This window comes from Cibotium barometz, chromosome 3, assembly GCF_041138505.1.
Source record: "Cibotium barometz isolate CiBa-2024 chromosome 3, ASM4113850v1, whole genome shotgun sequence".
NCBI lineage: Eukaryota > Viridiplantae > Streptophyta > Polypodiopsida > Cyatheales > Cibotiaceae > Cibotium > Cibotium barometz.
In genome coordinates, this window is record NC_141048.1 from 19,714,931 (window position 1) to 19,787,019 (window position 72,089).

A 72,089-nucleotide genomic window follows, 5' to 3' on the forward strand; every position below is an offset into this window, starting at 1 on the left:
GTTCCGGAGCCTTTGCCGCTAGAACCAATCCAACCAAGCCCCACATTGCTAGATGCAGTGAGGAAGGACTCAGTGGGAGCTGAAAGTTGGCCTTCCATGGGTCACCATAGCCAATGCAACATCTTTTCTAAGATGATCATGACTTCGACTTTATATCATCCCCTTAAGAGGCACTGATTCTTTGGGAAGGATTAATGCATATACCTTAGACATTAGCAGGTCCTAGCTCACCTCACAGTGAGTACGAGCCCAATGAGTGCAAATATCGCCTGCGTATGACATAGCACGCCTCACAGCCGTCTTGTCCTCGGAGGTCCGAGTTCCGATAAGTTCTCTTATGTGAGGAAATTCATAACTTTGGAGAGACTTATTAAATTGGATGAATGGGAATTTGAGAGAGACCACATAATTGAACCTGAATCGGAGGAGGAAGAGAGCCCACACAGTTGAATCCAAATCGGAGGAGGAAGAGAGCCCACACAGTTGAATCCAAATCGAAGGAGGAAGAGGATGAACCATGCCCCGTTGAGTACTCTTCTTCTTTAGCCAAAACTAAAGGATAGCCCAAAGCGCCTGTGAACAAGCTGGGACACTATTTTGAAAGTGACGAAAGGAATGTCGTGTTACCTGTTATTACACTCTTTGTAATCTTGGATGGTGGTGCTAGTGTTAGCATAATCACCAAGGATTTTTGGGAGGCCGGGGTAGCCTGCCACTTGTAGGTACAAGCCTCGTAGTGAATGTAACCCATGGGAATGTAACCAATTTAGTAAGCCTCCTACAAGATGTGAAAATAAAGACCTTTGGATTAAGTTTCCACCACACATATATGGTAATGGATTTTCAAAGATGAGGGTCATACAAAATGAACCTCGTCTTTGAATTTTCCATCACACATTTGTACTAATGGATTTATGGTGATGCATTTTTAGAGATGAGGGTCATACATGATGATCCTAGAAGGCCTTACATGAGAGAAGCAAGGCTGGTTCGTGATTAGGAAACCAATCACACCTATATATGCAAAGGTAATCAATCCTTGAAAGTAAATCTGAAAACAGGGAAGACTCGTCCCATGGGCCGAGGCATTCTTGCCAATGAGTCAGACACACTATTCGAACTACTTCAGTAAACAAAATTGTAAATGTTGCAACAAGTTGTTGGATATTGAAGGTGAGAACAATGATTACGAACCTCTCGTAGAGCCTGACGATTTTAGGATTGGGTCCACATCTTGGCAACTATAGACACTCATCCACAAAAGCTTGGAACAAGGTTTGGATGACTAGATAGATCGTAAATCACCTCCCTGTTCATGCATAGTGCAACATCCCTCTTGGGAGCCAATAGCAATTTTGAGCCTAGTGTAGCTAGTGATTTATCTAGACTCCTTCGCAGAAGGACCAAATTCTATGTTACCCACATTCACTTGGCCAAGGAGGAGACAATCGTAAAGAAAATCTAAGAAGTATCTTCTCCCTATGGAGATGTATCTTCACTAGCCTCACCATCTTGAGGCTATGGATTCACATGAAAAGCTAACTTAAACAAGGTCTTTATTCAAACCAAGAGTTTGGTCTATAAAAGAGTCGAGGATCCCACATGCTTTGTGCAAGCCAAGCTCTACCAAGCTGCTAGATACAGGCTCAATAAGGTTAAGGACGAGGATGAGAAGGAAGCGAAACTCAAAGAGCTCGCCAAGCCTCAAGAGGAAGATATGAGGCAAGTGCTCAAGTACTTCAAGTCCAACAACATCGGGGACAAAGTGGTACATGGCGAGAAGGCTCAAAGGAGCTTGAATGGAGAACCACATGCCTCATATGAAGGTCCCACAGAGGTCAAGGCAATAAACCTTGTTGGCCTAGGTGAAGAACCTAAGCCATTGTTTGTTTTCCAAGGATCTTACCCTTGCCTTAAACAAATTTCAAGATGTGTTTGCTTGGAAATATATTGACATGAAGGGAATTCCTTTACAACTTGTGAAACACACCATCCCTGTGCATGAAGGTGCAAAACCATCTAAGCTTAGAGCGTATCAGATGAATTCCAAGTATGATCAAATGGTCCAAGAAGAGATAGACAAGCTCATTGATGTGGGATTTGTGTATGACATTGAGCACACTGGGTGGCTTTCACTAATAGTGATTGTTCCCAAAAAGAATGGAAAGCTTAGAGTGTGTGTGAAGCTCAAAAACGTTAATGCCACCCATAGTTCATAAGCACTACCCCTTGCTTTACACATACCATATGCTAGAGAGACTCGGTGGAGAGTAGAAGCCTTACAACTTCTTGGATGGATTCTCTAGCTACAACCAAGTGATAATTGACCTAGTCATGGCAAATACAAGATGGTGCTTGCTACGGAATGGGGAGCCTACGTGTGTTGCATCATGTCATTCGACCTAACAATGCCCCCACTAGCTTCCAATGTTTGATGCGTACAACCTTGAAGGATATCCTTTGGAAGATCTTGGAGATATTCATCGATGATCTATGCATGCACTCCAAGTGGAAGGAGCATCTTGCTCATCTTTGGCTAGTCTTCAAAAGGTGCACTCTACTGTATCTCATTAAACCCACTCGAATGTCAATTTTGGTAAACACATCGTCATCATTGGACACATCGTCTCTCTAAGAAGGGAATATCCACATATGAAAACAAGATCTGCGTGATCTTAGAGTTGCCACACCACATGTCAACTACAAAGGGGTTCAAAGATTCATGGGGCATGTAGGGTCTTACAAAAGATTTATCTTCCTATATGTCATATATGCCAGATCTTTGCATAAGTTTCTCATTGTCTTCGAATGGCATATGAAATAGGCGTAAGAGAAACTAAAGAAGGCATAAGCGAGCACACCCATCTCGAGAAGGCATAAGCGAGCACACCCATAAACTAAAGAAGGCATAAGCGAGCACACCCATCTTGAGATCTCGCAATCGGGATCTAATCTTTCATGTGCCTTTACTATTGGATCCGGGCTAGCATTGCCAAGAGAGCACAACATGGACTTCCTTATGACTTAATTAAGTGTATAGTCGTTAACTTAATGATGTTGAGCGCAACTGCACCACCCTACACAACCATTGAAAAAGGGGTTTTTCATGGTATATGCCATGAAGAAGTACATGCATTACCTGCTGGCTAACCAAATTTGCGTTCTTTGTTGATTGTCAAGCATTGTTGTATTTGGTGAACACGCCTTGTACCATAGGGCGCATCACCACATGGTTGCTTATTCTTTTAGAATTATATTCCACCACCATCACTATGTAAAAGGGGTATATTCATGCCTATGTTGGACCACCGTTCTAGAATTCCAAATGGGAGAACCCCCTCTAAGGGTGAAAGATGATCTTCTTGACGCTCCACTGCTCCACTGCTCCACATTGACTACGTACTAGAATGAAGTGAAGATATGACCCACTTCTTGGCCAATGGATTTCTCATTGACTACATCATCAAAAAGGATCAAGCCAAACACCTCATTAGGAAGGTGGTCCTCTATCAATTGATAGCGGGAACACTTTATAATAAGAAGCGTCAAGATGACATCATGAGGAAGTGCATCCTTGAAGATGATGATGTTGCGGTTCTTAGTGGAGGACACTGTGCTGGGAGACATGACTACCTATAAGGTTCTCTAGGCCAGACTTTGATGGCCTACACTCTTTATAGATGCGGCGGAATTTTTTAAAGCGCTATGATAAATACCAAAGGTTTGCCATCATCGAGAAGGATCGAATGCCTTTGACCCCAATAATTTTAGAACAACCCTTTGAAAAATGGGGTTTAGATTTTGTTGGTCCCATTAGCCGTGCTGCTAAGGGAACCCATGAACATTTTATCATCTTCACCCATATATTATTTCACAAAATGGGCTGAGGCTAGGGCTGAGGCCAAAACAATACAAAAAGCTGACACAAGAGCTACCACCAAGTTTCTTTATGAGAATGTGATTAGCTGTTTTGGTAGCCCACTAGAAATAGTGAGCGATGGAGGTATACATTTTATTAATAAAGTGGTGGAGTTTTTACTCAAGGAATTCCTTGTGGTGTATAGAAAGATGACACCTTACTACTGTTTGAAAGTATGGATCGAGCTCTCCTTACTACATATCCTAATTGCACGCTAATCTACTCGTAAGGATTCTTAATTTTTAGGGATTAAGGCTAATTTAGAGCATTCTTAAGGAGACAAGGGCAATAAAGAGGCCTACTTGGAGCCTATAGTATGCTCTTTCTAGCCTATAATTTTAGGATCTAAAGTAGTCATTTTCTCTCTCTTGTAGCTCTTGTAGCAAGCACTTTCCACATCACCAAGCTCGTAACTAAGGGGGGGCCCAAAATAGTGTTTTTTTTCATTTTGCAAGTTTTTTGGCTTTGAAACTTATCCCAAACCCTTATATATATATATATATATATGTATATATATATATATATATATGTATATATATATATATATATATATATATCAAAAATTCAATTTTCAACCTCTAATTTTCCCCAAAACCTCCTCTATCTCCTTAATTATGACATCTTTTTCTCCCTCATTTATTGCCTCAACTTCCCCCACCAAATCACCCTCATTAAATGCCTCCAAATTATCCTCACTTTCCACATCATCATTCTCGCAACTAGGTGGGGGCTAAAAATAGTGATTTTTTTTTTCATCTTTTTTGAATTATCATGCTTTAAAACTTAACCCAAACCCAAACCCATATACATATATAAAATTCATTTTTTAAACTCAATTTTCACCTAAAACCGTCTCTACCCTACCTTTTTCTCTCCAAATCAGCCTCCCCCCCCTCTCTCTCTCTCTCTCTCTCTACTATGAGCTAATGGCCTACATACACACAGTCCCTCTCTCCCTCCCTCCCTCTCTCTCCCTCTCTCTCTCTCTCTCTCTCTCTCTCTCTCTATTGTGAGCTTATGGCTTGCATACTCACTTTCCCTCTCCTCTCTACTATGCTTGCATGCCATTGTCACTCTCTCTCTACTGAGCTTTCATAGCTTAACATCAGCATAGAGCTCTCTCTACTATCAACTCTCTCTCTCTCTCTCTCTCTCTCTCTCTCTCTCTCTCTCTCTCTCTCTCTCTCTCGTGAGCTTATGGCCTGCATACTCACTTTCCCTCTCTCCCTCTCTACTATGCTTTCATGCCATTGTCACTCTCTCTCTATTGTGCTTTCATGGCTTAACATCAACATAGAGTTGTCACCTAAGTAGAATCATGTGCGAAATCACTAATGCAAATGTGCCATCGCAATGACGTAAGGTGGATTTGCATGTTTGAGTGTTGGTAGAGTATGCATCTTTGGGCAAGGGTCATCTCACACAGAACTAGAGAAGATTGCACTGAGAAGGTGGTCACACAAATGTGGATCTATGGGTTGATGGAAATCTATACCCAAGCGGTGGGCCCTCATTTATTCAGTATGTGGGAGATGGTAACAATGGGATGCTCAGGTGTATTGTAAGAGATTATCAACAAGTGATGTTGGCAGAGTGCAGAGTATTCTACTTGTCCTCGCAATTGCATGCTCTTCAAGGCACATTAGGTGGTTTACACCAAGCCCTACTTCAGTCTCACGCGAGGTTAAGGAGCTCGAGGATGCAAATCAAGAGGGTGCATCATGCATTGAAAAGCTAAGGCAAACCATCGACCACATGAAGAGCACCCTTGTTGGAGCAAGGGAGCGTAAGAGGCCACTAAACCACATTGAAACACTTGCTATGGGAGGGGGTGCTCGTAAAGCGAAGAGTTCACGCAACGCCGTATGGCTCTTAACCATTCCACTGGTAATGTCGATGCACTGTCAGTGCACTTCCAAGTTAGAAATGTCAATGCTTTCTTTTTGTTTTGTAGGGTATTCCTCCAAGATGTTACAGGTGTTGATAAGTCTAGGGAGGATTATAATGAGCTTTTGTGCTCAATCACAATGAGGATGCATGTGCTTAAAATGATCAAGGATCCATGTGGCAAGAAGATACGTTTGGCGGTGGTGGCCAATGATATCATGTTCGAGGTACCCCAAACTATTAGCAATGCTAAGGTTGTTAATGCGTGCGATGAGGTAAGCATTAGTACTATAAGGCACTTCATTAGGCTAGGAGACACCCTTCGCAAAACAGAGATATCACGCCAACCTTTTTTCGCCGCCTAAGAGGGTATCATTAGCTAAGCGAGTGAGCAATGAAGACGTCAAATGCAGGATTGGTGAGTACTATCACATCCATGACACCCTCTCCATTGCAGCATGGGGGAAAAAGAAGACCGCACATGATATGGTTTCGTTCCCTTACAACAAATTCAACAACATATTTGTGGACTTGTAGATGCTACAAAAGGCTATGATATTATTTTATGGATTGCTTGGCAGGATGTGAGTGGGATTTGTAACATTGTATTGTTTTTGTTTGTGTGCACGTTTTCGCAAGAGCGTAACATTGTGTTTGTTTTATGGATTTCATAGGTCAAATAGTCTCATTCGTTTTGAAGTTGGATGAGTGTCAGATAGTGAAGGGAAGGAGGATAGAGAGAGTGAGTATTACACTCATGAACTGCGCTATAGTAGAAGTCTTTAAAACTGGTGACATAGAGAGTGATGGAGCTGGTGATGGGGAGATTGATGGAGCTAGTGATGAAGCTGGTGATGAGAGCAGAACAAACAGTAACTTTTCATTCAGTGTTCAATCAAAGAAATAAATTTGGTGGTTGGGAGCCTTTGAGGTTCCCAAGGAGATGAACGAGGTGCTAGCAGGGGTCTTTAAGAGATTGCCTTGGGTGGTTAGGATTGTGATCAAGGCACAAATAGAGGGGGAGTACTTGGATGTTGAGGGTCTAGGAAGTTTTGCCATTGATTGACATCTGGGTGGGGACCTGAGGACAATCAAGTGTATGCTTGGTTGCACTCAAGGTGCAAATACTACTCATCCATGTCTTTGGTGCATGTGCGGAGTGAAAGAAAAAGGCAAGGAGAAATGCAATGGGAGGGACATTGGTGTGAAGAGAAATGTGACAAGATGGACAGTTGCGAGGTGAATGGGATGGTGGTGTACTTTCATCACCTATGCTGGCACCTCCAATGAAGGATATTCCAAATAATAGTTGGAACCCCATTCTTCCTTTTCCTCTCAAGAATGTTCACTTTTGTACTTTTCATGCTTCCATGCGTATCTTTGACCCTCTTAAAGTGTCACATAGAGTATGATTTCACTATGCCTAGTGAAGCTTAACAAAATGAGGTGATTACAAAAGTAGAGAACATTCTCAATGAGATTGGTTGTCATGGTGGTAACTTGGAGATTCGAGTGAACGAAAAGACCTTAGGAGGTTCTCATATGGTTGCGTAGAAGGTTTTAATGAGTGATGCAAAGGCCATAAGGTTTCTCCAGCGGCCTGTAAACATAGGCAAGAAGGTTCTAGCAAATGCACACAAGGAAGGTGTGGAAATCATAGCTCCAAAGAGATGGGAGCTGTGGAAAGACCTTTGTGATTGCACTACCTCGGACAGCTTGGATGCAAATATTGTTGTCTTGCGTGAGTAGGTGTGGGCAGATTTCAATAAGGTTGTGTGGTTGATGAATCTAAGCAGCAACACAAACAATTTCAAGCGGAGTTCAAAGCTTCATTAAAGCGGTGGTCAACACATGGGGTGAATCGAATATTATGCATTACATGGTATTCCATAGATTTCTAAGCTGTTCATTAAAGATATCTTTTATTAATGCATTTTACAGAAATGTTGTTTTGTTCTCTAACTACATCACATATTGTACACTCACATGGCGCATGGTTCATGAACACATATGGCTCCCTTGACATGTGGAGTACCCAAGGAATGGAGAAGAGTCATTACCATGCAAAAGGAGTGTACTTCAAGAACACACGACATGGAGGCGGTAAAACTTTCACAAACTATCTCAAGGAAATGTTTGCTTGGTTCTTTCGATACACCTTTGGCAGAAACATTTCAAGGGAGAGGGCTCAAAGGTCCAAATTGACCCAGCTTGCCAAGCGGATAGGAAAGGGGAAGAAAACATCACGGTGGAGAGCGGGGATAGGACCTGTACGCCATGTTGCATGGACGATAACATGAAGGAGAGTTGGAAAAGTTTGGGTCCCTATTGACGTCTAGGGTTTTGGTCCAGGGTAATTAGGTTACATGGTTGGCTACTCCAATGCTTATAAATTGCCTCCTGGGACTCCCCTCTCATTTTCCATTCCATTGCTTCTCTGAGCGCTCCTTGTCATGGCAACCATGAGCACTGAGGAGCTTGCACAATATTTAGAGCTACCCATTCTAATTGAAGAGAAGGCTGCCTCCCTCTTCCAAGAAGCACACTTGGAGAGAGAGAGATTGCATTCCCACATCCAAGATTTGCAAAACCTTGGCAGCCGCTTTGGCCATACTACTTGGGTAAGTAATGTGTAAGAGCCTTAGAGTATCATTTGTTTCATGGTGTAAATTTTTGATGATTGAAAAACTTGTTTTGCAGGTTTGTAGTGTAAACCGAAGTGCATTCTGCCATGTCATAGGTGGTAGAGCGCCCAATGACCCTACAGTGCCACAAGAAGACCAAGCCTTGGCCTTGCATTATGCTGCAAATATTGCACAACACTGGGAAGTTATGGTGCATAACATTGTCCAAGTATTGGAGTCCCTTGCTATTTCAAGCACAATTAAGTCTAGTGTAGCTTTAAGCTTGCTCCGAATGATCTATTTTTCTAGTTAGGATCTTGTCAGGGATGGAATTTTGATGGTAAATTTTGGCTTGTAAAACTTCTACCCTCTATGTAATATGATACCAATAAATGATAATTTTATTTTTTTCCATGAGTCAAGTGCCAGTTTGTCACAATTTTTGTTTTTAGTTTTTCCAACAGTCATTTAATGTCAAAATTGTGGATTATCAAGCGAGGGAGATTGTCAAGTATTGTAGAATTGAGTTTTTTTTCAAAAAAAAAAGAGAGCCTAAAGGGTGCGAAAATGCCTTGTGCAAGGTGCCCGGACTAGGTATTTTTGCACACTAGTGGCCCGTGTGAGACGCCTCCTAAAATTAGGGTTTCTTGTAATGATGACGGATTTTTGAGCTCTATATAAGGAACTCGATGGGGTCCAGTGGCACTGGGTTGCAAATAGACCTAATCTTCCTTTTGAAAATGCATCCCAAGCCAAGCATCATGCTTATCCCTCACATTGTGCAAGAGCATAGACTCTATTGTGCCTCTTGGCCTTCTCCTCGACGAAGATGCACTACCTTCCATGGTTGCTTATGCTGGAGAGGGAGAGAGAGGCGTGATAAGATGCAGGTCTAAGCATAATAGAGAGAGAGAGAGAGAGAGAGAGAGAGAGAGAGAGAGAGAGAGGGAGAGAGAGGCTCTCCCTCTCCCTCTCCCTCTCTCTCCCTCCCCCCCCCCTCTCTCTCTCTCTCTAATAGGCCAGTTCTCTTTAGCCTGAGAGAAGCGTTAATACATTCTTTCTTTCTTTCTCTCTCTCTCTCTCTCTCTCTCTCTCTCTCTCTCTCTCTCTTGTTGCTTAAGATGTAGGTCTAAGCACAATAGAGAGAGAGAGAGAGAGAGAGAGAGAGAGGAGGGAGGGAGAGAGATTATTGTAGGTGTGAATAATCTGCAGGACTACCCACAGTAGAGAGAGAGAGAGAGAGAGAAAGGGAGAGAGGCGTGAATAAGATGTAGGTCTAAGCACAATAGAGAGAGAGAGAGAGAGAGAGAGAGAGAGAGAGAGAGAGAGAGAGAACTATGGAGATTTGAGTTGCTAGTTTTGGGGAGAATGTAGGGTGATGTTGGAGGGGAGAATGGAGTGTAGAGAGAGAAGATGGAGGTGAAAAAAGCTCTTTTTTGATATAGTATGGTTTGGTTTGGGTTTTTAGGGGGGGATCACTTTTTTGAATTTTTTGAAAAAACTCATTTTTAAGGGTTTTTTGACCCACGAGATTGATGGGGGCTGAAAATGATGAAGCCTCCCTACTTTTAGTTAACTACCCCCCCGCCCCCCCAATTTATGAAGGCCAGCCACACTACTTTTTGAACCCCTACATTTGTATTAATGAGATAGACAAGCCTAGTTCCCCCTACTTTTGGAGGAGACCAAATGTGTACAGTGCTCTCTTCTCATTGGTCCATTGCTAAAATGAGGTCATTAGCAAAGGGCCCGAAAGATGTCCAAAGTCTTTCTAATAGAGTACAATTTGGCTTTTCTCTTGCATGTAGGATAACTCTTTGCTCTTATCACGTTCTCTCTAGCTCTCACGTCACCTCAAATCTCAACATCCCCCTTGATGGTGACTTGACCTATCTTTGAGGCCTGGAGGTTATCTTTAAGAGTGAGGTCTCCCCCTTGATAGAGACGACCTATCTTTGAGATCTAGAGGTCTCTTCTAAGGGTAGGGTTACAAAATGATTCTACATTCCCATGTATGCTATGAGCAACTTTGGCACTTCCCTCCCTTAATGCTACTTTGGCTCTAGGTGGGATGAATTCGCACCTTGGGTACATCATTGGTCTTAGGGCTAGTTACAAGTACTTTTTGTAGGAAGTGGAACTTTTTACAACAATTTTTGTTTAAGAGATTAGTAGTGATAGGATTTTTGAGTGCGTGCTCATTTGGCCGCTTACAACATATTTGAGAATTTTTTTTGATGATGGGTTGGCCAATGTTCTTGGCTTGCATTGATTTTGTGAAGTCCATGAATTTTTTTTTAATTTTTGTTCAATAAGTTTGGTGTTGATCTTGCCGATGATTGCCATGATGAACATGTGCAAAAAGCTTTGTTTAATGGCGGCCCCATGTGAACAACCTCTTAAGGGAAACTCTTTACACCAAGAAAAAAAAGGGAGATAGCATTATTAAAAAAAAAAATCTCTTTGTGGATTGAGAAACCTTCTCTCTTTGAGGCGGCCAATTTTTGGCGATGGAGATGGAGACCTCTTCTTCTCTCGACTCTACTATTGCGATGGAGACCTCCTCTTCTGGTTATCGAAGGAAGGTGATGAAGGCTGTAACTGCCATTCCTCGAGTTGTCTGCCTCTTTTGCTGTTGCGCTTTCTTCCTTTGCTCTGATGGTCGCCTGCTGAGGGCTCGCTTGCTTGCTTTAATGATGAGGAAAGGCTGGTGTTTGACGTTGGACCTGTCTGCCTCTGCTATGCATCTGTTATGCTATGCTTCAGATAAACCGCCTTGCGGCTCCAAACCTGTGGACGCTCCTCTCTCTCTTTGTAGAAGAGACTACCACGACTGTGTCATGTTTCTCTATTGAAGACACCGAGCTGCGCTTCTTTTCGTTGGAGTTGCCCTTCCTATGCCGGCTGCAGTTATCTGTCGTTTATGTTACTTGTCAGTGATGGAGGACCCTGATGCTCAGAATAGCACCGATTGTTTCTCTCTGCTACTACTCAATTGGGTGATGTCCTCACACATAGAAGAGTCGCTTGCTTCCCTGCTGCTGTGCCTACCTAATGGCCGTTGACAGATGTGCTACTTGGAGCTGATACAATAGCTCTTCTCTTTCTTACTTTTTGCTACAAAAAACCTAATCCTAAATGAACAAGAACAAAAAAGATAAGTGTAAACCCTAATAAAGACCACTAATATAATGAGCTGAAAACTAAACTAGGAGAGCAAAACCAAGCTTTGATACCATGTTGAAAGTATGGATTGAGCTCTCCTAACGGCATGACATGTCCTAATTGTACACTAATTTACTTTAATGATATTGTTAATCTAAGGTAGATAGAAATGAAGGAGACTCATTTTGTGAGTGTGTGCTAATTAAGATTAGACTTTTTTTTCTCGAGAAAAAGATCCGTAAAGAAAAAACAACCACAGAGGGCTAGATACAGTCATGAAGGGCTAAATACAGACTCACCACATTTAATGGTGGGAATCATAAGGGGAAAAAGACGCTTCTCCTCTGGTTGGCTGCTCTAAGAGGAGAAAGGCTATCTCATACAAGGGCAGGGCAGGGGGGGGGAGACAACCACACAGGTGGTCTGCTATGCTTGCCAAATGGGGTCACCGCCTCTATCTCTAAGGAAAGGGCTAAGCCTCCAAAGCCTCAAGAAAGCTTCTTGCCGCTTGCGCATGCGGTTAGAACCTCCCTATAACTTTCCCCATTGACTGCGGAGGAGAGTGTGAATGATATCATGCCATATGCTTCTGATGGTCTCTGCCCGATGGAGTGTGGGTACCCTCGATGGCCTCGTTGCATCTAGCATGCCAAATGTGCAAGGCTACTATGCTACTGGCAAATCTCCCAACTCTGGCATGAGCCTGGTCACCAATCGCGTGTAGGTGGGGTTGTGACTGGCATTGTTGTAATACGATGGTGAGAAATGTGAAGGCCTAGCCCTCCCCCATCCTCCTCGTAAGATATGACCACTCTAGCCTTTGTGGCCCAAGCGATCGTGCCCCATGTAATGATCCGGGTCGATGTCTTGTCTCTAGAGAAGATGCGAAGAATCCACTATGAAATCTACTGAGCCTTTGGGATTTTGAGCCTTTGGGAAATCCCAAAGGCAATGTCTCTGAGACTCCTGGGGGTGGCTGCACCATGGGCAAGCTATTGGCCGACCTCCAACTGCTAGCCAAGTACTGACCGCCAAACTCCTATGTGTCATCAACCAGAGAAAGAGGGTGATCTTTCTAGTCCGAAACTTGTCCCAGAGTCTCTTCCAGAAATTGAAAAGGATCTCAGGCATCTGATCCTGCGACCTAGCCGTGTTGTATATGCAAAGGAGGGGACATCCAGAGTCTCCTCTCGATCAGTTGGAAATGTTGTGAGAGGTCCTGAGACTACCAATGTGCTGCTGCTGCCGGTGTGCCATCTATCTCAAGCATCTGATCCTGCGACCTAGCCGTGTTGTATATGCAAAGAAGGGGATATCCAGAGTCTCCTCCCGATCAGCTGGATCATGCTAAGTCCACTCTCTCGGGTCCCACTGAAGGCGCGTGAGAGGTCGGCACTCCCAGATCCATAGCCGCCACCATAATCTCTCCCTGACCACCTTGGCCGTCCGGTGGTGCTGGATCTATGTGCCGCACGAAAACCAATCACCCTCACCCTCTACAAGTTGCAGCCACTGAAATCCTCCAAAGGAAACTTAGATCTCTCAAGTCTGCCATGGGATCCAATAGAAAAAGTGAGCAGATCACTGCTCTCATCTACTCCATGCCACTAGGATATCGTGTCTGTAATCACGCCTAGCCGCACCGGGGGGGGGGGGGGGGGGGGTCAGGTCTGGGGGAGTCAGCCACTCCTGAGAGATAGATGAGTCGATGTCGATGCTGAGCCTATCTCTACCATGGATCCTTGTCAGGCCTCTCTCTTGCACCTCCGGGGGTAACTACATGTGGCGATCCAATCTCCACGAGACCTGGCTGGTCCCATGCTTAAGGTGCCCCAAGAAACATGCGATCGAGCCCCTAGCATGTGGCCATTGGGTAATCAGATAACGGGGTTCCAAACCAAAGGCTGCCGTAGCCGCTCCCGCTCCTGCTGGGCTTGCATCTATATGGTACTTTGCAGCCCATAATTAAGATTAGATTTAAGTTCAGTCAGGTTACAAGATGGAAACCTGTACTCATAAAAGACTTGAGATATTGTGCTTGTTTCCATTGCTTGAAATGTCCCCCTTTTATATGAGAGCACAATTTGGTTTTTCTCTTGCATGTGGGATAACTCTTTACTCTTATCACATTCTCTCTAGCTCTCATGTCACCTCAAATCTCAACACTAGTCACAAGCGAACGGCCAGGCCGAAAGCACAAACAAGACTGTGCATTATTCTCAGCAAGATGGTAGAAGCATCGAGGGGCGATTGAGAGCATAAGATGCACTCAGCTCTATGGGCCTACCTCACAACATACAAGGTGGCGATTAACAACACACCTTTCCTAGCATGCATTCGAGCTTGATGTAATCATGCTTGGAACACTTGGTTCCATGCCTATGAATTAGCAGATTGACGGTTGAAAAACTAAGGCGCAAGTAGTGGTTTGACTACCAACTCAAGCATAAGTGTATGGAGGTAGGAGACGAGGTGCTAATGTACATTACAAAACACACAAAACGAAGACAAAAGTACAAAGGCCAAGGTCCCTAGCAAGTGAGAGAGATTGCTCCTTAGGCGCAGTAAAGATAGAGACCTTGGATGGAAGGTTACTTCAGTGATAGCAATTTGAAACACTACTATAATGGACCTCTCACCCCAGGCCATGCTCTTCCCAATAATGGAGGGTAAGCCTTGAGGCGCCCGTTTGATAAAAAAAGACCCAAAGAGGCCGTAGTGTACACAGATCTTTGTACATGCACCCGTTCTCCATGATGCGATTGAAATAGAAACACCTATGGAACCTACTCACCTTAAGCTAGAGTTCCCCCAAAAATACTACCTATCTGCATGGCTAGCCTTGGTTGACACCGATTGAGGCTAGCCACAATGTTTTATCTTGGGAGACATGGACCTTGTTAGGTGGCCACCCATCGCTTACACCTTCTGCTCTGCGATTACAGCAGTAAATAACTCTCAAGGTTGTTTTGAGGTGGAATTTCTTATTGGATCTAAATTTTGCATCATGCAAGTTTTATGTGACCCCCACAAGTACATTGAAAGAGAGCATCATCCTCTGGAGGGGATGGATCATGACCATGAATTGCATTGTGAGAAAATGGCTAAGGACTCTAATGCTCGAACTTCCTTTCAGAATGATTACCATACCCTTGGTGAACGAGGTTGCCCCAAACCTATCAACATCCCAAGCCTCGTCCTCCAATTGTATGTCCGATTACATGCTATCACCACAACAGGTAACCCTTAACACTGCACCTCATTCTTGCCTCGCCGCATCGGACTCCCCCTCAAACTATTATGGAGATTCAATACCTCGCCTGGCATAGATCAAGGCCACCTAACCTCAACCTCAACAACCCTTTATGGAGGCGACCAAGAAGACATGGGTGTACTAAAGAGTATCTTGGCTAGCTAGGGAAAGTGTGATGTGCCCACGTTAGGAATTTGTAGCCACCATTTGGCTCGAAACCCAACCATAAGTGGAGAACCACTAAGTGGCAGTCCCATGCAACATGCAACAGTGGTATTCCTAAACCCCAAGTCTTGTTGGATCCCCGTCAAGCTTGTAGATGGCCATTGCAATCTCTCTTTTTTTATAAAGATTTTGGGGTATATTTGTATGCTTTTTAGACTACGGTTGGTGTACTTTTGGGTCCAATTTGGATGGCCTAGTGTGGGCCTTGGGGTATTTAGGGTTAGGGTTAGGGTTAGGAGGGTGGAAGCCCTAGCCCTATCTTTTTGTATAGAACACATCAATACTTGGTATTGGTTATTGGCTTGCCTTGTCTTCCCTTTTCCAATTATGCTCTCCTCTCTCTCCCTCTTGTGCTTTATGCCTCCCTAAACTCAACCTTAGCAATGCTATTAGTGATGTGCCTCCTAATTAATGAGAGGATTAGTACTTATGTTAGTGGTTTTGGATTCATTATTATGCTTAGCCTTACTTTCATGAGGTGATTAGTGCAGGTGTAGATCTTATTAGAGATCAGTACATGGTGTTAGGCCATCAGTATGGTGTTGTTAGGCCGTTGTTGGAGTGCTTGGTCCTCTCTTGCTCTCTTGAAGCAGCTGGCTGCAAAGAATAGCCACTCTCTCCTCTCTCTTGTCCTCTCTTGCTCTCTTTGCTGCAAAGAATAGCCAAGTCAAGATGCATATTGGTTATGTAGAACGCACAGCCGTCGTGGCGACGGTGGCCGTCTCACAGAAGAGCAGTGATGTTGTCCACTGCAGAGCCGCAGGAGTCACAATAGCGGGTGGCTGTGTGGCCATAGGAGAGGAGCAGAAGTCATCACACTACGCAGAGAGAAGAGAAGCAGAGGTGGCCGTCGTTGAGCGGAGAGAACAGGAAGAAGATCACGGCCACCTTCAAGCACAGTCGAGCGCAGTCGAGAGCTTGATGGTTGTCGTTGACGCGGAGAAGAGGCCGTCTCATCGAGCAGAAGAAGAAAAGATAATTCAAAAAGAAAAAAAGAAAAAGAAATATTAGAACCTCCCAATTAATTCACTTTTTAATTCGAAGAAGTAAAAAAAGAAAAAGAAATATTAGAACCTCCCCATTTTTTCACTTTTCAATTAACTAACCCTCCTCTTTTTGGGAAATTCCCCCTTTTTTTTCAAAATTTTAACCTCTGTTTTTATTAGGACTTTGGAGGACATTTGTATGCTTTTTAGACTATGTTTGGTGGACTTTTTGGGCCCAATGTGGATGTCCAAGTGTGGGCCTTTGGGCATTTAGGATTAGGGTTAGGGTTAGGAGGGTGGACGCCTTAGCCCTATCTTCTTGTATACATTGGGTACCTTGGATATGGAATAGGGAACATCAACACTTGGTTTTGGCTATTGGCTTGCCTTGTCTTTCCCTTTTCCATTACGCTCTCCCTCTTGTGCTTTATGCCTCCCTAATAGCAATATCATTAGTGATGTGTCTCTCTTAATTAATGAGGGAATTAGTACTTATGATAGCGGGTTTGGGTTTATTATTATGCTTAGCCTTGTTTTCATGAGGTGATTAGTGTGGGTGTAGACCTTATTAGAGATCATTATGGTGTTGTTAGGATCTTGTTGGAGTGCTTTTAATCTCTTTTAGGGAGGACAAAGAAAACTATCTACAAAGCTATTAGAAGCCCATGGCTTCTACGAAGGGAATCTGTCTATCTTTGGGTCCTAAAAACCTCGTTGTTCGCACAAATCTAGAAGCCAAAAAGATCCAGGCGACAGCCTCAGTACCTAGAAGTATACACTTCATTTGATCCCGAATACATTCCTAAATGTACAAGGATTCCATGAAGGAAACCCTTGCTGAGATCAAAGAAAACCATGCCATGAGCCCCGCAAATGCACCCTCAAATGTTAGTTCCAAGTGGGTGTGGATACCCAGAGCCATGCCTCTAGCGGGCAACTGCGAAGCTTAAGCAGGAATGGAAAGTAGTGGCTTCCATGTGGACTATTGTGTTAACCACCTTCAAAAAAATCAAAAGATCCCGTGGACTCTGAGCAACAGGGCTCAAGAAGATCACCACGACTCCACAAAACCTATGTGCACCACCTCTCTCTCTCTCTCTCTCTCACACACACACACACACACGCGCGCGCGCGCACACACACACACACACACACACACATTATATTCAAATAGAAACCCCTCTTTCCCTCTATCTTATGGGTGAGCATGCCTTCATTATGGTAGCCTCTTACACCTATTTTTCTCCACAAGAAGGATTGTGGGTGGTTGATTGGATTTCATGATGGTGTCACATTTTCTCTTATATCTTGTTGAGCTAGAAGCATGAGGGTCCGGGTATCCAAGGTGTCTTGAGGGTTAGACCCGCCCTTGGTGAGATTCGGAATCATATAGAAATGAGGGCTTGAGTTAACCATGGGGCCTTGAGGGTTAGAAATTCCCTTGGAGAGTCTTAGCATCATTTATATGGTTTGAAGGATATGGGTTTGATGGAAGCAACTCATGGGATGGAGTTTGTGGATTAGCATGGTGGTTATATGTGGGACAATTGGCATATATTTTTAGGTGTAAGTTTGCCATGGTTGAGGCTGGTTCAACCCCACTACCTTTTTTGGATTTCATTAAGGACGATGAAATGTTTAAAATCCGGAGTATCCATAAATAGCCATGGCAATCCCTCCTTTTTTATTAGGATTTTGGAGTACATTTGTATGCTTTTTAGACTATGGTTGGTACTCACAAGGGCTACTAGCTTTCATCTGCGCGTTTGGCATGGTGGGACTTTGTGAAGTTGCCACTGGAGAAGCCATCATCTTGCCCAATCACATGGGTATCCCAATTGCAGTCTATGGAGCTATCGAATCCATGCACCCAAACGGTGATCTCCACACAAAGCGCTGTCTTCATCAAGTGCGCTTTGCATCTCCCTCCACCAAGGCACAAACCTTGCCTACATTTGTGCCAATCGGCAATGCTACACACCTGGAAAGTGACTGGCCACAATTTGGCATTCCAACATTTCATTCCCCACTCGTGACAGCTCATAATACTTCACTTCTGTTCGCCGACATCACCATGCTTCAAGCAAGTGAACCGAATAGCCACCAACACTTCAAAAAGAGGCTCACAATGCATCCGGATCCATGTCTAGCAAGCCACCCATCGTTCGCGGCTTACCACTGTCCCTACCAAAATGGATGTCCTCAATTCTTTCATTCTCATGGACACCCCAACCTAAGTCACACCTGTCTTATTGGCTAGCTTCTTATTACACACCAACTGCCAATGTTCTATCTCAAGCCATGTATAAGAGTCGAAGAAAGCAAAATAAAAATTGTTGAAGAAAGCAGAGTGTTGGAGTTTTCACTAGAAGAAGCTTCTACACAGGCCAACCTTTTGGCCCATTGCCCATGCACATCACCTCCAATATCCATTGGCTCTACATGTAATAAGCACACATAGACACTGAACCTATGTTGAGCTTTGTATTTGAGAACCGTCCAAGTACATCTCTAGATAGGAAAACCATGGCAAGGACAAGCTTGGCCCATGGTACAACCCATCACTTGGAGCTTCCTACAATCAACAGGGACTTGTCTTCAAGCACCCCACCCATTTGTCTCTAGCCCAAGTGCTTGCCAACACTGAATCCATTAAGCCATAGAGGTGGTCTAGCTCCCTTATAGTTGTGGGCACAACCATGCGCAAATCCACTACCATGCCCCTAACAAAGTAATGATCTTGACTCCCCAACAAAAGGGATGAAGTAAATGTTAAAGAAAGAAACAAAGAGAGTCAAAGAAAGCAATTGTGTTGAAGAAATTTTTATTTGGAGAAGTGTACCCACATGAGCACACCTTTTGCCCATCATCCATGCATGTCCCTTGCATATCTCACAGCTCATATTACGCACAAACACATGCACCTGCAACTAACCTTGTCATCGCCAACCCTTTAGGTACATCATTAGAATGGAGAGACTATGGTGGACCTAAGTCGAGCCCCATGGTATGATCCATCGTTTGGAGAACCCTCGACCTTAAAATTACCTCCAAAGGGCTTCCATGCCTATATTCTCTTCTTTGACTGTAATTCAATACCAACACCACCTCCCCTTGGCTGATGTATTTGTCAAGCAAAAAGCTCCATTTGGGTTAAAAACTTGCATCTACCTCATGTTGAAAGGTTTGCACCATTGGGGAGGTTTAACATGAAGCACCTCTATATTGCCTATCACTTCCTATGATGTCTGAACAAATCATCAAGGCTACCCAAAGCTTCCCATCACTTTATCTTCCATTTGATTGTGAATCAATCTCAAACTAGCCACCTCCATTTAGCATATCTTGGACCATCTACACCATCCACTTCTCAGGAAGCTTCCACCATCAACTTGGGTGACGTGATAATGCGACCACCATTAAGAAGGGGTGTGTGTTAACCAACTTTGTTGGTTAACATAGCTACTTGACCTACCATACAACGCTCTGTCATCTTACTTGCGAAAACAAACACTTAACTTTTGATAAGACGAGAACATACAAAGTGACCTTAGTATGCACTTGATGTCAAATAAGAAAAGTTCATGAACTTAGTGTACATAGTTACTTAAGACTAGTAATAGAGATCGAAACAATTTTCACTTAGTGTAAAAACTAATCACTTGTATATAAATCATTTTTGATAGTAAGTAATACACAATCATTACCTTGCAATTTGTGAGCTCTCTTTCTTCCCTCTTTTTACTTGCTTGCTATTGAATCTTTTGCTTGCTTGATGAATGCATACTTGAAAGGTTTGTATATAAATCATTTTTGACAATAAGTAATACACGATCATTACCTTGCAATTTGTGAGCTCTCTTTCTTCCCTCTTTTTACTTGCTTGCTATTGAATCTTTTGCTTGCTTGATGAATGCATACTTGAAAGGTTTGATTGTAGTTTTCTTCTTGCATTAGCTTCTCTTTGTCCCCCACCTTTTGTGAGAGAGAACTTTTTGCCTCCATCGAGGCATAGAAAGCTCTCCCTTCACCCCTTTGACAAGGAGCATTTCAATGTGACAATGGAGTGATGGTGCAACAAATAAGCTAGTGCACCCACACGACGGGAAGTTATAGATTGTAGCTCTAAGGCAAGATCCACCAACACATGCTTAGGTAAAGCCAAGGTGCATCTCTTATAAAGATTAGTTGTGGACTGGAATCAGTCATGAATAAATTTGAAGGGATCAGAGATGAGCTCTTAAGGGGAAAGTATGTTAAATCCTTAGCATGGGCATACGTCGATGCCCATGAGTCGACGGAGTGCACACATAAGTACTTTTCTATATTGAGAAAGCTAGACAATTATCTCCTATGTGTATGGATAAAACTAGCACCACAGTCGTATATAAGAATAAGAATACCATGACAATTGAATAACCCCACACATTAAAACCACCACCTTGTGTGTGCCCTTCCTAATCCTTGGGATACACTTGCAAAAGGGTGCCTCTAAATTCAATTTTGTTGAGTAGCTTGTTACCTTTCACAAAATCTTACTGCTGCACGATGCGTCAAGAGTCTGAAAAAAAGAATATGAGCTTTGTACAAGAATGCATGTGAAGGATGATCAAAGCTGAGATCATTACTTGACCAAAAAAGGATATAGTAGGGAGCCATTAAGCTCACCATTAGGAAAAAACCCATTAATACAGCCACACCATATTCATGGCATAGCATCTCTTGCCAGGCCAATGAAAGCCATCTTTAAAAGACCTAGAAATTATGCACAAGGAAACTCAAAACTTGGCTTGGAGTGCTTCACCAATACAGTAATTTAAAGAAACCCCTGATTTCTGAACCTCAAAACACTTTGCCGATGCACCATCTTGCCAAGTTCCATTGCTTCAGTTTCAACCCTGCACCATCTTTGCCGATGCACCCAAGCCCAATCCTGGCAATAAACATCACAACAATACTCACCTTGTAAGAGAATCATGGACCATAGTTTTGGCTGTTGACTTTAGAATATCTCACGTATCTCCAACAGTGTAAAGATTGGGTATAACTATCTGAGCCTGGTAAGAAAATATTAAATCCTTTCAAAATCTAAGAATTGAACAAAAACAACTGTTTCGTAACCCATCACTAGAACAGCCAAACAACTGATTGAATAGAGATTTGGTTGGGAATGTCCCCTTGCATTTGTCAAAGATGTTTATATCCTTTATTATAATTCAAATTTGTGATATACCTGCAAATTAGCTGCTCTTGGATTCTTGCATTATATCAGGGCATGCCATGTCACTATGATGTACGACCTATAATTCTATTCTTACACTTGGACAAACTTGGCTCAGATACGTTGGTCATTTCAGCCTATGAGCTTTTGGCCATTTCAGCAGGCACTGAAGCAGCCCTAGTGGTTATCTTTCATATCTAGTCTTATGCCTTCCACTGCAGCCTTCATGAATTCCTAGGATGATCCTTCCTTTCTCAACATGCAAATTGTGTGATGATGAGGGCAAGTTCTTTCATGCTTCAAAGAGTAAGCACGAATCTCACAATCTTATCGGGATTCAGAACTCCAGCACTTTTGCTTGAGAGCTTGAAAAGATGCGATTCTAAGAAAAAAAGTCAAGAAAGTGCTTGATTCAGATGAGGAAGCGGTTGTTGAGTACCGCTATGTGAGGGAAAGAAAAGCAATGACGGTTTGGCTGCCCATGATCATATAACGAGAAACACCACCCTTAATACGTTCATTGCATGCTATTCAATTAAAAAAGATGCATCTGCAGGATCTGTTTCCCCCCCCCCGGACCCTCCCCCCCCATCACTGACTGGCATGTTCACCCTGGAAGCAAGCGACGATAGAGGTGCCCGTTCGGACATCAGTAAAGCTCTTGCCTTCCTTAATGAGGAGACACAGAGCAAAAAAGAGCAGAGTGACATCAGCTTGTCTTTGTTGGGCATGAATGTGCTTAACGTCATCAATAAACTTGAAGGGTAACTACAAAGAGGGTAACTTGGGACCCGATTCTTCTAAAACCCAAACGACAAGCAAATGTCCTTGGACAATGCTTATAAAAATAGGTGAGGTTGCAACGAAACTTGTAGAAAAGATCCTACTCCCTACTTTCTACATGATCCGGAGGAGATCTTAGATGTGTGGTCAAGACGTATTCAACAAACAGAATACAATTTTTGTGAACAGATGGATAGGTCAAAGGAAAATTCAAGGAGGGAGAAGTTAAGCAATTTAAACAAGACATTTCCTGTACTGTTTCTAAGGATGTAAACTTTCCTACGGGGAGAGGGTGTTACAAGTCCTTTATGTGAATTCTCGGGGGTAAAAGCCACTGGTTGAGGTAGCCAGTGCCAAGAGAAGTGCCTAGGAGAGGTCCAAAAGGTGTTTCAATAATTGGTCACATGGGAATTCAGCCTGGACATGTCTGTGTAAAATTACCAAAAACAAATTGGGATTAGATATGTACATTCTAGATTGGGTCAAGGCTGGGGGGTGAAAGAAGAAGAAAGCGCTCTATTCTCTGTGAATTGTGTCTACAAGCAGTCAATTAATGGCTGAGATTTTGGCTTATGGGTGCTCACACCTGATGCAAGGGCTGAGAAGGAAGATAAATTGATTAACAACATGAACAACACTTTCACTTCAGTCACTCAGGACCTCTTATAAACTTCTCTATAGTGTTTTCCAAGATATGGCAATATGCAAGAGGGATTGTGCCAGGCCATGGGAAACACACTGTTATTAAAGGAAAGCACACCATAGCCAGGAAGGTGCAATGCCTTTACAAGTGCTTGGCATGGACCAAAGGCAGACAAAAAGATGCGAGGCTTTAGGGCCTCTAGTACACAAAAGCAGGCAAAAACACTCAGATCAGAGACTTGAGCTCATAGGTGGTAGGTAGTTCAGCCCACAAGGATTGATTAGCTTAATTACCTTCTTTTTTCTTCAGTGACAGACATAAAGCACTAGCAGTCTCTATACACGATTGTGTGATGCATTTGCACACTTCCACATTGCTGAACATTAATTCCCTTAATTCCCTTAATTCTTAAATTTATGGTATCGCAATTTCTTACCTTTGCTGCTTCAAACTGACGGGTAAGCCCTACGATATACTTAGAAACCGAGACTTGTAAATCTTCAGTTGAGGATTCCACCCCCCCTGATGTAGCAGCATTTAACCAAACGCTCCTGTCCCATAACACAAATGTGTAACTCACCAGAAATGTATAAAAATCGAAGATAAAAAAACTTGCACCTAAGCAAGAACTGGTATAAAAACATGGCATACCAAGGATTCAAAGTAAGTTGTTCTGTTGGAATGAGCAGCATGAACCTCCTAAACTGACTATACTTGATGGATTCATCTTTATCTGCTGCTAAGAATTTCATCATAGCAGTTACATTGGATTCTGTTGCAGGGAGACCAGCTGTGCTTAGCAAATCCTTCACATGTGTTTTCTGAAGTGTACCAGATTTACTTACACCGAGAGAATTGAACAGTCTAATCATCATGGGTTCTTTCTCCTGTATCAGTGAAGAAAATTCCGACCATCCAAAAGATTTCGTTGGCCAACGCGTATGCTTGCTTTGCATAAAATTCTTTGCATAACAGATTGGCAGTTTCATCTTGTGCATAGCCACGCTTAAATCATGCACAGTTACTTTCCCATCTGCATCCCTATCAAGCTCTTCAAACACTCGTCTGCCTGAAACATATCATGTTTGAACTTTAGCCCACCCAATAAACCTGGTAAAATTTTGAGAGAGATATACAATGAATTGCATGGGCTTCCAGGTATTATCAGCAGAAAAGCCAAATATACAAGCTCCAAGTGTGTTTAAACACTTTGTGGTACATGGTACAGCCAGAATTGAGAAATGTAAAAACATGATCTTCAAACGCCTACTTTTAGCCATGATTAGGAACCTTATCCTTCTCATCATTTTTATTCTTTGTCTAGACTTGAAGGTGGGGCTACAGAGATTCATCTAGCGCATGACATAAGTGCTCGCTCAACAGCATCAGCTACCTTTCCTCTGGCCATGGCTCACAACAAGGCCAGTCAATCTCTTCCTCCTCATGTGTGCATGTATCTAGTGTGAGAAGAGACGTGTTGGCATACCCTCCCGTTAGCTTGGGACAAGGGTGGAGCCAGAAGGGGCCTCTAATGATAACGAAAGATTTATCAGCAGGCCAAAGGTGATAGCTGCATGAATTCCTGGCACATGTAGAGAAGCCCAAAATAATCTTCGTACAAAAGAGTACATTCAAGAACCAGTACTAACAGAGGCCAATCTTCATCTTCCCTTATGTACCAACAAGGCTCACCTTCACCCATGGCAGAATCTGATCGAAATTAAATATGTAAACAGATAAAGGCACACAACATTGACAAACACTAGCCATGCCATGCCATAGTTTCCTCATGCACTCTACCTAAAATAAGGATTTACCAAACCTTGCCTAGTAAAGGTTTTTGCAAATAATTGAATGAATAAGTATCATAAAAAATCACATGGACAAAGTGCTTAACTTCATCTCAGTTTCAACTCCTAATCGTCAAGCACAAAGAACACCAGCTGACAAGATCTATTCTGACAGCACCTAGCATCCATCAAAATGTGAAAAAACAAATGCAAGCCATTAGTGGCTTCTGTTTCTTGCATATGTCACACAACAATGGGCGATGTGTAGCATGAATGCCTTGCCAAAGCAGATTTTCTAAGTGTTTAGGAAGTTGGCAAAATGTTTCACGCCGGAGTCATTTAGTATGCCATAAGAATTAAAAAAAACATGTTTGGCTATGTAAACCGGGTTGTCATGCAGCTATGCTTCTAAGACCACCACTGGTTTCTTCGACAGGAGGACTATGTGTGAGCTGCTTTGAGCAGGTCTCTAAAAAAGTCTCTTAAGGTCATCAACGATCATTGATGTCTGAAGACAAATTCTCAGGATCATCCATGGTCTCCAGTAGTCGAACCACAACCTCTTAAGGTCATCAACGATCATTGATGTCTGAAGACAAATTCTCAGGATCATCCATGGTCTCCAGTAGTCGAACCACAACTTGAAGGCAACAATAGATGTACCTTCACGAGAGTCAAGAGTTGCAGAATACTCTGAGGCAATGGCTGCAGTTTTAACTTTTTTATATGGTCAGAGAGTTTACTACTATCACATGCATAAAGTCTCAGATGCATGTGTCTTGTCTACTAGGGCACCTTACAAAAAGGTTTAATAGACACATGCAATTGTGGGCCCTAACTGGATAAAGGAACAATACCGATCAAGAAGGGATGCACTAGGGTAGTTCCAAGTGCACACCTAGGATGGAAGATTTCAATGCTTGAAGGGAAAGGTCAATATTGAGATGGAGCTTGCACAAAGGCAATTTATAGCCTTAATATGAAAGACAGTTTAGTCTCAGGGGTGGCATCAAAGAAAGAAGACCTTCTATTCCAGTGGAGCGAAGGTGTTGCACTGAGAGTAAAATCTCCAATGGGAGGATGGCACTTGCACCTAACTGAACCCTAGTTTCTTATACACTTATCCCTATCCAAACATCAACCGCTCAACCTCAACTACATCTAACTCAATGCCAACTTAATGTTGGTGAACTTCAAAACTCAGCATACCTCAGATTTTCCCAGCCTCAACTACTCAAGGACAATTCACTGCTCAACCTGAGCGTTTCTCCTGCACTCAACTTGACTGCGCTCACCTCAACCTCAACAATCTCCTTGCACTCACATTTTCACATAGCTCAACCTCCGCCTCACTCAAAAGTAAACCCCAAATAGAGTAGCCTCTAATTCTCTCTCGTGATATCTAACTTTTCTCTAATTATGATAATGCACTCTTGTGCATTCATAATTTGTTCCGGCTGCTAGCAACATTTATAAAAATCCAAATGATTCTTGTAATTTACTCAAAGCAGAAACGTAACGTAATGAAAGAAATGCACCTTCAAATTCAGTGTACAGAAAGAAATCTTGCACGGAATTGAGCATTTCCTTATCAGGAAAAGCCTGCTGCTGCTGGGGTGCGACCTGTGGAATCAGCTCCTTGAATGCTGCCAAAGACATTCTATGCAGTATTGCAAGTGGCGATTTCTGTGGCTTAATGCACTGCTGGGTTTCACGGGCTCCTAAATCCACCTCAGGATGGAAAGAGTTTGAGCACATCATCCCTGGCTCGCCCCTCAATCGTGCAAATGCTAACCTGTGAAGCCTCTGCCCACCACCATCCATTAGTCTATGCGCTAGATTGGCAATGTCCTTATGATGAGCTTGCAGAAAAATGCCCACTGACAAGGCATGCCCATCTGAGCGTTCAGCCTCTTCCGGCGCTAAAGAGTTACAGCACCTACACTGCAATGCCTTGTTAACGGGGTCGAGAAGCACGTGAGCTTTCAAATGTGATTGCTGTAACATGAAAAGGAGAATGTGCCTCTCCAGAGGTGGCAACACTTCGAGCTTGCCTCGAGTGGAGAACCCTTTGGGAGAACTCTTAGGTAGGTTGAGTTCAGCTGTCTTCGCAAGGGAGAAACAGCCTTGTTTGGGTAAGGCACCGGAGACAGTCCTCCAGGTTCTCTGTATCCAAGGAACCCTATTATCAGGGCAGGAGTTATCAAGCTTACCATAATCAAGATTGCGTTTGCAGGCCACATCTCTTGTTTCCTTGTTAAAAGAAGCATTGAATTCATCTTCCATGGTATGGGTTCTAAAGTGGAATGCCTTGATCTGTAAAAATCCTGGAAGAAAGGATTCTTTTCTTTTGTTATTGTTGTTGCTGCTGTGCTGTTGAGCCATCTTGCAACGCTCCGATGACTTTCTGTTGAGGCCTTAATCTTCCTCAACAATCCTACTCAACCTTTTGTCCTTTAAAGCCTTGATCTAGCTCAGTTTTTGTTCTTGAGGCCTTAATGTTGCTCAATCTTTTGTCCTTGAAGACCTTAATCCTCCTCAGGCGGGCCTGAATATATCTCAGTCTTCTGTTCTTAAGGCGTAAATCTTTCTCAATCTTTTGTACTTAAGGCTGTAATCTTTGTCAGTCTTCTGTTCTCAAGGCCCTTATCTTTCTCGATAGGTTGCTCATGAGTACCTTCACTTAATTAGAGGAAGGGAGAGGTGAGTCTAGAAACAGGATTACCTTACACAGTGATGTAATGTAGGGGAAGTGCGCGGCCTCGGGATTACCTTACGGGGAGAAAGCGTGCTTCAGAACACCCTCCAAACCCTAGATTTTGCAGTGAAAAATCTGCTTTCTACCAAAACAGCAAGAACCCTTCTGTTCTGCAAGTGAAGAAGCGCCATCGCCATCCTGTTTTATAGAAGAGAATAAGATAGCGAGTGCAGAATTTCTCACCCAAAAACAGAAAATATAAAAATGTAGCACCACCCATACATTCCAACCTCTTTTCCGCTTTACCCTTATGACCTTGACACACGTGACGCTTATGTGGGAGCCTTATCGGTTTTAATTTGTTGAAAATTTATTATAGGGATTCTTGTCTTGTAGCCTTTTTTTTTTGGGTGACCCCTCCCAACACATACACATACAATAGCCACATTTGATATTTTGAGGCTTTAGGATCTTTACAAACATCTCCCCTAGCCTCGAATGATGGTCTACCCCCATGGGAGACACTCGAATAAGATCTGTTGGTGGATGACCGGAGGGCGACACACAGAGATGAGATTTCCCCTCTTCACAAACATGCAAAATGTCTTTACAGAACATGGAATAATCTATAAGGACTATTACAACTCATTATAACTCTCAAATGACCCATCATACGATCCTCGCGTCTACTATCATGGATGTATCATTGTACTCGTTATCAATGACCCACCTTCGTCATCAAGATCATGGTTTTAGCTCAATGACAAAAACTTGACAGAGTGGTCACCAAACATTTTGGTGTAAGGGGTCTTCTCTCATGTGGAAAAATGGCAGTGAGGACAAAGTAGAGGAAAACAACGTGTTCTTTCATCATTCATGTCAACTTTTAAAGGACAAGTATGGCATCCCCACCCACCACCAAATTGGTATATGACAAGGAACCCTTCAACACACCAGGTCAAAAGATTGATATGTGCAATGCTTCTCCATTGTTTAGAACACCAAAATGCAATGTCATAACTACCAATTAAACCATGTTTAAATTTTGAAGCACAAAAGAAAATCCTACATATTTTGGTGGTTAATATACATGCCCAACATATGTTTGTTATTATTATTGCTTTTTAATCATGTTGTTAAGGTCTAAGTGTAAACAACCACAATGATGTGGGATAACCAAATGGTGATCAAACAAAAGGATGGCATGCACATAAATTATCAAAAGTTGCATCCATGTAAGCTTAGTGTCTTGCTTTGAAACTATAAAAGCATTACCAACCATGCAAGATTCCTCTAGTACAATAACCCATTTGGTGGTTTGGAAATAAAGCAACACCAACCATGTGATATTCCTCTAATATGACTAAAATGGAGTTGCCACAATGTTAAGAAATTGAGCAATCGTGGCAACCCTTACTCTCCAACATTGATTTATAATTTCTAATGTTATATGTGAATACAACATTGATTTATAGTTTCTAATGTTATATGTACTAGGAGTTCCAACATGCCTTAGCATAGCTTGTAGACCTTAAGTGAACTGATCATCAAGGATCCCCATTAAGATATAATCATGGGGCTAGGCCAGAGATCCTAGTTTTTTCAAGAAAGAGACATAATCCATATGGGCAAAAGGGAAGTTAATCGGGGCAGGAAGGGTTGAAGTAATACTATCCAAAGGTTTAGCCAAATGCAAGGTGGAGTTATATATTTTGCTCTCTCTCTCTCTCTCTCTCTCTCTCGCTCTCGCTCTTATTTTCCTTAAACATTTTAGCTAGCATACCATGATAGCCACACCTTCCTATCAAAGAAGAGGAAAACCATTGCCCTCTCCTACCTTGATTAGAGAGGCACTCCATCGTGAGAAGGAGCTCACTCACTAGATAACTCTCGCATGAACATGACCCATTTTTCTATTTGTTGTATGCACAAGATCCAGTTTTCAATTTATTGCATACACATTATTCATAATTTATTGGGTCTCATAGGCTATATTAGCCTATATACATAATAGTTCTGTGTGTGCATGTGCGTGCGTGCGTGTGTGTGCGTGCGTGTGTGGGTGGGTGTGTGTAGAAGCCTCCTTCTATGCTTCAGTATTAGCAAACATGCCAAAAAGGCTTAACTTCATGGCTACTTTGGCAACACAATGACAAAGGCTTTGCATCACTCGTGAAAATGCTCGTACAACATACTTGATAATGGAGCAAATAACATTGCTCAAGGGAAGAGTGCAGGGACTCGAGGATTGCCTCACAACCAAAGGCTTAACTTCATGGGCTACTTTGGCAACACAATGACAAAGGCTTCGTATCATCATACAACATACTTGAAAATGGAGTAAATAACATTGCTCAAGGGAAGAGTGCAGGGACTCGAGGATTGCCTCACAACCATGGATAACAATCCAAGTCCAAAAATTCTAACACAAGAAGAAATCATCACTAAAGGAAAGGAAGAGACGAAAGACGACCATATGCATGCACAATGCATGTGGATGGAAAATCACGAGACAACTCATTTCTATAGTAGAAACCCAACGTATTGTCAACATCCTGACTTAGCATACCAAAAATTCAAAGAGAGCCATTAGCTTGACTTACACCTTTAGGAACTTAGGTAAATGCTAGGAATGCATATACGATTGTAGTAAACACTAACCAATGAGCAGCAATAAGGATCCTTTAAGTACCCTTGCCATTGTCTGTCTTACCACCACCATCACCAAGGCTTGTGCTTAGGAATCAAGTGCAAGTGGAAGTACAGGAGGTTGGGAACTTGGACTCTAACTATCATGAGTACATGGATGAGAAGGGAGAGACTTTTCTCTACTATATGTTGTAGAATACATGTACTAGTGATTTAATACTTGCACATGTACCGGTGGAGAAATGAAGTAGGAGAGATTTTACTCTACTATATGTTGTATAATGATATACATGTACTAGTGTGATTGAATACTTGTGCATGTACCACTACTGTGTAGGCCGAGAAATGAATAAAACGACCAAGAGAGGCCCATTACAATGCTACCATTGTCAAGGTTTGCATAGAGTGGCTGAACGCCCTCAAAAATTGTCTTTGTCACTCTATAAAATCGCATATCTTTGAAAGTAACCACCATGTGGCCGTTGAAGTGCTTACCCATGCCATAAAGATCTATCTCTTGGCGGAAGATGGGACCTTTATTGAGGTCAAAGGCTAAACACTCTTTGCTTGTCCATTGGTTCTTGGCATCTCCTTAAGGATGAGGATGATGGGCTAGAAGAATTGGCATGTGGCCACTATTGGTTCTTGGGAATCCCCTTAAGGATGAGGATGGTGAGATAGAAGAACAGGCATGTAGCCACTATAGCAGGATCAGGGGACCTTGGTGCATAGGCAATTAAAGTTTTTCATTAGGAGCTACATCTCAATGGTATGGGTCCATCAATGTCTGGGAAGTTATAGATGGGCCCTTTTCCTTCTATGTACACTATGACTGCATTCTTTTGATTGGCATAAACCTAGGGTCGATGTAGACTTTGACCATGTACCCTTGCCACATTTGGTGGTCATTGAGGAGATAAGGCATGCACAACAAGGGTTGGTAGTCCATGGATCTACAATTGCCAATTGCCTCTAGCTGATCTTCCACTGGGCAAATAGGTGACCCATTTTTTGTTTCACCAGACGGATTTTGGCTGTGTTGAAGGGTGTATCAAGGCTTTTATGGAAGTTTCTTGGAATGTGAGATCTCACACATTGGGTTGATATGTGAGTTGATGTTCATGGATAAGAAAGGACACCCATAGGTCATTTCCATCATCTTCAATGGCTTCTTCCCGCGAGTAGTTATTAACAATGGTGTGGTCTCGCCCCTCATGAAATGATTTGATGATGGGGGGCTCATGGTGGATACAGTTAATGAGGTAGTTGTGGAGGTGTCTTGTGGGTAATCCATATGGATGGTGTGAATGGTGGCATCTCCGGTGGTGAGGCTTGCTTGATGAAAGTGTAGACTATTTGATATAGTTGGAGGATATTCCCTACATGTGTGGTTGTTAGGCATGTGAAAAAGCTGGCAGTAGGTGGACTTCACTACTCGACAAACAAGGGTCTTCATGCCTAGCGTGGTCGAGTGAAGAAGCTCCTCATTAATGGGGTGGTTGAGGTCTGGTGGTGCCATGAGTTCGAGAAAGCGATCTTCCTTGGTAAAGAGTGTAGAAACCACATGGTGAGGTTGGACTGTAGTGATGGAGAAAGAGAGAGAGAAAGATGCACTCACAAGGGAGTACCACCAAAGCCATGGAAAGCTTGAAGTGCTTGAAGCTTGAAGTGCTTGAAGTGCTTGAAGCTCCAAGAAAGTATGATTTGATTAGTAAAATGATTAGCTCCCCCTCGTTACAATTAGTTCCCTTATATACTTGCCCACCTTTTCACACTTTATTAATGTTGGGCCCCCACACTTGCCCGGCCATATCGATGCCCATGGGCTTCCCTTATGTCCAAACCATGCCCAAGGCTCTAGCCCATGCCCAAGGGCCAATCCCCCTTCATTACAAACCATCCCCACCCAAAGGTTTCGTCCTCGAAACCATGTATGGGGCAAAGTATTGGCTCTTGTTGAAAATCTTCTTATCTTCCCTCATGAGTGTGGAAGTACATTCATTGCAATCGCAAGAGATATCTCACACAAGAGAACTCCACATAGAGTTGGCCACTTATTGTATGTATATATGGACTGCTCTCTATGATGTCCATAAGCCCACGGAGTCTTGTTGAGCTTTGATTGATTAGTGGTGAAGTACACTAATGGCCATGGCTGTCCATACAGTAAATTTATAGCAATGGCATCCCTCGTGCCATCATCCCAATCCATGCATATGGCTGTCCAAAAAAACCATACAGATGTACCCACTTTATCCACTATGATTCATTGCTTGTAGGAGCTCCGGATGGTCTTTTATGAAGCCCTTGGACTCCCAAGAAGCTTCTTCATTAGGCAAACCTCTCCACTTCACAAGGTACTCAACAATAGACCTATTATGAAGGTGTCTTTCCCTCATCCCAATCACCTTCTCTGCCATATATTGAATTATTCCCTCTTCATCGATAGGTGGAAGGTCATCAACCACTTCCAATTGAGGTCCCACGTACTTCTTTAAGTGTGGCACATGAAACAAATTGTGGATCCTTGTGGTAGAGGGTAACAACAATTAGTAGGCAATCTCACCTATTCTTCTCAACACCTTGTAAGGTCCATAAAAGTGATGATAAAGCTTTGTATTGGTGTCTCCCTTCAATGAAGCATACCTTGACTGAGGGATTCTCAAGAATACATAATCCCCTTCTTTGAACACCACATGCTTACTTGACTCATCAGCATATTGCTTCATTTGGTTTTGTGACTTAGCCATGTTATCATTGCACCTTTGCAATATTGCACACATCTTCTGAATCTCCTCTTTGGCTTGAGGATTCACCTTCTCCTTATTCAATGTAATAGAAGGTATATGCACCTTATACCCATACCTTGCTTCAGATGGAGACATTGTTAAATTTGCAGCAATGTGATGAGCTATGGTAGATCAAATGCTAGAATCAACATCATTAGAAAAGAGATTAGACGATAATTAACTGATAGCTTAATGTGATTAGTGAGCAATTAATTGATAGCTTAATGTAGACATGGATAATCAAAAATCAATAATTAACGATATTTAAGATGTGATTAGTGAGCAATTAACTGATAGCTTAATGTAGGCATGGATAATTAAAAACCAACAAATTTTCATTAGGCCAATGCCTCAATTTATAGAGTTTACATCCAAACATCTAATCCCACTAATCTTTCCCTGATTCACTCCACCTCTTTTGCTTGATTCTCTCCACCTCTTTCCATAATATCTCAAATCTCCTCATGCTACCCTTTATTCTCTCCTAGTAGATACTTCTCACCTTTTCACAGCTTCTATCACATTTACAGATTCTCTTTTACAGCCTCTTGCTAAGGGCTTGTTCCCACACACACACCCTATTCACTTGTATATTTCAACACTTCCCCTCAAGTGAATACTCCTAGCACACGTGGACCCTATACCAAGTTTCCCTCTTACTTGGTAGTCCGTGACCAGTGCCTCAAGTCCCTAAACTCATAGTCCTTGACACACACTCTCTCTCTATGTGTCCAAGGCTACTACAAGTGCTTGTGACCTTGACTAAAGTGCTCACACATACATCTACCACATGGTCTACATCATCAGTGGCTCAGAGGTGGTTTTACTCTGTTGGGACAGGTTACATTGGGTTGTGGGGTTTCTCTCTCTCTCTCTCTCTCTCTCTCTCTCTCTCTCTTAGAAAAGAGGATCTGACTCCACTTCCTTAAGAGCCTCCATGAAGTTTGTTGATGTCGTTCCTTCTCCACCACTGGGTTTGCTGTAGCAGCCACAGTTATGGCAAGTGAAGGTCCTTCCTCCTACTCTACCTCTTCCTCGTCCTCGTCCTCGAGAGAATCCTCCTTGAGTGAAGAATGTTTTTTTTTCTCCAGCTGTTGAGTCCAACCATTTCTTCTCTTTGACTTTGGTCTCTAGCTCTAGTAGAGCTTCTTCTATGTCATGCAGCTTCAATTCAGGTACATTCTTTAATGTTGCTACAATGTTTTCATATTCACCTTTGTTCACACTCTTCAAAAGTACTGCTAGTGCCTCATCATCTTCTACCTTTTTGCCAATGGGTGACAGTTGTTGCTTAATGCTTTTATATTTGTTCAAGTGTGTGATTAAAGGTTCACTTTCCTTCATATCGAGTTTGTAGAACTGCATTAACAGATTTATCTTTAAATTTTTTTCTTGAGTGCCAAATAATTTATTGAGTTCATCCCATGCATCTTTTGCCCATTGTATCCCTGTGATGTGATGAATGATTTCATCATTTAAACTGAGTGCGATAAATCCTAATGCTTTCTCATTTAAACTGATGAATGATTTCATCATTTAAACTGAGTGCGATAATTCCTAATGCTTTCTCATTCCGGATCTTCCACTCATTTTTTCCTCTCACCTCTGGGCATTCATCTCTTCCCTCGACTAGCCCCCACAGATTTTTCCTCATGAGCAGATACATGGTTTTTGTCTGCCATGTGTAAAACTGCTCTTCATTAAATTTGGCTATCTCCTCTTATGCCGTACTCATGATGATGTGAAGGGGATCTTACCTCTTGATCCAATTTCAAGATTCAAGGACAATGTCTACCCTTTTACAACTTAATCTGATATTTAGGTGATGATTACAACAGATTTATCAGCATAAATTCACCAAAAATTACATCAAACCAAGGGTAACAAATCTGTACGGAATGGTTGGAGTATCAAACCATCTCCGAATTGCAATCTGAAGTTATAGGGATCTGTATCAGATACCCAATGGATAATTTGAATTCTCAATTATACCAAAATACAATGATTAGTGCTGATTAATCACTGATTAGCAAATTAATCCTCTATTTTGTGTGCAAAAAATAGAGTATGCGGGGAGTCCAAATCTGGGACCTTAGAGCTCAAATGAGCTCAAATCCTTTCAAGGCCATCAATAGTAATTAGTCTAGTAGAGGATTAAGCCAAGAAACACAAGATTTAACCAAACATTGAATGCTTAATCTCTTTTTTACCAAAGTCACCTGTAGATTTGATGAAGAGCTTGGATCTCACTGTAGACTTGACCAAATCAAAAACTGTCTTCACTAGCTTGTAGAGCACCCTTGAAAACCCCTAGGGCCAAGAGGAATTAGAGCCATTCCATATGGTGTAAACAAGATTTGTAATTCTCCTCAGAAAAAAAGCGTTGGCAAATTTGCAAAAATCGACTGTAGCGCTCGGCAGTTTGATGATTTGTTTAAATGGGCTAAAGCACAAGGCTTGTGGCTATGTGTGGCTAAAGTGGTTTGGGCCAATTTTATGTATGAAGGGAGAGAGAGCTCCTCCACTAGCTGGGGGTGTAGAGAGCTCTTTGAAAAAGAGGTAAAAACTTAATTATCTACTAATCCTAATTAGCTAAAGATTAGCAAGATAATGGGCTCATAAGATTGATGGATTCTAGGCTAGGCTCTGATACCATGTTAAATTTGCAGCAATGTGATGAGCTATGGTGGATCAAATGCTAGAATCAATATTATTAAAAAAGAGATTAGATAATAATTAAGATATGATTAGTGAGCAATTAATTGATAGCTTAATGTAAGCATGGATAATAAAAAACCAGCAAATTCTCATTAGGCCAATGCCTCAATTTATAGAGTTTACATCCAAGCATCTAATCCCACTAATCTCTCCCTGATTCACTCCACCTCTTCCCACTAATCTCTCCCTGATTCACTCCACCTCTTTTGCTTGATTCTCTCCACCTCTTCCCAGAATATCTCCACACCTCCTAAATCACCTCATGCTACCCTTTATTAGTAGATACTTCTCACCTTTTTACTTCTCTCACATTTACAGATTCTCTTTTACAGCCTCTTGCTAAGAGCTTGTTCCTGCACACACCCTATTCACTTGTATATTTCAACACATACCAATACTCATGTGATAGGTGTCGTTGTGACAAAATTTAGCTAGGTGAAACCATCTATCCCACGATGGTTGGGTGTCATAACAATAGTGTCTCAAATAGATTTCAAGCCACTTGTTCACCCTCTCGGTTTGGCCATCTGTTTGTGGGTGATAGGTCATACTTGGGGTGAGTGTAGTCCCATGGAATCAAAGAAACTCTTCCAAAAATGGCTCATAAACTTGACATCCCTATTGCTTACCACTTGCTTAGGTATTCCATACAACCTTAAAACATGCTTCATACATTGTTGAGCCACCATAGAAGCTGTATATTGCACCTTTGTGGGTATGAAATGAGCCACTTTTGTCAATCTATCCTCTACCACATAGATGCTATTCCATCCATTACTTAGTAGTGGGTAGCCCGGTAATGACATCCATGGTTATGTGTGTCCACTTCCCTTCCAGAATAGGCAATGGTTGCAACAATCCTCCTAGAAATTGGTTGGGATCCTTGTTTTGTTGGCAAGGAAAACACTTTTGCACATAGTCATGCACATCCTTCCAAAGCCCTTTCCAAAAGAAACTCTTCCGTACCTTATCATAGGTCTTGAACACTCCCAAATGATCCACCATGGGTGAAGAGTGCATCTCTTGTAGGATTTTCAGCTTGAAGGATGAGTAAGGGACCAAATAGACCTTTCCCTTGTACCAAAGCAACCCATTGCATATCTCAAAATGTGGATATTCATCACATAACCCTTGCTGTAATTTGTGAAACATTGGACCAACCATGTCATCCACCAAATACTCCTCTTGTATCTCATGAACCCAATCATGATGCATCTCCAAAATGGCATGTATAGGGCAAGCCCACATCTGAGAAAGTGCATCCGCCACCACATTGTCCTGTCCCGCCGTGTAAGAGATCTCGAAATCATAGTTTTACAAGGTAGCAAGCCATCTCTTTTGCTTTGGAGAAAGGTTTTGTTGGGTGAGGAAGTATTGGAGTACCCGGTGATTGGTCCTTACTTTGAAATTCCCACCATACAAATAGTGATGCCACTTCTTCACATGGCATGCAAAATGGCCAACATTTCTTGATCATAGACATGAAGCTCCCTCTCCTTCTCAGTGAGCTTTCTACTCTCATAAGTAATCACCTCATTCTCTTGACATAACGCAGCACCAATTCCTCTCCCACTTGCATCAACCTGTATAATGAAAGGCTTAGAAAAATCAGGGCAAACCAATATTGGGGATGAAATTAGTGCTTCCTTAAGCTCTTGGAAGCTCTTATTGGCCATGACATCCCAAAAAATGCTTCCTTCTTAAGCCTATCCGTAAGCGGGGCTACCATGTGAGCATAGTGGTGTATGAACCTCCTACTATAAAAGGATGATAGTCCCAAAAATCCCCTTAGTTGGGTAGTGTTGCTGGGTGTAGGCCACTCCTTGACACATTGTACTTTCTTGGAATCCATCTTAATGCCATCATTGCTCACAATGTGACCCAAGTATTCCACCTCTTGTGACAGAAATGTGCACTTTCTTTGTTTGGCGAACAACTTGTGCTCTCTCAACACCTTCAACACTTGCTCCACATGCATCAAGTGATCTTCCCTTAACTTGCTATACACAAGTATGCCATCAAAGAAGACCAAAGCTAATTTGTAGAGGAATGGCTTCAAAACTTTGTTCATAAGAGCTTGAAATGTGGCCAGAGCATTTGATAAACCAAAGGGCATGACCATGAATTGAAATATATCCCGTTCAGTTCTCTAGAAGGCCGTCTTAAATTCATCTCCTTATTTCATCCTTATTTGATGGTACCTGAACTTAAGATCTATCTTGGATAAATATTTTGCTCCTTTCAACTCATCAAGTAAATCATCAATCCTTGGAATGGGATATCGATTCTTTATAGTGATCTTATTAAGATTCCTATAATCGATGCACATTCTATAAGATCCATCCTTCTTCTTCGCCAACAAAACGGGTGAGGCGAAGGGTGATTGGCTTGGTTATATGAATCCCATTTCTAAAATTTCCTCCACTTGTTTTGCCACCTCCTCCCACTCAACCTTTGAAAGCCTATAGGGAGGCTTATTGACTGGTTTTACATCCTTCTCAAGCTCTATGGCATAGTCAACTTCTCTAGTAGGTGGCAAGCATTTTAGTGTCTCAAACACATCTTTGTACTCTTACAACAAGGCATCCATCCCTTCATCATGTATTTGCAGCCCATTGTCCTCTTCTTGATGAGTGAGTTGTAGCATGTAAACAAGGCATAAGCTCTTCAACTCTCTTCATTTGCTTCATAGACACCAAGGTCAATGCATGGTTGTAAATTCCATCCAAACATAGCTCTTTGCCTTCATGCATAAACCACATTTTCATATGCTTTGAATCTATTGAAAACCTATCCAAAGTGTGCAACCAATCGCATCCAAGCACCACATCAATGGGCCCCATGTCAAGCACAATCAAACCGACATCATAGGCATAATTGGAAGACAAAAAATCCTTGTTGCAACCCAACTCTTGCTCAACTCATGCTGTCTATTTGTAACCTCCACTTTTAGAGGCTTCATCATCTCCCGTGGGCATAGTCTTAAAGAATTTATTGATTTAGAGTTCACAAAACTATGTGTTCTCCCTGAATCAACAAGTATGTGGATTGATCTACCCCCAATCTTTCCTCAAAGTGTTGGAATCTTTGTATCCCGCTTTAGCTTCTTGTAAAATGGCACATAGCATGGTTGTCCTTTCATTTGTTTCACCTTCTTCCCAATCCTCTCCATCCGGATCAAATGGAAACTCTTGAGAAGGGTCACGAGTAGTAGGCTCTTCCATCACATCATTAGTACAATCCTAAAATTCAGCCTCATCCATGTATTCCAATGGTGCCTTTTCATCTTTAACCACCTCATAGATCATGTTAACCCGTACCTCCTTTGCCTTGCATATCTTTTTATGCTCGGGACTCCATTAGTCATTGCATGGAAAGAAAACCCCTTTCTTCCTCTTCTCATCCATCTCCGCTTGTGTCAATTGCTTAATCACCTTGCCTTGAAGGGAAGAGGATTTAGCATCACTTTTGGGTGGAGGTTTGGCTATAGAACCACTCCATTTCACATTCTGTGCTGTCCATACACACTAGAATATCGTGGTATGGGAGTAGAGGTTGGAGTGAAGCTTGTACGAGGTACATAAGGTGTAGTAGTGGTAGAAGTTGGCTATTTGACTGCATTTCATTTTATCAATTACAATGAGCATGTACTCATGATTTCCTGTAATCACAATTGTAGCTCCAATACACCAAATCACACCAAAACGACATCCAAGTAGCATCCAACATCATGTGAATCAACAGGCAAAAGATTTGCAAGAAATAGCTCCACACTTCCCTTACCTGACATATGCATCATGTGATAGCATCAAGGCTTGCTTAAGATACTTAAAGGCTTAACAAAACTCATAGGATCATGTAGGCACATGCATGTGCTTGCTTTAGCCAAGCTTTGACACTAACATATGAAGCCACTATTTACTGTTTTCATGGACAGCACTTCAGCCCTTTTCCTTCACTCCATAACCATCATTATTGAGCAAGACAATCATCCAAATGACAAGTAGAAGCCAAGGGCAACATAGCCATGGATCTTACCTTATATCCAAACTAGTTAGCCAACCTGTTTGTAAACCTGTTTTTCGCTTGCCCAGGGCTTTGCCACAGGAGCTGCCACGCTTTTCAGGTTGATCGCAAGGAGTTTTGCCACAGGAGCTGCCACGCTTTTTAGGTTGATCGCAAGGAGAGTCTATTCTCTCCTTTTGGCCAGGCCACCTCTCTTACTCCAATGCAGTCTGCGGAGCCATCAGCAGAAAGCTTGGTTTGGAAGCTGGTGGTTCTTGTTTTTGCAGACTCACGATGCCAATTGCGTGAGGTTCAACGCCGTGCCATGCGTACTGTAGCTGCCTTTGCTGGCTTCCGTCCACTTCGCCTGATGCTTGAAACCATTGTAGCTGCCTTCGCCTATGAGATCTACAAGACCACCATCAAGCTGCCTTTACTGGCTGGCCTCCGTCCACTTTGCCTGATGCCTAAAACCACTGTAGCTGCCCTCGCCTACGGGATCTACAAGACTGATCTGCTCTGTTATGCAGATATGTGTACCATTTCTCCACAAAATCTTGATTACAATTGTAAAGTAATGCAATAATAGACTCAAGTCATGGGGCTTTTTGCATCTAAGCCATCCTACACCACCAAGCTAGAGCAAGGATCTAAGGATTTCTTGAAGCTATGCCTAAGATTTAGGGTTTACCAAGCTTGAGATGAAATTAGGGTTTCAACCAAAAGCCTCGGCAAAAGAAAGGGATCAAAGCTAGCTCTGATACCACTGTAGTGATGGATAAAGAGAGAGAGAAAAAGATGCACTCATAATGGAGTATCACATGCACTCAAGGAAGTGCCATGGAAAGCTTGAAGCTCCAACAAAGTATGATTTGATTAGTAAAATGATTAGCTCTCCCTAATTAAAATTAGTTCACTTATATACTCGCCCACCTTTTCACACTTTATTAATGTTGGGCCATCCACACTTGCCCGGCCATATCCATGCCCATGGGCTTCCGTCATGTCCAAACCATGCCCAAGGCTCCAGCCCATGCCCATGTGCCAAGCCCCCTTCATTACATGGACCAATTGGATGGCATTAAATGAAGTATAAAAGTGTTAGTGTAAAATGTTGTGTCCAAGAATGAGATGGCCCTTCTTAAGCTACCCCTTTGGTCATGGTAGCTTGGTTGTACTCCTCATGGAAATTAGTGAGGGCTTTGGTTACCTCTTCAGTTGAGGGTATCTTTGGACTCCTTTGCAAGGTTAGCCGCATAGATGGCTTGGATTTCTTTAGCTTTAGCTTGCTTGACCTCATCTAGGAGTTGGTTCATGTGGGCTTAATTTATTCCTGGGCTATCAGTTATTTCTAGTGCTTAGTATTATAGCTCGAGGGCATCCATGTCCCGCTTATGGGTGTTGGCTAGCTCCTCCTAGGTGGCCTTGCCCTAGCAAAACGAGTTCATTCTGAAGCTTATGGATTTTCATTTTTTCTTTCTTGAGCTTCGCTTCTAGTTTGACATTCTTCTCATTGTTAGCCTAGAGAAGTTGTATGAATGGTAAAGCTTCGGATGCCCTTCTTAGATAGACTCATCCTAGCACTCAAGCTCATGTTGTTGCCGGAAGATGTGCCGCTTGGAAGTCTTGGCCACATAGCAATCAATACTTACTCACAAAGAAGGACCTTTCCATAGAAACTTTACAAAAGGAACATGATTCAACCCTTGATTCTTTGGCCATATAACAAAGGGAAAGTTGAGAGGTTTATAATAGTAGCCAGAGATATGAATGCCTTGCATGCAACGGAGCTGAGTGTTACAAGACATCGAGCAAACATAATCGAGCAATCCCCAAACTTGAGTGACTACAAAAACCATATAGTGCTCTAGGTGATGGATCCCCACATCCATCCAAACCACCGGGTCTTGTTATAGCTTTTGAATGTATTGACATGTATTATCATTTTAGAGCTCTCGATTCAACATGCAATCATAAAAGGTGAATCACGCAATATACTCAAAGCACTTAAATGATTACGAAACACCCAAGGCTTCCTCAGCCCTAAACCATGTGGTTTGCAACCAAAGTAAATTTTTTTACAAGAATTGATTCATCTTGACAATTTATTAACACATGTGAGAGTCATGAACTAAAGAAAAACCAAATGGAATTTAAATTATGTATGTCATGTGACAACAACAACCTCGAGGAAACATGGGATTGGACAAATAAAGAGAGCAAGAGTATTCATTCGATTGGTTGTTAGCACACTATCTAACCCTCCTCACACTCATCATCCACATAAAAGCATGATGCTTGACGATCTGTTTGTGACGTCCTTTTGTAGTTCTTTTTAGCAACCATTCTTTAAGCTGTAGCCTCTGCATATGAGGGCAACACACTACAATGACACCAAAAGCACACATGTGTCAACAATATGAAGCATGCATTGAATCTTAATGAAAGTCGGGTATATTTGTTAATTCCAATTCAACAAAACAACCAAAAAGAAAGTCACGGAAAGAAGGACAATTAATTTCAATAAACAAACTAGCATTGTCCAAACTATAGTGTCAAGAAGGACAAGCTAAATACCCAAGATACATCACAAAAATAGTCATTCCTTGTCATAAATAGTCAACAAGAAACACTCCATATGACAGAGACCAAGCCAAAAAAGGACCAATGGGAATGGTAGGGAAGTATACAAGCTTCTCCCCAAATCTAGTAAAGAACCACCAAAAGAAGTTAAAGAGGGATTGTTAAAGCTCACTAGTCATCATACGGGTTCACTCTCACACAAGCATCGATCTCATCCCCTCCAAGTGCTCATCCACCACTCTCATCCTCATAGACAAGCCTCCGCATGTGTAGCTGCTCAAGCAAGGCTCTACATAGCCAGAGATGATGCCATCATCTACTTCCAACAACAAAACTCATGATCTCCTTGAACGGAGGCATGTCTTCAGAGCAGGAGCCATGTCACACCCCATCTCCAAGATAATATCTTGTGGGCAACAAAGAAACTCCAAGAAACACGATATAAATGTATGGCTCATCTCTAGCCCCCCTTGAAGCTCCAATCCTCCATTGTTGAGAGCGCACTCACTCACTGGGAGGTAATGCAAAATATACAAGTCCATGGCTCCCATACTCAATGCCTCAAACAAGGGTCTACTCGCTTAAGCAAAAGTGGGTGCAAAAATCCATATCTTGTGAACAAGGTACATCATAGAAGTCTGAAACTGTGTTTTCACAAGAAGCGCACGTATAAACGTAACCACACAACAGAATCCAGGTACATAACACCACATAATTAGTGACACGAATGCCAAGGGACATAAAAAGAGCTAGTCACATTACCTCTATCATGAAGCCCTCTTGTTCAATGTACCTGTATTATGCGAAGTGATGAAAGATAACAATCCACCTCCAAACCTCCATGTCATAAACTTTGGAGTAGCGCTCAATCCACCCCATAGAATCCTTTGCACAAACTCCATGACCAAGTTGGAACTTACGAGGACAAATAGTTAATGATAAGAAAATAGAGTTCAAGGAAGGCCCTGACCTGTGGGTGGAAGACACAACCACCAACCAACCATTGTTGGAAAGAGAAGAAGCTACCAAAGATAAACCATAATGGGCATGGTCCTCCATGACTATATCCCATGGAGACCTCTGCACACTCCAGTGTGGAGAATCCCTCCAAACGGGAAGTCTGACATGCTAAAGTCTATTTCCCATGGCACCTACTTTCCTTTTCTAGTGTACACACCACTCACATACTTATTCTTTGTGAAGATCTCGTGAATGTGTATGTACACTAGGTCTCTCTGCCCACTAGCAATTGTCTTGCCGATCACGATGTAGTCCCCGTGAACCAGAATGATGGAGAGACACCACGAAAGCATAAAATGTGCTCTCTTAGAAAAACAAAGGTTTGGTGAAGTTTCAAAGTAGATGTAGATGAAGAAAGAGACTCTATACAAGAGTATAAAATAATAAGAAACCATCACTTAGACACCATGACGCAATGATCACAACAATTACAAGGGTAGGAAACCATCCACTCACCCTACGAGAGCTAAATCATCCTCATTTTGGTAGACAAGTCATCATCAATGTGGTCCATAAGCAGGTCAACAACATTGGTCTCCTGCTTTCTTTTTGTTTCACTAGCCATCAAATTTAGGAAGAAAAAAAACATACTTCACATCAAGGTTTCACAAATTTCTTAACAAACTATGTGCTGGCAAAGGGGGATTATTTGATGCATCCTTCTCATCATAGAATGCATCTTGAAGGCCTCTTTCTCTTGTTCCAGGATGTGGCCTTTCTCGAGGTCCAACCACCATGGACAATTATCCAACTCCCAATGGCTGAGTGAATGGAAAGTTGGGGGGTACATGGTGATTCCCCCATTAGCCATGGAGATCCACTACCTTGCCCACACAGGAAAACCACCCAAAAGCTGGCTCTCCTTCAAACCGAGTAAATATCTTTTCAAAAAACAATGCAATGAACCCACTGCATACCAAAACATAACCAATATACAAAATTATGCAAAGCGAGCTCCAATGAAAGTGACAAGATTGTATGTACTTGAACACCAGGTGCTGGGCAACCATCTACACCATATCCACCTTCTTAAGAGCTTTCATCTCTTTGTCTATTGAACGAACCTCAACCATTCTCACCAATGAGAACATGTATCTTCATGCTTCTATCTTCATCTCCTCGTAGTAATCTGAGTGTATAATCTGTTGTATTCACTTAGTTATGAAGCTAATCACCAACAATAGATGTTGTATTCACTCGTAGTAATTTGAGTGTATAATCTATTGTATCCACTTAGTTATGAAGCTAATCACCAACAATACATGTCATGATAGTTTATAATAATACTAAGCAATACATCAACCAATGATTGAACTAATGAATACTCATTAAGTAACAATGATAGAGATCTAGCACACGTCATTGTAGTTAGTCAACACATTGAATTGATAGAGTACTCAAGGAAAAGCTAAAATGGTGATAAGAGCCAAAGTTTCACAAAGTAACACAAAGCTTGGATTAAACACAACGTACATATAAGAATGCTAAAGCTCTCATACACTAGAGAAGGTGTTGAGACCGTGCTTTTATAGGCTCATAGAAGAAAGGAGCCTAGCTCTCATCCACTTTCCCACTTGTCCCTCCCTTGCCACCTAGACGAGGTGCCTAGCTCTCATCCACTTGCCCACTTGTCCCTCCCTTGCCACCTAGAAGAGGTGCCTAGCTCTCATCCACTTGCCCACTTGTCCCTCTCTTGCCACCTAGAAGAGGTGCCTTTAATGCTATTCAATAACCATGGGTTACAAGCTAACCCATTGTTCACACTTTTGCCTATACCCTTAGCATAAGTGTATGAAATCGAATGTCACACACTAAGAAATGGATGTAGATCAACTTATTCTTCAACACCCTCTCTTGATCTACTACATACATACCATGCAAGGTGTGTAGATCAAGGAGTCACACAGTCACATAGTATCACAAAGAAAAATTTCCACAAAGGGACTAAAAAGTCCAATCAAATTCAATCATGTTAGCCTCCTCCTTAGATTTGGCTTTGCCTTTGTCCTTATCTTTGTATTTGTCTTTTTTGGTGGGGTTCCCTTTCTCTTCATCTTTCTTCCTCTTCCTACAATCTTTGATCATATGCCCTTTTTTTAAAACAATAATAGCAGATTCTTGGAGCCTTCTTTTTATCTTGATCTGCAATTAAAGCTTGGTCCCCCAAGAGATGAGGTGCAATTTAAGATGATGAATTTGCCTCCATTCTTGTTTCTTCTAAAATTAGAGATGATGCTGCTAAGACAAGTGTGAGGTTGGGTTGATTGGAATTGACAGAAACACATTGTTCAAATGTTGGAGACATGTTGCATACAAGTACAAGAACAGCTTCTTCTTCTGAAATGAAACACCTGCTCTAGAGAGCTGGTCGATGAGACACCTAAGATCATCATATGAGTTGCGATTGTTGTCTTTTTAGCTTTCTCCAACCTGTAAAGATGTTTTCTGAGAAACAGACATGCTGCAACATTGGTTTGACCAAAGATAGCTTTTAGTCTTAGCCAACCTTCATGTGCACTAGATGCTGAGCTGACCGGATGTATTTGATTGTCACTATGACCACTGATGATGAATGACAAGGCTTTGGCATCACTGTCTTTCCCTTTTTGAACTGCCTCCGGGTTTCTTGTTGTGGGTTTCCTTTTGGTCCCACTTGCAATACCCCATAGATCTTTATCTATGAGGGTCATTTGCATTTTGATGGCCCAATTATGGTATTTTGAGCCATCAAAACGGTCATTTCTATCAAAGAAATGTCCATGGTGATTTGACAATTTTAAATTTTAAAGATGTTACCACAAAGTCCCTCTTTTGTTGTAAAAAACACTTTACAGTTGGAGGGTAAATACAAAGGTTCTGTCTTACTCAGTTTTACCAATTCCTCTCCCCATATAAATGCATATTTCTATATAGAAATTTTGAAAATCCCATACTTTTTGCTAAGAAGTAGTAGTGAGATTTGCTTGATTTTTTGGTTTTGGTTTTTTTATTTTTTATCTTTTTTTTTATTTTGCTTGATGTTTCTTGACTCACAAGAACTTGGCAGCAGAGAGTCCTTTATAATGATAGGACTTACAAAGGAGTAAGCTCATGCATATGAAAAAAATGCACTTCTCTAATCTTAGGGCATCTTGTAAAACCTTACTTCACTAAGAAGATTTGCTAAAGTGTGAATACTAAGGCCCCAAAAGAGGAAAAAAAAAACAAAGATTTTATGCCACCTTCACATAGGAATTTTGCTCAAAATAGGGGTCTACCTAGAACCGAATTGAGTACCAATGTGTAAGCGAGGAGTTGATGCCACAACAATGTGTAGGTGAGTCAATGCATCTCACAATGCAGATGTTGACAAGCACCATTAAGCAGGGTTGCAGGTACAGATGGGGGTTCATGAGAGCTATGACCCTAGCCAGCAGGCGTTGTAGGAGAAGGTGGAGGAGCAGCTTCAGATAAACTTGGGCATCGCAAGAGAAGGTGGAAGAGCAGCTTCAGACGAACTTGAAGGTGCACCTGTCGTCTCGGAGCTCGTAGAACTCCAGAGACGTTGCTGAGAACACAGCAGTTGCCTCAGGCTGTGTTGGCTGCCTGCCTATTTAAGAAGGGCTGGAAGCATGCTCAGTAAGAAGGCACAGTACAATAGCTCACACATAGATTTTCCCTTTTCTCACAGTTAGCAGTTGAGATAAAGCTTGTAAGGTAAGCTAATAATACCACTCACTCTCTCTCTCTCTCTCTCACTTAGACTTAATAGAATAATCACAAAGTTAATGCTTTCCACTCTCTTGTGCCACTCAAGTGAGTTAAAAAATGAAAAATCTCTTCACAAAGTTATGTTTCTCCCTCTCTCAATGTTGCCACACACATGAAGGAGAAAGAGCATACACACATAGCTTGAATGCATTCACAAAGATGTGTTAGGTGTACAGACTTGAAAATTTCTCTCACTCTCAAAGTGCCACTCTATGAAATAAGAGTTTTTGGCAATTTATACATTGAACCGATGTCAAATCAATGATGTTAAACCATTCAACAAATGAAAAAAAAATTGCTCTCAACAAACACAAAGGTTAGAAGCCACAAGCTTAAATTAGTGAAATAGATTACTAGACCTACAAACACAAAGATGCCCTCTCTCAACTCTAATGATTGAGAACAATCCCATGGAAGGGAGCTCTGATACCAAATGTTGTATTCACTTAGTTACGAAGCTAATCACCAGTAGATGTTGTGATATCTTATAACGATACTAAGCAATATATCAACCAATGATTAAACTAATGAATGCTCATCAAGTAACAATGATAGAGATGTAACACATGTCATTGTAGTTATTTAACACATATAATGGATAGAGTACTAAGGAAAAGCCAAAATGGTGATAAGAGCCAAGGTTTCACAAAGTAACACAAAGCTTGGATCAAAGCCAAAGTACATACAAGAATGCTAGAACTCTCATACACTAGAGAAGGTGTTGAGACCCTACTTTTATAGGCTATGGAAGAAAGGCACCTAGCTCTCATCCACTTGCCCACTTGTCCCCCTCTTGCCACCTAGAAGAGGTGCCTTTAATGCTAGTCAATAACCATGGGTTATAAGCTAACCCAAGGTTTGCACCTTTGCCTGAAGGAACTCCACCGAGAAAGACAAAGACATGGACAAAGGCAAAGCCAAATTTGAGGAGGAGGCTAACATGGTTGAATCTAATTGGGCTTTTTAGTCCCTTCATGGATGGTAAATTTTTCTTTGTGATACTATGTGACCGTGTGACTCCTTGATCTACACACCTTGTGTGGTATGCATGCAAATCAAGAGAGAGTGTTGAAGAATAAGTTGATCTACATCCATTTCTTAGTGTGTGATATTGTATTTAATACACTTATGCTAAGGGTATGCATGTAGATCAAGAGAGGGTGTTGAAGAATAAGTTGATCTACATCCATTTCTTAGTGTGTGATATTGTATTTAATACACTTATGCTAAGGGTATTGGCAAAGGTGTGAACCATGGATTAGCTTGTAACCCATGGTTATTGACTAGCATTAAAGGCACCTCTTCTAGGTGGCAACAGGGAGACAAGTGGATGAGGCAAAGGTGTGAACCATGGATTAGCTTGTAACCCATGGTTATTGACTAGCACCTCTTCTAGGTGGCAAACAGGGAGACACGTGGATGAGAGCTAAGTGCCTTTCATCCATGAGCCTATAAAAAGAAGGGTCTCAACACCTTCTCTAGTGTATGAGAGCTCTATCATTCTTGTATGTGATTTGTGTTTAATCCAAACTTTGTGCTACTTTGTGAAACCTTGGCTCTTATCACCATTTTCCCTCCGAGATGGACACATAGTTGGCTAAAATCTCCAGAGAATGTTTTTGGATTTTTTCCAAAATAAGTTCTCTAGGGAGCCATTTGAGGATAGCACACCAAAACACATTAATCCCATATGCAAAGATAAATAATTAAAAAAAAACCATCCACACAGTTAATGAAGTTGGAAGATCACATTCTATACACATGGTTGCCCTTGAGAAGAGCAAACATAGCGTTTGTAGTTTTTTTCGCTTCAAAAAGCAAAAGCCATTGCAACCTCACATCCGTGATCACATCATACATAGCTAGCAAATTAAGCTTCTCCAACGAGACACAACTATTCTTGCTGCATTTCAAAGAGAGTACTGCCTTCCTCCATTAATCACCCAACTTTGGAGCCAAAATATTTAAGATCTGTCAAAGCAAAAGCAATCTTCAAATCTAGGGTGACAAATGATTTTCAAGGCATCCATTGCAAGATAGAAGCCAAAGAATCCAAAAAATTATAACTTGCCTATTCTGTATGAGTACTTCCTAGTGAGGTTTTCACTTCCTTTCTTCTCCAACTTAGCAAACTCCCATTGGAAACTTGACCTTTGAAAGGACCAAGCTTCTTCTCCAATGTATTTTGATATTACACCTACATGGACCAAACAAGCGCACTTAATAGGAAACATAACACAATTTATACACTACCAATCTAACAATGCACATGGAAACCTACACAAGCTTTCCAAGCTAACCCCATGTCAAGGGTATCATGGTTCAACTCGCTTGGTGTTTCTTGTTGGGGATGGCATCTATTGTCGTCACATCCAAATCCGAAAGCTCTATTAAAATAATCCAGAGAGTTAGCCTTGCAATTGTTTGTAGTGTTGACAATCTTGTCTCTGATAGAGGGCACCACAAGGGCATGCGCTGAGAGACTACATAACAAAAACAAATTGAGAAGATAAAATTTTGATAATTAGTCTGAACATAGAGCACACAAAGATATTAAGAAACTTAAAAGACTCACATATTCATTCTTTGAAGTCCTGTTAATAATAATGCAATCTCATTGACCTTCGTAGGATCAATGACTGCGCAAAAGACTCTCACATGACAACTTTTTGTGTGAGAGAACTTCTCTATGATGATTGATGACCATGCCACTGTCTTGTTATTACCCTCCCAGACATAAACCATGTGTTTGGCCAAGATTTTTAGCTTGTTGCTTTGAGCTATGTCATTCTCAAACTCTTTATGGTGGACAGCCCTTCAATGCTCGTCCCAAGTTTACTCAATGTCTTCAGTGACCATGCTCTCCTCTCCCCAGGTGAAGTACACAAGGAAACTATAAAAACCCCCTTCTCCCATGTAACCCTCATATTGAAAGGCTCCCTTAAGAGAAGAAACATTAGCTCAAAGTCCATGGACTTTGGCATGTGGAATCAAGCGGCATTAAGGGATAGGTGGGAGGACTATAGAGCTTATATTCTTTATCCTCCTTATGATGTTCTCACCCACGAATCATGGTGATGTCCTCTTCCGCACTGGAACATGGCTCATTCACAGTCATAGGGCACAATTTGTAGAGAAGCCTCCATTGCAATTTGAGTCTCATTAACCTGCTCTTCCTCCCCCGCTTCATCCATTCCACTTTTATGTCTATAGCCTCATCCATCTTGTTAATGCTAGGAGGACTAACTTTCTCCTCAATATCTTTGGTGTGCCCCTTGAGCAAAACTCGATTGCTCTTTCTTCTTGCCAATTTTTTTTTGTTTCCCCTTAATGCTTTGTCGATGACTCTACAATTTTGCTCTTCATTCTATGAACCTAAAATAAAAATATTAAGCCATTGATTTATATAACATATATATTAAACAATCATGCATGGAGAACATGTGTACCACTTGCTGTGGGTATACTTTTATATTGAGCCCTTACATCTAGGTTAAAACTACTGCTTTTATTGAGGATTTTTCATGTGTGTATGCTCCCTAGGCATGTGTAAATGCATGTCTGGTTAGTGGTGATATTGCCAGTTTTATTAAGGTCTTTCTATGATTTTCGGCTGCAACGCCAGGCTATACTCTCCTTTGCCCACAAAAATCTTTAAATAGAGAGTGATCTAGAGCGTAGTGTTATGGCTATAGATGCAAGGGCCAATGGCGTATCCATGGAAACTGGAGAAGGTTCACCCACCAAGGCTACATTCTACCACTTTAGAAGGTTAGTGAGGAGGGTATACCTAGCACCTCCATCTGCCTTTGATAGTATTGATGTCATTCTCCATGGCGTTCCCCAATTTACTATCCAGCCTAGGATGCATGTCCATATCTTGGACAAGGAGCGTCGTATGACTCCATGGGCAATGTGGATCACTTCATGAACTTCCTATAGTATCACCAAGCCCTTTGCCAACATAACCACACTTGGTGATGCTAGTCTAGAATGTGTTAAGCCACCAAGTTGTAAGAATTGATGGCCAAAGCTACATAAGTATTTAAGGGGAGGAGGCACTCGCTCTAACGACATTTGGGCGTGCCTAACAACAATCCCATTGACATGGCCCACGGAATGGAAAAGAAATTGGGAATCAGCCCGTGTCTCGTGGCCATGGCCATGGAATGGAAAGGAATTGGGAAGCAGCCCGTGTCTCATGGCCATGGCCATGGAATGGAAAAAAAATTCAAAAGCAACCCACGTCTTGATGCGAGCTGCTTCACAAACTTTTTTCCCATACCATGGCCATGGCAATGGCCAAGAGAATTTGTTTCGAGCCCAAGCATAGTATGCATAACCCATCATAGTGTGCCTTGACCAAACCCGAGAATGCATGACCCATCAATCTTAATAAGCATGACAAATTCATTGAAAAAAACCAATATTTTCAACATTAGACCATATAACAAATTCATTGAAAAAACCAATGAGGTGTTGTTCAAATGCCAAATGCAGAGAGAACTAATAGCTCATGGCCATGGCCACGGAGTGGGAAAAAAAGGGAAGCAACCCATGTCGACGCGGGCTGCCTCCCAATTTTTTTCCACTCCATGGACATGGCCATCTACATGGGATTGTTAAGCACGCCCATGGCAAACCAGAAAAGCTCTCAGCAAATTAATGGTGAATCAAACTACCAAATTAATGGTAATCATCACCAATTTATGAGATTAAAGAGAGCAAACCAAAAATCCTGGAAAGAGAGCAAATTAATGGTAATCATCACCAATTTATGAGATTAAAGAGAGCAAACCAAAAATCCTGGAAAGGTGCAAAGTGAATTAAAAGCTCATGGCCATGGCCATGGTGTGAAAAAAATTTTGGGAAGCAGCCCGCATCGATGAGAGCTGCTTCCCAATTTTTTTCCACACCATGACCATGGTCATGGGATTGTTAGGCACGCCTATGGCAAACAAGAAAAGAGGGATCGCCTCTCAATCATGGCAAACTGCAACATTGGCTTGCCTTGGAGAACCTTGGAGAAGGAAGAGCCGGTCGATGAAGGCGATGGCACTCACATGAAGGCAATGAGAAGGCAAAGGTGAGGAAGGCATTGGTGTCTGCAAGAAGAAGAGAGGGAAAGGAAAAGTAGCAAGCTTGAAGTTGAAGGTGCCCTATTGAAGTGACTATAAAGATAGGGTTGTTAAAGGTGTCCTATTGAAGTGTTGATTCAAACTATGAAGATACCACACAACAACAATCTCTAAGGCTGGCCAAAGTAATGGTTGGGTTAACTTAGGCTCTGCCTACCCATAATGCATAATTAACTATAATTTGGATGTGCATCACACTATGCCTTGACAATATGTCGTGATGCTAGATGGGACATCATAATACCCTGTAGAAAAGGATAATTAGGATAAATGAGTCTTGATTTGTGGTATTGGATGGATGTAAGTTTTGGGTTTGGGTTGTTTGTTCATTTTTTGGTCATTTGAAACTATCATAGACTACTTATGCGAAGTGTACTGAGGACAAATGAGCCTTGTTTTGTGGTGATCCACAAAAGTGAATTTTTTATTTTTGCAATGACTCTAGCTACTTTTCTAAAAATTTCTTCTATGGGGACTCGGGAGCAATACGAAGATAAATGAGGGTTCTATTATAGTGTTGGATCTATGTTTGTCTGTTTGATGGTGTAGTGTTCCATTGTTGGGGTGACTCGCTTCACATCTCTATCTTATGTTTGAGATATATTTGTAGCTTGCATATGTCAATGGTGACAATGAAGCCAAAAAGATGATATTTTTTAATGCTAGCTTGATGAGAAAGTTGTGCTCCGTTGGCTTCTTGATTGTAACATGAAAAATGTATGTTTTAATATTATCATTGGAAAATACGATTACTGAATTTTTTGCACTCACTCAAAGATGTTTCGTGCTTAGTTTCAATCTCTCAAAGTGTGTTCATCCTCACAATGGAGCTAAGAATAAAGGAAACACTAATCAAAGAGCTCCAGTAAGAGTTAGAGAAGGAAAGGGCTCAAGAGCTAGCCCTCAAGTCCACAGGGGCCCCAATGAAAGGACAACCCTTCGTCTTGCTAGCCCAAGCCTATGATTGCTAATGCTTTTCTCTTAGGGAAACATATTCTCCAAAGATGAATCTTAAGAGTTCCACCACTTATGCCCACCCAAACCTCATCCCAATCATTCTTCTCAATGTAATCACCTAAATGCAAAGTTAAAAAAGATTAATGGCTCATATACGATAACAAGGGAGGCTTCCAACTTTTGTCGCCCACAAAGAACTCAAGGGTAATCCTGAGTGTTGTATGCCGATGGTCTCTAAACAAGCAAAAATAGTCCCAAAGAACCGAAGGCATAAAACCAAGAAGATAGCTATAGGGGTGATAGCTCTAGGAGGGCCTAGGTGGACACGGCCTACAATGTTTCATCACCTTCCTCTGACTAGCCTTGAGTAAGAAGAATCAATCTTAGACCTATACAACCTGCAAACCCAAATACCATAGAGGAGAAGTTATGTTAGAAGCCACTTAAGAATTGGTCAGAGGCTTACTAACAAATTAGAAAAGGGGAGCTTCACGTATGTAATGGGAACACACCTTCTTCTTCTCAACACCAATGTTACTTTGCTTAAAAGAAGACTAGGATAAGAGCCTACTAGTTTCTGATACTATAGGGAATGGCTCGAGAAATCCCCTTTGAAGGGATAATGCATATCCCATACACCATTGTAGGCCTAGTTAGCTATAGAAGCAATAGAATCCTCCAAGATTTATGAGAAACACCATATTCGAGAATTTGGGAATCTCCCAATAGTTTGGGAATTCCAAATCAAAATGAATCCCGTGAATTTGGGAATTTCATTAATTTGGAACCTTGAATATTGGTGAAGTATATTTATTGTATATGTAGAAGATATTGATAAAATCTTAAATAGGTGGTGTTAATAAACACCTTATTTTTGGCACCCTCATGGAAGTCTTTAGCCCAATGATTCTTGTAGATTGGCTTTAGCCTTCAAGACAACCTTTGGAGGGATTTTAATTTTTTTGGGAACTTTGGTAGCTTTTGTTATCCAAGAGAAAACAATTGTATCCACTCTCTCCCAACGTTGAGGGTCTTTCTTGTTGCACATCCAGTATTTATCCCAGCAATTCTGATATACCTCTTCATCTGTAGCATTTTGTCGACCACAAACTGGTGCCCAATATTGTATACAGATCTTTTGATAGTTGCTTGATTTTTTATTTGTATTAACCTCACTTTGTGCAACACCAAGCCATACTGGATATATTGGATGTGAAGGTCGAATAAGTACAAAGTCGTCTTTCTTGACATCTATCATTGGTTGAAATGCATCTTTTGGTCGCTTGTTGCTGAGAGGACCACAGTAGTGGTCATTCAACTCCTCCAAGCCAAGAAAGTCATCCACATCATCTATGTCTTGAAATAATGTATCACCTTGTGTCCTTGGCCAAAAGTCCATGAATACTCTTGCTTCTTGGACATTTGGAGCTTGAAGTGCATCAAGCATGGTTTTCCAATAATCAATCACTGGTGTTATGAACTTTGTGTACTCCGCTTCAGGACCTTGTATACTTGACCATCTTTCCCAATACTTGAGATAGTCTTTGATTCCACTTACCACGTCTTGATGATCTTTAATATACTCAGACATGGGTAGCAAGGTTGGAAGACCCTTTGGAAGGGTAGGCTTTCCTGTTGTTGAGTCTCTTTTCCATAGTTCAATACCGCCTTCTCTTGGCAACCATTCTACTGACTTAGGATGGATCTTGTATTGCATTAGAGGTGTATCCCCTTGCATGTAGAAACGAAAGTGAAGTGGTTTTGAGTGACCAACAAGTGCATCCTTGGAGTCACATAAGTATCCTTCAATGTAACTCTTGAAGTCTGGTACATGTGTCAACAAAAAAGGAGAAGGCCTTGTTGACTGGCACAATTGAAAATGCCGCATAAGGTGAGGAAAAGTGAATGTCATGCTTGTTCTAAGCTTCTCTGAGAACTTGCTGAACATTGCATCAATGTCTTCATGTGTGTGACCCACCATGAGAAACCCAACTTGGATCATCTTGAAGGTCCCTCGTGCCACAAGCAATGATAAATATGCAAAGAGATAACGGTTTTTGTTTTCTGATCCACAATTATCTAGCTGTAGCAACAAGTTCTCTGGTAGTCGTCTAAAACCTTGTTGTCCATCCTGTAGTATTATGTCCTCCATTTGTGTAGTAGTATGAGAACCTTGTTGTTGGTAGTCTAGTGCTTTCCTTGAGTTTAAAGCATTTAGCAACAAAGAGCTTGATCTTGGCATTCCATCTAGTTGTAGATCACCAGCTTCATGCCTGTCAAGTCGCTCCAAGTTCTTGAAACACAGAGACAATGAGGCAACTGTGAAGTTAGGATCATGGGGCCAAAGATCAATCGCAAAGTGCCCATATCTTCCTTCCCCATGCCCATGTGTGATCATGCCTGTCAAGGAAACTGGTAGTTGAGTAGATCTATCTGTCTCTTTTGATCGAACTCTCAACCTCGGGATAGCTGTCTTTTGTTGGTCCATCTTGTCATGTATGATGCACAAGTTCTTTTCAGGATTTAGCACTGATGCTAGACGCCATCCATAGTATATGTTTCGACAACTTTGTTGTTGCAGCATGTGACTTCGACGCTTCCTCAATAGTATGTTGCGTTCTTCAAGGCATTTGGTTGCTGCAAGTTGTTCTTTGATCTCTGAGCAGACACTACATTTGGAGAACTCGCTTGTCTTTGCTAAGGTGACATGCTTGAACTCTGTATTCCAAATTCGATTGAATGTGGACAAAGACATTTGCTTACATCCAATAGCATCTAATGTGGCATTCACTTCTCCCCATATGTCTATTTGCTTATAAACATCTGGGATGACCAATTCTGTCTCTCTGGAACCATCCTGCATGGTTCTACTTTTATGTGGCATTTGCTCTGCATTCTTCTCAATAAAGTCTCTCAAGATTGCCCTGCCCATTTGTGTGTGATCCCAAGCTGCTCTAATTGCTCCTTTATTGCCATGCATTGCCCTCCTTACACCATTCTCAAAATGCAACCTATACCTATAGAAAGATGTTTTGGGGATGCCATGCATCCCATACCATGCCCTACCGCATACAACTTTCCCATTGAATATAAAACTGTATTTTCGTGTACCCATATTGTCAATGCGGCATGATGACTCCAAAATATCATAAACATAGTTGGTATGTTCTTCCAAACGTAACCCCCAGAAGTGCCTCCGCAATTGGTGTACTGCATCTCTATCAGCATATTGACAACACTTTGTAGGACAACAATCAATTGTAGTAACAAGTAAAACTGATTCCATTGAGGTTCTCAAGTTCGAAGCTTTGAGAGCAAGAATGCTAGGCCTTTTATTGATCATACAATATGATATCTTCTGTAAGAAAATGGATTTTGAACCTGAAATAAAGTCCTCAGTTTCCTCACACACATCTTTTATGCTCTCATTTGGAGATGTGAAAGCTTGTGTTTCCTGTTCATGTAGCAGTGGTGTACCATCATCAAAGGTGACCTGTTTGATAGGCCACCTAACCAAATTGACGCACTGAAGCATGTCACATGTGTCTGTCCCTGTAGTTGGATCAAGGATCTGATCTACCACCACACCCACATCTTCTTCTCCTAATAGATCAAAGTTAATCACATCATATGGAAATGTTAAGAGAATAATCCCTGTTCCAATGTACTTCTCATTGCCTTCTGTCCAGAGCATCACTTTACGCTCTTTCCAACTTTCACGGATACTTGGAGTGTCCTCATCTCCAACAGCATTAAAATCATTAGAAGGTGGCACCGCATGATCATCATTAACAATCATGACGGCACCTGTAACAACCACCACATCTTTCTTTTCCCACTTTACAAAACTACCCACTGCCTGAATGACCTTTGTTGCATTGTTGTTTGGAAATGGCAAGCAAGCTACATCATTTAGGCAGTTGTCGATAGAAACTGACAAAAATCCATCTCCAAGGACTTGCCCATGGCATGTGTCAGTTGGACGTATTGCACATACTGTTCCAAGTGCAACAACATCTCGATCCATCATCAAATTGACACGATCCCCACAATGAAAGTCTTGGTCCATGTTGCGTGAGTAAGTGAAAAAATTTGAGATTTAATCATAAGCGATTGAGTGATCTTATATTCATCATAAGACATTTAATCATAAGAGATTGAGTGATCTTATATTCATCATAAGACATTTAATCATAAGAGATTGAGTGATCTTATATTCATCAAGTAATCACATAGCATTGATAATGAAAACATGCATTAATAGATGACAAGTTGAAGTATACATTGCAAAATTAGTGCAGTATTCCATTTTCCAACATCATAAGAGAGAGAATAAATTTGACCACATGGCCAAAACTTGTTTTCTCAATGAACATGGTAGTATATCCTTGATCTAGATTACTTGAGTTACTAGATAAAAAAGATCTATGTAGTCATCATTGCTTAGTTGAAATGGATGCTTTGACCATATGGCCAAAACTTCAATAGCCTATAATATATGCACATCATATCTTACTTTAGTATATATGCACATCATATCTTACTTTAGTATAAAAAGTATTCATGGTGTGTGTGATGGTCTACATAATGTTTTAGCCACATGGACAAATTCTCGCACGGCTTATCATTCTTAAGACATGGATAGATCATCTGTTACTTTTCCATGGGAAGACAATTTATTGTGTGCTAGTGTAGAGAATGTTTTAGCCACATGATCAAATCCTATCAAAGCTTATTGTTCTTATAATATGTACAAATCATATGTTACTTTTCCATGGAAGACAGTATATTGTGTGCTAGTGTAAAGAATGTTATAGCCACATGGTTGAATCCTCTCAAGGATTATCATTCTTAAAACATATGTAGATCATATGTTACTTTTTTGCGGAGGACACTTTATTATGTGCTAGTGTAGAGAATGTTTTAGCTACATGGTCCGATCCTCTCAAGGCTTATCATTCTTATAATATCTATAGATGATATGTTACTTTTTCATGGAAGACAATTTATTGTGAACTAGTGTAGAGAATGTTATAGCCACATGGTTGAATCCTCTCAAGGATTATCATTCTTAAAACATATGTAGATCATATGTTACTTTTTTGCGGAGGACACTTTATTATGTGCTAGTATAGAGAATGTTTTAGCTACATGGTCCGATACTCTCAAGGCTTATCATTCTTATAATATCTATAGATCATATGTTACTTTTTCATGGAAGACAATTTATTGTGAACTAGTGTAGAGAATGTTTTAGCCACATGGTTGAATCCTCTCAAGGATTATCATTCTTAAAATATACTTAGATCATATGTGACTTTTCCATGGGAAGACAATTTATGGTGTGCAAGTTTAGAGAATGTTTTAGCCACATGGTCGAATCCTCTCAAGGCTTATCGTTCTTAAAATATTTATAGGCCACATGTAACTTTTCGAAGGAAGACAATTTATTGTGTGCTAGTGTAGAGAATGTTTTAGCCGCATGGTCAAATTCTCTCAAGGTTTAATGTATTGCAGGCATAGTATGAATAAGATTTGGTTGGTGCAAAGTTTATGTCCACGTGGTAAGTAGAATAGTTATTAATATATTGGGAAGCACAAATGTTATTGCATGCACAAGCAATAATTTTGGATGCAAAATTGAATAATCATATACCAATAGTTGGTATTATGGCCTAAATGTAGTGCACATTGTCAGTAATATACATCAAGAAGTAACTAATATGAGTTGTGTCAAATTAAAAAGTAGATTTATCCATATAATGAAAAGTAAAGGTCGTGAAAATAGAATAGCAAGATATGAATCTTATTTTATATGGCATTAATATTAGAATAGCCTCAACACCTCTTGAAATATCTATGTAGACATAGGAACTCTTTTAGCAAAGCAATAAATGATGCAAAATGAGTAATCCTATGTAACTAACTTATTACTTTCTATGTTGTCTTATAAAAAAATATATCTATAAATTAATATTATATTTAATACCATAATATTTTAATATTTATTATTCAATATAATATTTAATAATATAACTATGTGTGATATGAAAAAAAATCGATTGCTTAATTCTTATTACGAACTTTGATAAAAGTGATTTTTAAAAGATAATTCCATTTATTGTCAAACGTCCATTTTTTATAAACGTTCTCATTAAATGTGATATATTCTTGAGAATACATGCTTCATTAAAGAAGATATCCTTTAATGATGTGAAACTAAAAGTGATTTTTTTAAATAATTCCATTTATTGTCAAACGTCCATTTTTTATAAACGTTCTTCATTAAATGTGATATATTCTTGAGAATATATGCTTCATTAAAGAAGATATCCTTTACTGATGTGAACTTTTTCTAAGAATTTGAATTTGGCCCTCTCTTTCTATCTTCTCTCTCTACGATTTTCCTCTTCTCCTAAAAACGTACTCTTCTTCTTGCTCGCACTTTCGACCCTGGTTTTTGTTCTTGCTCTCTCTGTGATGTTTTCTCTGCATTACGCCTCACCTAAGCTCTCTAATCAAAAGATTAAGTTGTGCTTAAGCAAGTTGTTTCATCTGCATATCTACTTCTTTTCATCTTCTTGTTTCTGTCTTCACACGCTAATCAGACGCTAATCAGAAGCGACTTTTCCAGCAAGCTTCGTAACAACAACAGTCATTCACAGTATTGACGCTAATCAAAACTTGGCCAGCAAGCATCGTAACCATAGCCATTTAAAGGTAGGCTCTTTGCCTCATGCATGTTCTTTGTTTTCTTGATTTTCTGGTTCATAATACTTAATTACATAATTAATCTTTCTTAATCATAATTAGCCTAGTAAGATAAATGAGATCATATAGTACATTCATGACATAAAAATAAAAATATGGTTAACTTCACACCCAGTTTTCTTAAAATCGAGAATGTTTCTTAACTAAGAGCCTACTTGAAAAAACAAACAATGCAGAAATAAGAAAACAAGTATGAAACTAACCTTGATCAGTTTTTCAACACTCTTGTTATGGCAAAGATGCGACCTTGTCCCTTGAGAATGCTTATGTCTTGCTGATTCTTCTTGTATGCTGCGTTGACCTTGCATGTATAAGCGTACTTCTACATACTACTTGCACATATGTGTAATCACTCGCTATGCAGAAAATAGTGATCTATCCATGTAGCACAATAGAGACTAATTGGACATTGTAGAATAATTCTCTATATATGTATGCATTTCACATGAAATGACTTTTTCAAGACACACATATACTTGTGCTTACAAAAGAGGTAACAAAAATATACTTCTGGTTATATGATGCTTCAAACAAAAGTGACTGTGTGGCCAAAAGCCATGGTCAATATGAAAGCTTCTTTCTGAAATAGCCATAGGATATTGCCTTGTGGTCAAATCTTTGTACCTCAACTATTCATATCCAAGATCACTTGTACATTGAAAGGATTTAAGGAAGTTGGCCAAGTAGAGCTATCTTCTAAGAGTAAAACCAAACATAGCAAAGTTTTTACCATATGGTCAAATTCTATAGAAGACATCTTCTTCAAAAACCCATGCTACACATAGAATATAAATTATCAAATGGCCACTTTCATGACAATATGTCCACGATGAATCTATGACGATGTCTACATGAAATTTGGTATTACAAAAAAACCAAACATTGTGGCATGAGAGTATGGATAAAATCCATGCTCACTTCTGTATATCCATTAGTGATCTCTAACATTAGTGCTCTCCATTGTCACAAGATTTGTTCATATGGTCAAATTCTACCTTATAATTATTACATTCAACATTTTGGACACATAGGCTTTTGCCTTGTGGTCAAATCTTTGTATCTCAATTGTTACATGTAACACATTGTGTCTCTATTTCATGTTAAACAAAATTTGAAATTATGGGAAAAAAGTAAGAAAATCATGTATTCTTTCAATGTTGCATAATAGTATGGCTAAAATCCACGAGCACCTATGTTTGATTGTTGCATGGAATCATGGTTAAAATCCATGGAAACCTAGGTTACTAAGATGGTTCTTTTTCTGTTCTAAAATTCTTTTTCAATCATCTTAATTACAAGATCACTTGTATATTGAAAGGCCTCAAGGAAGTTGGCCAAGTAGAGGTGTCTTCTAAGAGTAAAACTAAACAAAGCAAAGTTTTTTCCACATGGTCAAATTCTATAGAAGATATCTCTTCAAAAGCCCATGAATATGAATTATCAATTGGCCACTTCCACTATAATAGGTCCATGATGAACCTATGACCATGTCTACATGAAAATTGGCATTACAAATAAACCTTTCATTGTGGCATGAGAGTATGGATAAAATCCATGTTCACCTGTGTTTGATTGTTGCATGAAATTATAGCTAAAATCTATGAGCACCTAGTTACAAAGATGGTTCTTTTTGTGTTCTGAAATTGTATATGGATCAAGATCACTTGTATATGGAAAAGCCTCAAGTCTAGGTAGAGATTCCTTCTCAGAGTAAAACTAGAAAGAGAAAAGTTTTTGCCATATGGTCAAATCCTATGCATGCATATTATAATCATAACACTATTGAATAAAGTTTTGGCCATGTGGTCAAAACCTAATATTTCTATGCAATATCTTGCCATATGGTTAAATTCTAACTTAAACCCTTTCTATGATGATATTTGGACATACATTGGTCAAATCCTATGCATGCATATGGTAATCATAACACTATTGAGTAAAGCTTTGGCCATGTGGTCAAAACTTGAGATTTGTTTCTAATATATCTTATTTTTTGTACTTATGTAGGTTTATTCAATGCAATATCTTGCCATATGGTTAAATTCTAACTTAAACCCTTTCTATGATGATATTTGGACATACATTGGTCAAATCCTATGCATGCATATGATGGTAATCATAACACTATTGACTAAAGCTTTGGCTATGTGGTCAAAACTTGAGATTTGTTTCTAATATATCTTATTTCTTGTACTTATGTAGGTTTATTCAATGAAATATCTTGCCATATGGTTAAATTCTAACTTAAACCCTTTCTATGATGATATTTGGACATACATTGGTCAAGTCCTATGCATGCATATGGTAATCATAACACTATTGAGTAAAGCTTTGGCCATGTGGTCAAAACTTGAGATTTGTTTCTAATATATCTTATTTTTTGTACTTATGTAGGTTTATTAAATGCAATATCTTGCCATATGGTTAAATTCTAACTTAAACCCTTTCTATGATGATATTTGGACATACATTGGTCAAATCCTATGCATGCATATGGTAATCATAACACTATTGAGTAAAGCTTTGACCATGTGGTCAAAACTTGAGATTTGTTTCGAATATATCTTATTTTTTGTACTTATGTAGGTTTATTCAATGGCAAAGAAATCTACTTCGGCAAGGAAGGAGAATCAAATCATTGATGGAGTTAGTGGGGATTTTGTGTGGCCTTGGTTTATGGATGTTTATGACAAAGAAGGAAAAAGGGCAAACAATGTCCTGTTATATGCTTCAAAGCTTGAGGATTCAACATATGATCAAGTTGGGATCATTGAGGGGTTGATGGATGGATGTGCTGGGAAGGAAGGGATCCCGTGTATTGTAGTAAAGATCAAGGGAAAGAACATTGAATACAACCTAGATCCCTTATCTTTTCAATCCACACATATAAAAGAGGATGAAGTATACTCTTTGAGAGCAATGGGTTGGAGCCTCCCAGAGGAGATATCAGGCACACAGGACATAATAGCTACATTTGAGTCTATCAAGCATAGTGAACTTCTTTCTCCTACAAAACATGGTGTTCGACCAAAGAAGAGGACAAAGATTCAAGATGCACAAGCACAATCAATAGCTTCAAACTCACAGGCTCTTGGTGTGAGTGTACCTCCTAACACTCCTCTAGACAACACAAACCAATCTTCAAAGGCACAAGTAATCCAAGCAACACCTTTGGTGTCACTTGAAGTCAAGGGTGTTGAAAGAACCTTTGACTTTGCAGACATGGTTAAGAAGAAGGGTAAAAAGGATGGTTCAGGATTTCACATGTTTGAAAAATACTTTCCATTTGGCTCAACCACACAGTTTCCTATTGATGTTGGTAGATGCTATGAGGCACCACCTTTATATGCCTATAGAACACTTTGTTGGGATTATGTGCAAAAGTTGACATCATCTTTTGTAAAGAATCCCATGAATCCAGCAACAGTAGCATACCTCATGCCCTTTTTAGAGGAGAGTGATGTGAAGCGAGTGACGAGGTGGAAGTGGATAAGCTACATTCTTACTCCTATTGGATCATATCAGGTCTTCACTCAATCCATGCGGCAAAGATCTATATCCTAAGTAGCACTCATCGATGCCTAGCAACCAAACATCTATATGCCACAAGGAATGCAAGAATCTTGGTGGACTGTCCTGTTGAAATGTGCATTGAGCTTTCTAGGATGACAAATATGGAATCCCACAATGTTATGAAGAATGGTCCTTATCTTGAGCAACTTCAACAAGTAAGGGATCAATGAATAGCATTTGGGTCTCCACCAAAACCTCAACAAGGGCTTCCAAAGGGTAGTCCTCAAAGAGTACCATGGGAGGTAATGATGTACAACCTTAGCTTGTCTTATTCAAGATGCATTTGGTGTTTTCTTTCTCATTTCATATTTTTATTTTTGATAGAGATTTCTAGAATACATTGGAGAAAAGTGTACATCACGTGATTGTCATATGATAGTGAGTACACAAGAGATATTTGATGGTTGGATTACCATCATGAAGAGATACTCAAAGGGGGAGCTTTCATCTCAAGAGGATACCACCACAAAGAAGGGAAGGCAACCTTCTCCCGCAACTTTTCGTTGCCTTATGGGTCTAAAGGATGGGGACATCCTCACATTACAAAAGGAAGTTAATGATGGACACATCGTCTTTCTTAGAAACAAATGGGACAAAGAGGATGTTGTTGACATGGAGACAAGGGCAAAGCAAATCAAGCAAGATAGGGTGCTCCATGAGGAGCTAGTTTCTCTCTTCAATGCCTCAACTCATGCTAGCAATAGTATGATGAAGAGTTGGGAAGATCTTGTTGCTGAATACGACATCACCAACGATGTATACACAAAGATTTTAGGTGTTTGCAGTGATTGGGTGTCAAAAAAGCTCACACGTGGGGCTGATGCAGGACCATTGCCAAATGGTGCAAAAGACATTGTGAACTTTCTTATTGTGAAGAAGCAAGATCCTCTTCATTCTTCTACTACCTTACCTTGGCAAGTATATACTGTGGGGTGCAACCTTGAGGCATTCGATCTTATATACAATGTGTATAAAGATCCTATTACCATTGGTGTGGTTGTCCTAGAAGCGGCACATGGAGTTGGGGGCATGACATGGGATTCTATCATGTTTGGAAAGGTGGTCTTCACATTGTTAAAAATGACATGTGAGCCTAAACAATTCATTTTGTTGTCATTTCTCAACCGCAAACAAATGGCAGCTATGGAGGAGGCCCTTGAGAATCTTTCATGCAAGTACCATATGCAAGTTGGAAGTGTTGACTTCCTACTAATGGCCAAGAGTCTTGCTTTTGGGGCCATGGATTCATTTGTTGTGTTGACACTTGTGACCATGGAGAAAAGCTTCATCAATCTAGATCGATATGTTGGAAATTCCAACAAGCCATGCATTTTGGATAATGAATCCATTGAAGCCATTGACAAAGAAGGAAAGGATGGAGAGCTTGAAGAAGAACAAACTATTGCAAAGGCCATATTTAGAAAGAAAAAGAAGGTCATCAAGGCTACAATCAAGGCATTCAATGATGCACATGAGGTTGTATGTGATATATTCTCATGTGGTGTTGCATCAACGCTCGCATTGAAACATCACATGAAGACTATTGCAGTGGTGTGCAATAGTCAAGAGCAAAGAGAGATTGAAGCGGCATGTTGGAGAGCCCATGAGAGCGCCAACCCACCTACAAGAGGTTCCTCCCATTGGTGCTCTAGCTCTTGACCTAGCGCCGGAGGGTGTGGATGAATCAAGCCAAGACATAGCAAATATTATTATGAAAGAAAGGTTGAAGGCTACTTCAGGTGTTTGAACCTCTCTATCTCTAACTTTTGTCAATGAGAACACTATGGTGTAAGGTTGAACTTGTGTTTTGGAGGATGATTTCATGACATAACATTTCCTACATATTTTCTCATTTTGTGGTGCTATCTAAAGCAAGCCTTACAAGCCTATTTCTCTCAGTTTTGTGTTTATTGTTTAAGAGTCCTTATTTCTAGAAATATTTTCATCATATTGTACCTAAAATTGGTTGCAAAAAGTTTGTGCTTCTGTATTAAAATACAAGTATGAAGTACATGATAATGTTGGAAGAAATATTTTCTTGTATGGTATAGCTAGAATGCTTCAATCAATTGCTATTACATTACTTTGATCCAAATGTTGGTATTGGTTTTCTCTAAAGTTTTGTGTCCTTCAATATTTTGCCATGTGGTCAAATATATTAGAAGAAAATGTTTTGTGTCATACAACTACATTGAGTTTTTCAATTTCAATTGCAGTGCTTTGATTGAAACATTAGTATGACTTGTATTATCAAAGGTGTCAATGTGGTGTCTATTGATATTAGGCCACATGATCTAATATTTTTTCTCTTGAAATATGTTTTTCTAAGTATGCTCAACATGCATATCCTACATGCACATCAATGTGGAATATTGTAGCATGTGTGTATGGAAAAATATTCTAAAATGTTCATTGCAACTATATACATTGTTGTATCTTAATTCAATAGTCATATAATATTACTTTTTGAGATTTTTTTGCTAGATGGTCAAAAATATATTTTGATGAAATATCTACCATCCATGCATACTATTTACATATTAAATTTAATGTCTTATACAATGTATATATGGAATAGTACAATAAACTTAGCCCTATTGAACTATATATAATGTTTTTATCTTAGCTTACTAGCTCTAAAATGAAAAAAAAAACTTGTAAGAGACTAGATGTCTATTTTGTTCTTAACCTTTGTGTTGTATGATAGAATGATTCAAATTTGACTAAGAATAGTCTATTTGCATATTTGGCAGATTTGAGCAGAGCAAACAAAGTAAGTGATGTGGCCTTGGCGAAAAGTGCTACCAAACTATGTGTGATACTTGATCTCAATGGTCTTCTTTTACAACGTTGTTTTTCCACATCAAAGAGGTTCCAAAGTTTTCGAGTGCACAAGCAATGGGTTTTTCTTCGACCAGGATGCATTGAGTTTCTTGAAGCTACATTTGCAAGATTCCAAGTGGGAGTTTGGTCTACAGCTTCACACAAAAATGTCATCGCAATAATCAATTGCTTGGAGAGCTATGCAAAAAGGAGATATCCTTTTTTCATGATTTGGGGACAGGAGAAATGCCATACGCATCCACTCAAGATCATCTATCGGCCAGACAAGATGGGGGTGGAAGCAATGTTCAAGCCCCTTCAGTATGTGTGGAATGAATATGGCAATGTTTGCGAACATAGCAAGACTATTTTGATAGATGATAGTCCCTACAAGGGGTGTCCTAATCCTCTTGAGAACTGCATCTATCCACAAACATTTGATGTTAACCAAGGAGACTCAATCTTGATTGAGGAACTTCTACCCTACTTGACTCGCTTAAGTGGATCCCATGATGCACATGAAGTCATAAAATTTGATCGATATGGACTTGAGCCAGTTCAATATGGACATGAGTTGTACACACAATTCAAGGTTGTGATTGACACATGGCTTAAAGGAGATGATAATGCTATGTCATCTTCATCATCAGTACAACCCAAGAACATCAATCGTGGAGATGGAATATATATGAAACAATCTTCAATCACTTCTTGCTTGAAGAGATCATCAATTGTACAAGGATCATCATCAAGAGTCTCAATTCATCCAGCCCATCCATTGGGTGTCTCACAAGTATCGAGGTTAAAGCGGATTCCTTTCGTTTCTACTCTAAAGGATATGGAAGCAATGCAACTTGCTCATCAGCTAGGATATAAGGATGACTACATAAATGGTCGTGTAGCTAGACACTTCATAAAAAACCTTCAAAAATTGTACTTTCCACGAAAATGATGTGACACAAAAATAATACACTATTTCTACAACTTGTACCTTGGTGTTTATAAATGCGTTCAACATCAGAGAGACTAGCTCAAGATTTCTAGATTGTGATTTCATGGAAGAATTCATTGTATTATATACAAGCTCCTCAATGAAGAATGATATTCTAAATGTAATTTGATGGAGAAAATGTGTTTTTATGAAAAGGTATACTAATTGTGCTTTGATATTAAATGAATGCGTGTATGAATGCAAAATATACTAGAAAAGTTTAAATCTCAAATTAGTCTCGGTATTGTTGTTTTGAATTTTATTTTCAAGTATATTGTTGAAGTTATATTGGAAGAAGAAATTTCTTGTATGGTAGCTAGAATGCTTGAATCAATTCCAATTGCATTACTTTGATCCAAATATTTGTCTAAAGTGTTGGATCTTTTGATGTTTTACCACATGGTCAAATATATAGGAAGAATTTTTTTTGTATCATATAGCTACAATGCTTTTGCAATTGCACTGCTTTGATTGAAATATTGGTATGACTTATATTATCAAAGGTATCAAGTTGGTGTCTATTGATATTTGGCCACATGGTCGAATATTTTTCCTCTTAAAATATGTTTTTCTAAGTATGATCTACACATATGTCTTGTATGCATATTAATGTGGGAAGTGTTGTAGCATGTGTGTATGGAAATATATTCTAAAATGTTCATTGCAACTATATGTATTGTTGCTTCTTAATTCAATAGTCCTATAATATTGTCTTTTGTAATCTTTGGCCACACGGTCAAAAATATACTTTTATGAAGTATCTTGTGGTCATGTAGCTAGACACTTCATTAAAAAACTTTAGAATTTTACCTTCCGCAAAAATGATGTGACAAGAAAACAATACATTCATGTCTCTAACTTATACCTTGGTGTTTATAATTGGAGACTAGCTCAAGGTTTTTGGGTTGTGATTTCATAGAAGACTTGATTGTTTTGTAAACAAGATCATCGTGGAAGAGTGATATTCTAACTATATTTTGATGGAGAGAACGGGCTTTGATGAAAAAATATACCAACTGTGCTTTGATATTAAATGACTGCAGTATGAATGCAAAGTATACTAGATATATTAAATCTCAAATTAGTCTCATTATTGTTGTTTTGATTTTTATTTTCAAGGGTAACGTAGATATCCTTTTTCCAACTTAGAAACATTCAGCACAAATATAGACAAAAAGAATATAGTGTGCTTTGATCTCAAATAATTCTAAGTAATATTTTTTGGGATTTTCTTTTCGAGACTATTAACCACACATACATATTCTTTCCAACTTACTAGAAAGAGCTAACCAGAATTATAACCATACTATTATATTGTATGGCGACTATGCATATGTAGTCAAAGGTCAAGGGTTGGAGAGAGAGAGAGAGAGAGAGAGAGAGAGAGAGAGAGAGAGAGAGAGAATGCATTGATGTCCAAGCATCATGTATTAATATAAAGTGAAGTAAAGAAGAAATTCCTTAGGAAAACACACATACTCTATAGTTTTCTAGTTATTTTTTCAACATTTAATTTGCTTTATTCTCATAGATAAGGTAAACTTTTAGGTTTGGCTATAAAAATACAAATATTTCTATACAAAATGCACAAAAAATAGGTCTATTTCTCAAAGTGGGACTTAGGAAATTCCCAAATTTCCCAATATGGTGTTGAGACATCATTGGTCTCTCTACCTTCCTCTTGTCCCAACAGGTCCACATCTCAATTGGCTCCTTGTTTTTTAAAAGGTAGCCCAAGCTTATGGAAAGACTTGAAAAACTGGATGGACATAAGACTAGGAGCAAGCATGGATGAAAAACCACCTCTAAACTCCTTAGGTGAGTCCAATAATGAAGAACCTATAGAGAAAGTGAGAGAATTCCAGACCCTCCCCAAGGTGCTGGTGAACAAACTAGGTTACTATTTTGAAAGTGAGGACATGAAAGCACACGTTATTGCACTTCTAATGGCCAAGATATTGCTTCCATGCTCATAGTGTAGCAGCAATGCAACCTCCATGCACTTGAGTTTGAGCAGAACATGTATAATGAAGAGGTGGAAGTATGGGGGTAAATATGCACTCAAAATGATGGCTTGTATCTCTTCAAGAAGGGAGGGGATGAGAAAGATTGGCTTCGTTATGTTGAAGCTATTGATTCTCATATAGATTTTTGACATCAGTGGTGGCAAAGAGAGCTCAACATTCCCCACATTCTAGAACATTAGTGGCCACTAAAAGGGAAGAGAAGATACACAAGTTCCCCGTCTCTATCAATTATGAAGGTAACACTGTACTATGGATCCCCAAGGCCTCGGTGTGGTCACCCCTCACCGCCCTCAACCATGAATCCCATAGCCCTAGCACACACAAAATATATGGTGGGTATCTGAACCACTCCTCAAGGAACAATGGTATTTTAAGGGTAATAACTGTATCTAGGAGCGCCAATCTATCACATCAAAGCTTGCACCCTATAGGCCTCTCCAAAAATCAATCCACCACACTGTAGTGGAGACCAAAGGCTCCCTTAAAACCCTAACCACCATTGACAACTGCCTTGAATAAGGGAAAAGAAAAAATGGAGGAGGACTAACTAGTAGTGGGATGCATACTAGGATTCAAGGTGAAGGATATCCCATCCACATCTACCACATCCCAAAGGACAATTGGCAAGGTGAAGGATATCCCATCCACATCTACCACATCCTAGAGGCCAATCGGCAAGGATCTTAGTTTTATACATGTCTCTAGTCCACTCCCCACTAAATCAAGCAGACTTCCTTTCCTCACCATAGGTAAACCCAAAGCCTTTGCCAAAATGGAGAATAACATGGCCATGGCAATGCCAACAAGATCAAGCTATATTCTCTAGCCTTGCCTTATGGGAAAGGCTAGAAAATGACACAACCATGGCCTTGCCTACCCCAACAAGACTAATCAAGCTCCATTCTCTAGGCTTGCCTTATGGTTGAGAAACTAATGGGCAAGAAACAGGTACAAAACCCTTGACGAGTAAGTGAGTGGTGCCAAATGTTGAAGAAAGTAGATGTGTTGGTATGTTGTGAGGGAGAGTCCCCGCCGCATATACACACCACTCACCTTCATGGCCTTCTCCTCAATATCCATCTGAGTATACCATTGGATGGGGGGGACATGACGAGTGAAATTGTTTTTCCCACTATGAGCTCTAAATCACCTAGTTCCTCATGAATGAAAGGCACTCAAATAGGGAATAACTCTATGCACAACTAGAAAAATTATCTACATGGCCCATGAACGCATGTTCTTTCAACTCATCATGCTTGTTCTTTCACTTGGCCATCCATGTTCTTTCCTCTGGCCACACACATTCTTTCACCTAGACAGGCATGCTCCTTTACTTGGCCATGCACATTCTTTCACCTAGCCATGCATGTTCCTTTACATGGCCACACATGTTCTTTCACTTGGCCATGTACATCCTTTCACTTGGCCACACATGTTCTTTCACCATCACCCCCTTTATGAATGTACGTTTGCCCCGGCTTGCGTACAACCATTCCTTTAATTAGCCTAGGAATAATACACATTTGCAACCCTGTGAACATACATTCTTTCACTAAAAGTATATAAAGGAGGGCCCCATGCTCATTTTTTATTGTTCCCTCTGTTTCTACCAAACTCATGCCATTTTGAACCACACCTGCTCCTAATGTCCCTTGCTCATTTTTCACTACTCCCTTTTTTTCTAGCTAAACTCTTGCCATTTTGAACCATGCACCTCCTCCCACTATCCCAACCTTTACACACCACTCCACCTTTGTTTTCCATGCCATTCGTAGGCATCCAAGCATCATGGTAACTCAGCAACAACATGCATGGAGACCTCTTTCGAACCCATCAAAAACTGAATCACTTAAAAAAGAGAAAGACCCTTGAAGTACATTGGCACCATTAGGAATTTAGCATCTTAGCCAATAAGGACTCCCCCTGGGTCTATCCCTGTAGCTCAAAAGAGGCATATGATCCACAACAATATCATGTCTCTAGATAAAGTCCTCACATACCACATTGCTTGTGCTATAACATTGCTGGTCTTAAGTGATGCCCTTCTTGGATAGGTTTGGACTTGGCAGCTTGGTGGCACTCCCCAGTTGGGGGGCCCAGATTACTCCATTTGCATGAGATTTATCTCTATATATGACACCCACTGCACAAGGAAAGAGGAGGACCCCATAGGCATTGTGCACACCATTCCGCCAAGGCGTTGTGTACACCATTCATGGACTACATTATCCGTGATGCCCTCCACTTATCTCATGCCATTAGGCCATACCAAAAGATCTCCACGGTCTAAAGGATTGTCAAGGATATTATAAGGGCACAAGAGGATAGGGTAAAATGGGAGATTATTATCTGACTCGAGCCCATTATGCCCTCTCACGCAACCCTCACCTTACTCACCCAACTCCTCTAGACAACAGACATGTAGAATAGGTGTAACCCGAGACTCCTTACCTAACTTAAGAGGAGGCACATTGTCAACTGGTCATACCATTTTCACCATTGGTTGCAAAGTTTGGTGCCACCATGGTCCTCACTAAAGTTATTTACTTCGCAATTTTGGGTGGGATTAGCTACCTCATACTAGGGTGCTACCACTATCAAAGTTCGGTGTGCCACCATGGTCCTCACTAAAGTTATTTACTTCACAATTTTGGGTGGGATTAGCTACCTCATACTAGGGTGCTACCACCATCAACAAAGAGATTCCACCTTCAGTTCGTCGCCCCAATGGAGCCAGCCAGCCTCTCCACCACTACCCAAGAAGCATTACACTTATTTCTAGGTCTTATGTAGAGTTCTTGGAGAGACACCCCCCTTCAACACCCTCCCTCATCACCTATGATGCCATCAAGTGGCTAAAGAGGGCCCCTAGTTAACACTCCATCAAAGACAATTACGCCCATAGCCAACAGGGCATACTCCCCCATCAATATCCTTATCCTCTATCACCGAGCATGAAAGTAGCTCAAGGGCGTGTAGGATTACCACCAATACCTCTTTAGCACAGACCATGTGACCTACCTTCAAGAAGTCACCAATGAGGATACGGGAGACCCTCATAGTGAAGAAGCCAGAGGAGGGGGATAATGATGATGATAGTA

General features: G+C 40.6%; 2 protein-coding genes across 3 annotated transcripts in view; one reads left to right on the forward strand and one right to left on the reverse strand.

The window, feature by feature from the left end:
* Nucleotides 1-20,537: 20,537 nt before the first annotated feature.
* LOC147639815 (uncharacterized) lies at nucleotides 20,538-27,469 on the reverse strand. Of its 2 annotated transcripts, none has more exons than XM_086774363.1 (4): nucleotides 26,035-27,469; nucleotides 23,358-23,775; nucleotides 23,143-23,257; nucleotides 20,538-20,992 (listed from the first exon to the last, which is right to left on the reverse strand). In XM_086774363.1, the coding sequence occupies exons 1-4, from the start codon at nucleotides 26,879-26,881 to the stop codon at nucleotides 20,876-20,878; spliced, it is 1,497 nt and encodes a 498-aa protein (XP_086630489.1). In that variant the 5' UTR covers nucleotides 26,882-27,469; the 3' UTR covers nucleotides 20,538-20,875. The 2 variants fall into 2 exon arrangements, with proteins under 2 accessions (XP_086630489.1, XP_086630494.1); XM_086774368.1 differs by having other exon boundaries at nucleotides 20,982-21,116; nucleotides 26,035-27,462.
* A 36,050-nt stretch (nucleotides 27,470-63,519) lies between these two features.
* Nucleotides 63,520-72,089, forward strand: part of LOC147639816 (uncharacterized) — an 11,597-nt gene continuing 3,027 nt past the window's right edge. Inside the window, exon 1 of the mRNA XM_086824000.1 lies at nucleotides 63,520-64,335. Coding sequence (XP_086680126.1) covers nucleotides 63,520-64,335 — 816 coding nt within the window. The remainder of the gene's footprint in view (nucleotides 64,336-72,089) is intronic.

Bases quoted from the DNA above. Each gene is read 5' to 3' on its own strand.
- LOC147639815 (XM_086774363.1), bottom strand. From the start codon at position 26,881: ATGGCTCAACAGCACAGCAGCAACAACAATAACAAAAGAAAAGAATCC. The intron at 23,776-26,034 runs GTGCATTTCTTT...GATATGTTTCAG, and splicing joins TCTGTACACTGAATTTGAAG to GCAGACGAGTGTTTGAAGAG. The intron at 20,993-23,142 runs GTAAGAAATTGC...GTTTATTGCCAG, and splicing joins GTCAGTTTGAAGCAGCAAAG to GATTGGGCTTGGGTGCATCG.